At 41.4% G+C, this 72,089-nt stretch overlaps 1 protein-coding gene across 1 annotated transcript; it reads left to right on the forward strand.

Moving 5' to 3' along the window:
- Positions 1-1,718: 1,718 nt before the first annotated feature.
- LOC308088297 (protein O-mannose kinase-like) lies at positions 1,719-35,050 on the forward strand (the record flags this gene model as incomplete). Its single annotated transcript, XM_080432697.1, has 4 exons — positions 1,719-1,846; positions 2,794-2,801; positions 14,119-14,244; positions 34,149-35,050. The coding sequence occupies 4 exons, from the start codon at positions 1,719-1,721 to the stop codon at positions 35,048-35,050; spliced, it is 1,164 nt and encodes a 387-aa protein (XP_080288823.1).
- Between the last annotated feature and the right edge of the window lie 37,039 nt (positions 35,051-72,089).

The following is a 72,089-nucleotide window of genomic DNA, read 5'->3' on the forward strand; positions in this document are numbered from 1 at the left end:
ACATCATTTAAAAAAAAAAAAGTTTATTTTCCAATGTCAGAGTGAGTTTGAGTCCAGACCGTGCTGTTGTACCAGTATGTCCGTTTACAGTATAACCTCAGGCTAGACAGCTGTCTTTAAACAACCTCCACCACACATATGACAAGTACTCGAGTCACCAAAGAAAGTGCTTATTGAATGTCAGCCCGCTAATGCCTGTGGTACACTGGACTGTAAGTCTGCTAATGCCTGTGGTACTGAGATGTAAGTCGTAATGTCTGCCATCAAACCATCAAATGTGGTGGCTTCTGAACAGCAGCTGGACTGTGAAAAAATATGACCTTAAGAGAGAACCGTGACAACACCCATTGGTTTCTACAAACCCTGTTTTGAAAGGTAAGGGCCCATTTGCACCAGTGGTGTAAAGTAACTAAGTACATTTACTCAAGTACTGTTCTTAAGTATACTTTTGAGGTACTTTTACTTTACTGGAGTATTTCCAATTTTCTATACTTTCACTTTTACTCCATTACATCTCTGAGGAAAATATTGTACTTTTACCTCGACTGCAATTATTTAAAGACTTTAGTTACCAGTTACTTTGCAGATATACATTATTATATTATAAAACATACATTAACCACTTCAGCCCTATTTTAGGCTATTTGAAAATAGACGATTGAAAATAGATCTGTCATTTTCAAACATTTTAGTACTTTTACTTTTGGTACTTTAAGTATATTTTAATGCCAATACGTTTGTACTTTTACTGAAGTAACATTTTGAACACATGCCTTTTACTTGTAACTGAGTATTTCTACATTGCAGTATGATACCCCAGAGTTATGGGGGTCCTTGAAATTAAAGGGTTTGAGAACCACTGTGCTACACTAAATGGAACAGAGCCCCATTGTTAAGACCTGTGAAGGAAGTAAGGAAGAGGCCCAATTTCTTTCCAATATGGCTGCACCCTACTCAGGAAGTGGTACCCTGATTCCAGGGAAGAACCCACATTTTCCCCGGAGATCTTCCAGGTCTGAAAAAGAATCAATGATAGTGAAAATCTACAAACTCACAACATGTCACATTGCAACACATAGTGATCTTGTAGATCTGCTATTTTCTCTATACCAGAGAAATGTCTTCCATAAACGAGAATCTTCGTTTAAAAAAAAAAAATCCACAAGGGGAGCTCTAACGCAACTTAGGAATGATCCTATAGGACCCTTTAAAATTGAATGGACGGATGTGACGTCAGGCCAAATAACGTCACTTCCGTCCGCTCCAATGATAGGATCTTGAGAAAAAGGTTCATAACTATTATCTACTTTTTTACAGTGGTCAAAACAAGCCACTTTCGACGGCCGATCACGCTGATCACCCGCCATGGATGGCGGATCGTGGTAGAACTATTATTGTTCCAGTCGTTAGACGGGACCCCTCGGCCATCGCCCAGACACCCTTTGTGTACATCCGGGTCCTCGTGGAGGCTTCTACAGCTCTAAAACGATCGGCGTAAACGGTAAGAAACGCTGGCACTGGATGTACCCTGTTTTAAAAAACCTCTGGCACTCCATGTGTTAATACACGTTTGAAGGACCACGATGAAGACTTTTAATGTTTTGTCAATCTGAATGTCATGAAACCTTTACATATGGAGATAAGAGGTTTCTCGACCCGACAGCAAGCGATGTATAACAACACTAGCACATAAAGAATGCCCACAACATAATCCCGTAATGAGCTCAGGAGCCGTGGCCCTTCAGTGCTGGCACAGCGTGGGAGCTAACCGGGCCTGTGTTCAGCCTGGGGGCGCCGTGCAGCCGCTGCCCCCGTCAACACCAGCAGTCAAGCCCGCCTCCCACAAGTGCCATGCCGGCGCTATACCATAGTAATGATACATAGTGAGGATAACATTAGTGTGCTTCACCTTATAGCAGTGGTGTAAAGTAACTAAGTACATTTACTCAAGTACTGTACTTAAGTACACTTTTGAGGAATTTTTACTTTACTGGAGTATTTCCCATTTTCTGTACTTTTACTTCTACTCCACTACATCTCAGAGGCAAATCACTTTTACTCCACCGCAATTATTTGAAAACTTTAGTTACTAGTTACTTTGCAGATATGCATATATTACATTATAAAACATACATTAACCACTTAAGCCCTATTTTATACCTAGGCTATTTGAAAATAGACGATCTACAAGCTACGCACTCTGTCCCGCGCTATGAGCTTGTATTATGAGCTATGAGCTTGTATTATGAGCTATGAGCTTGCAATTTTTAATAGCCAAAGTATACAATAATGGTTATGGGTCAAATCTAAAATGACACAGATTTGTTCCTGGATTGAATGGGTTAAGCTGATGTGCAGAAGGCTACTTTTTAATCATGTCTTAGTTTTTCTTATTATTATTGTCATTGTTGTTAGGACAGTAGTTTGGGGACCTTGCGAAATTGCATTTCACCTCTTCTTACCTGTAGGATTAGTGACAAATAAACCCTTCTTGATTATTGGACCCCAAAAAAAACCTGGTCCCGACGCACTGTTTTGGGAAACAGTGGTTTAAATACACCCCACATTATGTAAATAATTCCACACAGCAGAGAGGATTGTGCTGGCAGTGGAAGAGCCTGTTAGGCACCCAGAGACACTGGGAGCCGCGGGCGAAGGGGGATTTACAATTTACCTCCCCTCCCCCCTTCCCTCCCCTCCCCTCCCCTCTCCTCTCCTCTCCTCTCCTCTCCTCTCCTCTCCTCTCCTCTCCTCTCCTCTCCTCTCCTCTCCTCTCCTCTCCCCTCACCACAGAGCCGTCAGTACACTTGAAATTTTTTCCCATTTCCAATTCAAAGGGACATCTTTGTGGTTTTAATTCTCCGGCAGTCGCACGCCGGAAAATCGCAGATGTACAAGCTCGCGAGACTTGCAGACGCGACGCTTTGCGAGCTTGTAGATCGGACGTTTTCGGCGCGCGATGCCGCCACGCGACGAAGTATAAATCGGGCATAAGCCTTCCAAAATCTGTTTTCTTTCCTCCTCCCCCTCCCTCCTCACAGATTTGGAAAACAGCGGTGAAAACAGCGCAGGCTGCAGGGTAATTAGTGCGTGGCTCGTTGGAACTGAAGACAGAGCCACCATAAATCCACTTTTTTTTCTCTCTCTCCTCGCATCGATAAGAAGATTTGAGCGTCTACTGAAAGCTTCAGAAAAATGCCAAGCCTCACAATACTAGTACTTATTATTTCTAATGCAGTTTGGAAGCAGTTCAGTTGGGAGTCAGCCCAGCTCTGGCGCTACAGCGGAGAAATTGGAGGGATAAATAATCATAATATTGAATTATCTGCATATTTACTGCCAAACCTTTCTGGTATTTACAAAGCCCAGGAGAAAAAAAAAAATATATATATATTTTTTCTTTCTGTCACGATGATGAAATCCGTTGAATATCAAACATACTGTAAAACTAATATTTTCAACCTGTGGGCTGGGGTCCGTTTGGCGGGCCCCCAAAATAATTGGCAAACACTACGATTTTAATGATAGTATACGAATAGCATAATTAATATAAAAAAATATAATAATAATGTAATGACATGCAGTTTTAGAGTTTTCTTTTTAAAACCTTCTTCATTGTGATACAGATACAAACTAGAAAAACTGCTCCTCGGAGCACAGGTCTCCCCCAGGTCAATTCGCCAATCAGGCTGGAATGTGAAAAATCGGACGGATCCGTCTTGATCACTTGACTAACGAGATAATATGTGCTGATAGGGCAATGTTGAAAGGGTGGCATTTGTTCCTCAACGTGGTAAGAATGTGCGTGCAAAATGTCACCGCAATCGGACGCTGCGTTCATGATTTGAGGCATTTTGTTCGAAACGGGCCACTCCTGCAAACTTTAGATGTCAATCTTAGCCAATCAGGATGGAATATGAAAAATCAAACAGATTCGTCTTGATCACATGACTAGAGATCATGTGTACTGATTTGCGTGAAATTTTGATAAAATCTGAAGGAGTTATTCAAAAATATGTTTTACATAAGTCAGCCTCCTGGTGGCGCTATAGAAGGCAGATGTGAAAAATGCAGGGCAGAGGTTTTTCCTTGACCTCTAAGGAGTGCACATACAAAGTTTTACACAGATCGGTGCAGTTATATGTAAAAACACGAATTGGCCTGTTATAGCGCCACCATGATTTGAGGCATTTTGTTCAAAACCGAGCACTCCTTCAAACTTTGGAAGCCATTCTTAGCCAATCAGGATGAAATCTGAAAAATCAAACCCGTTTGGTTTAATGACTATAGAGATACTGTGTACCGATTTGCGTGATGTTTGGATAAAATCTGTAGGAGTACTGTCAAAAAAATAGTTTTACAAAAAGCGGCCTCCTGGTGGCGCTATAACAGTCTCATATGAAAAATTTGGAGCAGAGGTTCTGAATTGGCATCCAGGGAGTGTGTGCACACAGTTTCGCTGCCATCAAGCCAACAGTGCTGGAGATTAGCTGATCACAGACAGATGGGGCGACACACACACACACACACACACACACACACACACACACACACATTTGAATACTTTTATTTGGATCTACATAGATACAGTAGCATACAAGATCCAAACATTTTTTGAAGAGGGTTTCAAACGAAGGCATGGCCAGACACTGTATGCAATATATTTAAAACACAGTGGGATAATATGCATGCAGAGCAGTGATTATAATTTAACACCAGGCAACAATATATATCAAAAAATGTTAGTCCACTCAAGGATAGACAAAGCACCGCCTCTTCCAGATAGAGAGGCTGCCGATCACTGCAGAGACTGAGCAGTACTTGGCCAGTCTTTTTGCAGCGACCTTCTGCAGTCCTCCAAGTTGCAGTCCACGTAGCACGAGTCTGTGGACATGCCCCAGACTTCCGAACACAAGCACAATGAACTGGCAGTTATATCCAAGTGACTTGATGCACTCTACTAAAGGCTGATATTTCATGAGTTTGGATGTGAAGCAAATGTCCATATACAGATCAAAAGAACAGCCTATTTCAAAGATGACAACTGATTTACTTGTTTCATTAATGACACACACACACACACACACACACACACACACACACACAGACACGGTGCAAAACATAGTCTCGACGGGACTGTACCTATGTTCCCCGGGTCCTATGTTCCCCGCTTTCCTAGGGAGAGCGGGGAATATAGGACCTAACCTAACCCTAACCTTAGTGGGGAACATAGAACCCGGGGAACGGATGACCCTGTCTCGACCATGTCTTGGCGGAGACAATATCTTCATTATACTACTGTATGTGGGTTCAATCGTTCGATCCAAGCCGGAACACAATCGAATGGTTGATTATTGAAATAAAGAGGCTCTGAAAATGCATGCTGAGAACCATTGCTGTACAATCCTGTTTTTATATATTTATGCTCTATGATAATATGTAATGCTCTGTTGATGAATTGAACACATAGGGTCACAATGGAAACACGTCCCCAGGACTTTTCTTTTATGTTATCATTTTAGTTCCTTTTTAGTGTGCTATGTACTTCCATGCTGTTCACATTTTTGCATTTAGCTGGTGACGGCAGCACTTTAAACTGCAAAAATAATGGATGAGAACCACCCACAAGAGTAGACTATTCTCCGTTAAAACAGGTTCAAGTTCAAGAGCTCTTTAGTAGTCGGAGTGTGAAAGAGAGAGGAAGAGAAGAGAGTGAAGGATAAGGGTATAAATAAACATCCGTGTGTGTGTGTGTGTGTGTGTGTGTGTGTGTGTGTGTGTGTGTGTGTGTGTGTGTGTGTGTGTGTGTGTGTGTGTGTGTTGGTAAGTCCCTCGCTTCATTCGGGTTGGTGCGATGCCGTTCAAATTATTAATATGTGCGGTGCAGTGGAATATTAAACCATTAATACCGGGAACGTATCTGGGTGTCATTTTTAGATTTCTTTGGCTATTCAAAAATAGCAGATCTACAAGCTCATAGCACGGCACCGAGTGCCGCGCTATAAGCTTGTAGATCTGCTATTTTAGATAAATCGTGACAATTCGTGCAAATCTTTGAATATACATATATATTTTTAACTCAAATCTTTGCTTCTGGGGGGTCCCTAGAACAACATATTTTGAGTTGGGGGTCCACGGCCAAATACATATAATTTTGGGGGTCCTTGACATGAAAAAAGTTTGAGAACCACTGATTATAGCAACATGTTTCAAAAAACTATTTAGAAGAGATTTGTAGAATCCCCCAGAAGCAAAGATTTGAGTTACAAATGTCCGCTTTAAAACCTATCCATTTTCAAAGATTTGTAACATTATGAATGATTTTTGTAAAATAGCAGATCTGCAAGATCTTTTTTGTAGATCTAGCCAAAGAAATCGAAAAATTACACACATACTCTTTCCCGGTCGTAATGGGTTAAGAGATGTGTTGATGCTTCCAATGTGAACTAGTTGCCTAACACAATTCTCAAACATTTTCGGACACTTTTCTTTGCTACCTTTTTGTCCAAACCTCATGCAAATCAGTGCACATCATCTTTGTATGTGTGATACATTCCGATTGGCTATGATGGGCTTCCAAAGTTTGCAGCGTGCGGTTGCCGTGAAACTTTGCACACACGTTCCCACTATAGGCCACCCTAAAGTGTTCAAGTTGGCCACATGATGGCGCTATAAGGGGTCGTAAGACAGCCCTGGGTAGGCAAACCCGGCCTGGTGCTCGGGATCTGCGCTCAGAAGAGCACACTTTTCTAGTTAATACCGTTTCTGACGACGTGTTGTTGCTTTCCAAAACATCCTCGAGTGTTATAGGACCCAGCAGTATTCCTTTTTTCAGCATTCCTACCATTTAGACAACCACTGTACTGACAACAGAGCTACAAGGGGTGTCGCCAGTGGTGTGTTCAACCGTGTTACACTATATACGTTGTATAACGTGCAGAATTATTTGGAGAAAAAAAGCATAGCCCTCTACCAACCATTTCATCCATTGACCACGCGCAGGGAGCGATTATCGTATGCCCTCCGAAAAAAACTAGAGCACACCACTGGGTGTCGCTAAAACAAGCTACGAAAATGAATGTCACATGGTTGTTGAGAAATGGTTAAAAGCTTGTACAATAGACCCCTTAACAGACGACGTCACACTGATAAGAACCAGTATGCGCGCGCAGGCCGGCACCAAATGAAACCCATTCTGTCATGTCTCGCTAGGACGCTCCTCACTAGCCAACACACAAGAGGAGGTTGAATGAACTGAAACCAGCGCACCCCAAAATAATATGTTGGGAATTGAATGCATGAAACAATCACCTGTGCGTCCGTCTCAATGTTGGTAAACAAATAATTGGTCTATTGCAGGAAGGATCGATTGCTTTAAGCAGGAAATGCGTGTTAAAGGAGAACCGTGGGAGCTGCCATGTTCCTGCTTATATGCAATCCTTATTCTTTTGCAGTCACATTACAATTATTTTTGCAGTCATATTGGCATTTTTACAAATGTAAGTATCACTTTCCTCCGGCGGTGAACATAACTCAATGTGTTTCCACTGATTTGCGTAGCAGAAGCCAGAGCTTTGCCTCTCCATAGCTCTGCCATGCATTTTGTATTTTATGTCCAAAACTGTACATTTTCAGGAATTGGTAAAACATTATTATGTTTTCACCTGTATTCCAATGGTTCCAGTGTGGTTGTTAGTGACAAGCTCTTCTTAATACTTTCCATTGGTTAAACATTCATAAAACCCACAGACACGCTTATGCACTGTCACTTTCAATTAAAACATTTTAAAAAATAGCAGATCTAAAAGCTCAAAACGGGTGCTTCGCACCGCGTTTCAAGCTTGTAGATCTGCTATTCTTGATACTTTTGTGTGACGCTGTAGTACGATCAAGCAGGACAGACATTTACGAAAAAACAAGAAAAAGTTGAAACATGGAGATACAAGGTTTCTGCCCAACAGCGGCGGTATTTTTAAGGTCACTCAGACAGTGAATATTGTAAACTAAAAGGCTTCCCTTCAGGAAACAGACAACCTGAGCAGGTGAGACACATCCTCCCCCCCAGTCCCCCACCCCGCCGTTGCCACCCACACTGGTAACTATGGCAACCATGGGATCTCTGGGGGCGTATCCAAGGTCTACTGTAAGCACACAAACAAATGCAGATGAATAGTTTGGTTCTGCATCTTTACTGCAATTAATTAAAAACTTGGCACACACACACACACACACACACACTTGTCACGGCTAGATACATGTCCATATGGTGAAGCGTTTCTGCATCGCTGCAGGCGCATGTACACATACCGTTTGCACGTGCACATGTATACAGTATGTGTGTGTGCCGATCTACAAGCTCACAACGCGTCGCGTTGCGACGCGTTGTGAGCTTGTAGATCGTCTATTTTCAAATAGCCTAGGTTTAAATTTGGGTTAAAGCGGTATGTTTTATAATGTAATATGTTATATCTACAAAGTAACTAGTAACTAAAGTCTTCAAATAATTGTAGTGGAGTAAAAGTACAACATTTGCCTCTGAGATGTAGTGGAGTAGAAGTAAAAGTAGGCTATAGACAATTGATAATACTCCAGTAAAGTAAAAGTACCTCAAAATTGTACTGAAGTACAGTACTTGAGTAAATGTACTTAGTGACTTCACACCACTGCACAAAATTGTACTTAGGTACAGTACATTTACTTATTAATACTTTCCACCACTGGCGAGAAGTGAGTAATGGGGTTATGGAGCCAGAGATACAGTGCAAAACAACACAAGTTTGCATGCAGCAGAACGCGCCACATTATATTTGGAGATGTTCCGCTCTTTGTGAGAAACTTCTGGCATTGCCTATGAGCAGCAGGGAGCTGGGGAGTTCACTGCTCCCAAAAGGTCTGCGTGTTTACACTGCATCTGTACCTGAGATACAGCTGTTGTCTCTCTACCTGAGGATACACACGCTGTTTCCAATTCAACAGGCGGTGCGTTCACTTCTGGGAAAGTCATGTTTTGGTGTTTGTCTGTGTTTGTGTGTCTGTTTGTGTGTGTGTGTGTGTGTGTGTGTGTGTGCGTGTGCGTGTGCGTGTGCGTGTGCGTGTGCGTGTGCGTGTGCGTGCGTGCGTGCGTGCGTGCGTGCGTGCGTGCGTGCGTGCCTGCGTGCCTGCGTGCATGAGCGTGTGTGTGTGGGCGTGCACATGAGTGTGTGTGTGTGTGACACACAGTTGTATTGCTATACTTTTGAGGGCCAAAATGTACCCATAATTGTAGTAGAAATTGAGAAGTAGTCGTCTTGAAGACCATTTTCCTCGTCCTCACAAACATATGTGACACCTCACAGTTGTTTTATGGTTTAAAAAATAAGTTAAGACTTAATTAGAAAACGACACAGGTTGGGGTTAGGATTAGCATTAGACATTAATTGGTCAGATTTAGGGTCATTATTTAACTAAGCATAATTCAGATTTATGGTATTTATTAAATTGCCACCCTAAGATTTTAATGTCCTCCAATGTGGTAATACAAACATGCACATTGTGTGTGTGTGTGTGTGTGTGTGTGTGTGTGTGTGTGTGTGTGTGTGTGTGTGTGTGTGTGTGTGTGTGTGTGTGTGTGTGTGTGTGTGTGTGTGTGTGTGTGTGTGTGTGTGTGTGTGTGCGTGCGTACGTCATGCGTGCGTGCGTATGTGCGTGATGGAGGTGTATATTTGGATGTGTTTCAGTGTGGTCTGCAGGTGCTGACACACGCACATGAACTCAGGAAGCATTTCGGCGGCTTTTTCCCCGATAAATAACTCCAACCGCTCTGCTGTGTAAGCTTTATCTGGAGCAGATAAATGGAGAGAGAGAGAGAGAGAAAAAGGAGTAAAATAAGTTGAACTGCCTAAATGGGTGTTTGGGTTCGTATAGGCAGTTTTCGATTGTTGTCAGATGAAAACCTGGTATGTCCAAGACCGTTCCTTTTTGATAGTTATTTGAAAAAAATATATATATATTATAGTGAAAATAGCCGATCTACAAGCTGATCTACAAGCTTGTAGATCGGCTATTTTCAATACTTTTGTGCGACACTCTTGTATGTATGATTGATTGATTGACTGAATACTTCATTAGTCAGAAATGTTAATAGCACATGGTACAGTAAGACATTAAGGCTAAAAGGATTACCCAACAATGTCCTGGGTCCTTGTTTCCATTGTGGTCCTATGTATTCAATTAATCAACCTACACACATTTAACACAATAACACATGTCATCAACAAATACCACATTGCCATCATTCCACATTTTGACTTTTTGATTGATTGAATATTTTATTAGGCAAAAAATGTAAAACAGCACAGTTACATTTAAAATACTTTGTCTAACAGGTCCGTTCATGAAAGTCCTTGCGGACTTGTTTCCAATGAGGGCCTTGGTATTCAATTCATATACAAACGGCAGAGCAGTAGAATGAGAACTTTCCCATGTTTGTTCTAAATGTGCGGGGGGTACCAAATGATGAAGCAGGGTGTCCATTTTACACAAAAACATAAAAGGTTGAACTATGGTGATATGAGGTGTCTGCCCTGACGGCATCGTTTTACAACACAGCACTGAGAGAGGACAACAGCAGAGAGGGTCAAAATTGCACCAGTTCAGCAGAATGCTACAAAATCCCCTCCAAAAAGGTTTTGAAACCAATAATGTATAATAATGTATGCCTTTTAAATGCAAAACAGTGAACATGAAACAAACAATGAAGGCCTTTCACAGCTCTCTCCATTGCATTGTTGCTGTCAGCGTGTAAACCATATACATGTACGTCCAAAACGGTTACTTTTCAGGAAATGGAAAAAAATAACCTGTGTTGGATCCAACGCCGTTATAGCTCACAACGGGTCGCTCGTGCGACCCATTGTGAGCTTGTAGATTTCTTGCTACTTTTGTGTGAAACTGTAGTATGATGGAGTATAGGACACTAACTCATGAAGAAAGAAAAATAACATAACAAGTTGAAATATGGAGTTACAAGGTTTATGCCCGACAGCAACGATTACATGCTGAATTCTGCCACTAAAATGATACTTTTTTTTACAAGACCAGCCAACGATTATGTTATTTAAATTAAACATTATTTTACTGTATAATCCCCCATGGGCTCTATACTAGGCCCCCCTCCTGTTTTCACCCGACACTATACATATCAAGCATCCAGCAGACTGCATGACAGATGCACCCCCCCCCCCTAGCTGCTTAGCCCATTAAGAACGGGAACGCATCTGAGTCATTTTAATATTACTTTGGGCTAATCTAAAATATCAGATCTACAAGCTCATAGCGCGGCACCGCGCTATGAGCTTGTATATCTGCTATTTTTTTTAAATCGTGAACATTTGTGCAAATCTTTGAATATGTTTTTTTTTAAAAACTTTTTTAACTCTGTTACAACTTCTGGAGGTCCCTGGAACAAAATATTTTGAGATGGGGGTCCGCGGCCAAATACATATCATTTTTGGGAACCACTAATTATAGCAACATACATTTAAAAAAAAATAAACTGTTAGAGATTTAGAAAACATTGTAGAATCCCCCAGAAGCAAAGATTTTAGTTACAAATGTATATATATATAATATATTCAAAGATTTGCAAGATTTTTCAAAAATAGCAGATCTACAAGCTCATAGTGCGGCACTCGGTGCCACACTATGAGCTTGTGTATCTACAATTGTTTTAATAGCCAAAGAAATAAAAAAATGGCACAGATGCATTCCCGGTCTTAATGGGTTAGAGTGAAAGATGAAGTTACAGGGAGGCAAAGAGGACCAGCTGCCTCTCACAAGACGCGTCTGTATTTCACTCTCCATTTGATTCACTTCTCCACTCACTCACTCCGCCACGGAGGAACGAAGGAGTAAAAAGATGAATGGAAATCGTGTTTCACCCAGCAATTCAAGCAATTCCCCAAACCCGGAGTTCCATGCAAACTAGTGCGTGTTGAATTTAGTGGTACAACCAAAGGCTGTCACAGCGTTGCTTGAAGAGATTATTACTGCCGGAGCGATGTAAAAAGCAATGAGCTAAATCTGATGGCGTATCCTGTAGTTGCGTTGTGCCCTGTGTGTTTTCGGAGAGGTCTGTCGACTTTGTTTTACACAAATACCGGCTTCATTTTCTCAGCCTGCCAGGGCACTAACTGCGTGATCATTATTCACAAAGGGTGCAGGAATCACAGCACATAAAACGCCTTGATCAGACTTTAAATGTTGCTGTAGGCTGGTGCCCTTTGCGAACGATGCCCATTGGGAACGCACGCCCCTCCAGTCATGCAAACCCGTTGTACCCTTTGCCAGTGGTGTAAAGTAACTAAGTACATTTACTCAAGTGCTGTACTTGCTGTAAGTGCAATTTTGAGGTATTTTTTACTTTACTGGAGTATTTCAAATGTTCAGTACTTTTACTTCCACTCCACTACATCTCAGAGGCAAATATTGTACTTTTACTCCACTACGATTATTTGAAAACTTTAGTTACTAGTTACTTTGTAGATTTTGATTATTCATTTGAAAATAGCAGATCTACAAGCTCACAATGCGTCGCATCGCATTTTTTGGTGAAAACAAGCTATATTCAACTGACGATAACTAAAGAACGGAAGATCGCGGTTTCAATGTTTCTTCTCCGGATGATAGAAGAGACCCCCCCCACCCCCCCAGGTATCTGTTGTTTACATCTTCTTTGAAAAAAAAAAACTTTCTGTGGGTCTCGGAAGATTAGTAAAAACCCTGGGGGTGGCGGATGAATTAATTCATTAATACCAGGCAGTCAATGTGTTAATACAGCATATAAAAAATATTAATGGTCTGGCCCAGATTACCAATATATTGCATTGGGGCAAATTACTGTTTCTCTGCATGGAGATGAGCTGTGAGGAGAGAGAGGGAGGGAGGGAGGGAAATACTAGATGCATGTATTTCAATTAGTAGTCGCCTGCACTTCATTACAGCATATCTTCAAATAGCTCTCATCCTGTATAGAATGCCAAGAAACCATTGCCTCCTGACTTGCTTTATCCGTTTCCGCTCAATGGACAGCAGTTAACGGTCGTTAATGTCCATAGAGCTCTGATACTGCGATGCATGGGACACACAGACCACAGCATCTGTCATGCTGTAATTGGTTTAAATAAAGAAGAACATAACTGAGATTGAGCGATTACTACGGTAAGTTGATATGTCAACATATCTATATCACAGATGTATATCTTGAACATAAATAAGGAGACATTGGTCTTATCTTATGCTGTGCCCAAAAACACACCCATGACAGAGGCTTAACCACTGAATATTAACTGAATAGTTAACTCTTTACTTGGTTGACTGGAGCTTGTAGATCTGCTATTTTCCGAGAACGTTTTCCACAGAAAACGGATGCAGTCTGTTTAATACCTCCTGCATTAACACCTCCCCTTTTGTGCCTATATATAGCACCAAGCTTTGCACCCAGATAATGTGCTGTCTAACTAGCAAAATTTAGGTGGACACCCCCAACCCCCACATTTTTCACATGATCTACACACACGTAGATCGGCCGCTATTTCTGCTATTCGTCGCACGAGGTGTGTCAGAAAAGTAACAGGACTGATGTGACAACCACGCTTATGACTCAATGCTAATTGGGTTAGGGTTAGGGGTATTAACCCTAACCCTTCCAGTACAACCCGCGGAAACCAAGAGACAACCACAGAAAACCACAACTTCCCCCAGACCCAAGAAGGCGTGCACGTCCTGTGACGTCCAAATCAAAGATCATGGGTCATGCTGGTCGCATATTCTATCAGCCACTCCTTTGGGTGATTCAATGTTAGCGGCCTACCAGAGCCTCGTGGTAGGCCAGTAGGGACCTATACTGGTACCATAGCTATGGGATGATAACGGTGATAACAATGGGATGAGAACGTGGGTATCGGCTGAATTGCACAACAGCCTGGAACGTGTCTGTGGGGGGGGGGGGGGGTGGGCAGCTTGTGTCAGATGTAAGAATGGGGTCTCTAAGAAAAAAGAGGCTGCATGCGAACCACAGTGTTTTATAGGATGGGGTTCCGTCCGTTCTTTTGCCATTTACCCCCGTGTGTCTTCTATTAGCTCCAGCAGTGAAAGCTTTCACCTGGAGCTCAGCTCCCGTGGTCACAACTCTTTCCTCTCTTATAAACACAGCGGGAGAGGACTCCGGAAGAATTCAACCTCCAAGGTCAGACGCAGAGGTGGACGGTAATGAAGTACGTGGAATAGAATTTTGGCCATTTTGTTAGTTTTAATTCAACTGTAATCCCCCAGAGGAGAGAAATGACCTGGTCTTGGTCAGCTGTCTCGGTTTGGCAAAGCAGGACTGCAACACATTAAAATAAACAACTAATAGATGTTCTCTAAGATACATTCTGCTGTCCTTCAGACTATTAGCCCCTTTATTGCTTGTCTTAACTGGTCCCTGCAGTTCGGTTTTACATTTCTGTTTTTGTTAATTATTTATTGATTGTGTTCTTTCCACTACTGTTTCTTTGTGATTTCTTACAGTATATTGTGTTGTTTTTATTTGCTTTTAACTTGAATGTTAACTTGAATTTTGTTTAGCCCTTATCTCCCCTCTCCCTCAAGTTGTGTTTTGCCTGGCTGCCACAGAATACAGAAGTTTTGACGTCAATCCCGCTTCAGAAAAAAAAAAAAAAAAAAAAAAACAGTCACTCGTCTCTGTTACTGTCAGGCTTGTGGCTCTGTGTCATTCATGATATTTAGTTATATTTGAAACTGTCTGTATTTGGAGAAAATGTAATTAATGATGTGCTGGTAGCCGGAAGCAGCGGTGGAAACTGACAGTAGGAAGTCATGTGATTTCCCCCCCGAAGCATGTCACGCTCCGTCAAAAACATATTACTTTGATGTCATGATGTTTGTTATCAGTGAGTGTTTTTTTGTTTGTTTAATGCAGTGCTGCTCAAACTTTTTCATGTCAAGGACCCCAAAATTAACATGTATTTGGCCACGGACCCCCATCTGAAAATATCTAGTGCCAGGGACCCCAAGAAGAGAGGATTTGTGTTAATAAAATGCAAAATTAATCAAAACTGTCCAAACATTTTCAAGACTTTTCAAAAATAGCAGATGTCCAAGCTAGTAAGGACCCATGGGGGTCCCCGGACCCCACTTTGAGAACCAATGGATTAATTCAACAACTGAGAAATGACAATGCTGCTCTCCTACAGAAAATAAATAGATACATCCAAAGCAACACGATGCTGATTATGCGAGCACCGGGCGAAGGCCGCCACACGTGTAATTAAATGGTAGATGTAGTCAGTAGCAGGTAATTTTTTGTTGTTGGCACTTAATGTGTCTTAGTCTTTGGGTAAATGTAATTATTTATTTAATACTAATTGTGTAAAATGCCATGATGGTGACAGCTTTACAGTGGTGTAAAGTAACTAAGTACATTTACTCAAGAACTGTACTGTAAGAAAACTTGAGGTATTTTTTTTTACTTTAATGGAGTATTTCCAATTTTCAGTACTTTTACTTCTCCTCCACTATATCCCAAGGCAAATATTGTACTTTTACAATTATTTGAACATTTTAGTTACTTTGTAGATTTAGATTATAACTGCAAAACATACATTAACCACTTCAGCCCTATATACATATCGGCCATTTGAAAATGTGTCGCGGTGCGACACATTGTGAGCTTGTAGATCAGATTTTTTTCTAAAGATTTGTATACATTTGAAAACTTGTGAAATGGGACATTCTGAATAATGAGTGCTTTCAGTACATTTCAATACCTATACTTTTGTACTTTTACTCAAGTCAATTTTGAATTCCGGACTTTTACTTGTAACAGAGTATTTCTACATTGCAGTATTGATCCTTATACTTAAAGGGGTAGTTCACCCCCCAAATAACTTTTTTTCTATTGATTACTCACCCCATGGAGCCTTGAATTCATGGATATTTTTTTGTTTTTGTCGCATTCCTTCCTTTATTATTTGATTATAATAAATTTAGCCCCATTGATTCCGGTAGGAGACACAAATGCATTTGTGTCTCCTACCGGAATCAATGGGGACACATTTATTATAATCAAATTATTGGCTTAGGAATGTGACAAAAACAAAAAAATATCTATGAATTCAAGGCTCCAGATGGTCAGTAATCAATAGAAAAAAAGTTATTTTGGGGGTGAACTACCCCTTTAAGTAAAACAATGTGAGTACTTTTTACACCGCTGCAGCTCCAGCAACGACCTCCAACAAGTCGTGGAGTTGATTCCCGCCGTATAGCGTAGCTGCTCGCACGAGAAGAGCATCCCGAGGCGTCTCTTTCATCCAACCCCCCCTCTCTCTTAGATCCAAGACCTGGAGAATCCCATGTGAGCGCTGACTGGGGGGACGGAGCAAAGCGGCACAGTACACGCCAAAGAACAAGACATTTACATATCCCATATCTCCATGTTTACATGTCCCCCTCCATTCATCACTGCTGGCATGACAACGTTACGGATGGGCTTTCTCATACAACGGCTGAGTAATATTCATCAAGCAAGAAATCAAACACGAAGCTCGGGATATCAGAAACGTGCGGTGAGGGTGGAGGGTTGGGTGTTGGGGGGGGATAAAAAGAGGGCAGCGTCTTTTCATCCGAGCGAGGGCCTTCGTCTCTGAGTAAATATTGCATGCAGATAAAATGTAACGGTAAGCAGAAAACTGAGAAGGAAAGCTGAGCCCAGTTTGCACAAAAAAAAAGAAAAAAAAAAAAAGGTTTCTCCCGCACTCAGCACTTTGGCCCTTCTAGCATGATGTGCTAGATTATACAGCACAGTTTGCTGTGGCTGAGAGGTGCAGTGATATGTGGGGGGGGGAAAAGAGACAATGTTAAGGTTTCATTTTAGAGTTACTATACGGGACATGGAGAGTATTAAAACGTCTCTGTCCGGTGGCGGAAACCTCAAACTAACCTTTTTGGCATCAGCATTTTGACATCACCTAGTCTGAACCAAGCACTACATTACAGTCATCCATTTTCTTTTTAATCTTAAATTGCCTACCTACATTGTTTTTGTGCGATTTGTGCGCATCCCAGTGAGCCATAGTCGGCTATTAGACGTCCGTCTAAAACCAGCTAACTGGTCTAAAACTGAAAGTTTTTTCAACGGCTAGGCTTAGCTTAGCCTTAGACGTTGATTAGCTGTTTTTAAGCGTCTATATATAGCCGTTGAAATGACGTTGTTTCAACGTCTAGGTTTAGCCGTTAAAAAACGTGTATAAAATCTATTTCAGACGTCTAATAGCCCGAAAAATGCTCAGTGGGATGTGTATGTACATGCATTGCAGTACTTGTTTGTATTACTTTTTGTCTCCGCAAGGCCGAAAGGCTGTGTGTGTCCTTCTGTCTGTGAGCAATCTCCGGCACCGTTGGCCCGGTCGCTGTGAAACTGTGCACACACACTCCCTCAATGCCAAATCAGAACTGGTTCTGGTTCTGAATTGGCCTGTTATATATAATATAATATAATATAATTTTTTAATACTACTATACTACTACTTTTCCACCACTTTGTTCAAACATCACACAAATCGGTACACAGTATCTCTATAGTCATGTGATCAACACGGATCTGTCCGATTTCCCATTTTCCATCCTGATTGGCTTCAAAAGTTTGCAGGATTGGTTAGTTTTGAACAAAATGCCTCAAATCATGAACTCAGCACGCAATTTCAGTGACATTTTGCACACATATTCCCACTAGGCCGAGAAAGAAATGCCACCATTTTCACATTGGCCTGTTATAGCGCCACCAGCAGGTCTAATTTAGCAAAACACATCTTTGGAACAAAATGCATCAAATCTCGAATGCAGTGTCCAATTGTCGTGAAAGACCTAAAAAGAAATTCCACCCTTTTCACATTGGCCTAATATAGCGCCACCAGGAGGCCACAATAACCTACCTGACCTGGCGGCGACCTGTGCTCCGAGGAGCACTTTTTCTAGTTTTTATTGTAATCGTCGTCTAGCACTATTCTGCGGAGACCCACCAACATTCCGAGGCTTGCACTTGTATAAGCAAGTGATAAGCAAGTACATCCGCTGTTGATTCTTGACAAACAGTCTGAATGTACAGCTTTTTCTTTCTTTTTTTTAAGCCCAAGTTTTGTTGCTGCAAATCCCAGGAGAAGCTTCCTTCCCACCGTTCTCTGTTCCTACGGCCCTGGAGGCTGGAGTTCAGAGGGATCTATCTCTCTCTCCACAGCGAGCGAAAGCCCACGCTCGGCCCACACTCCTGGGTATTCCATCATAGCCCATTTACTGCTCACATCGAGGCAGTAGCTGACTGAGCGGCGGCCATTGTGTGCACGTCTACCGCTAGCTGCCTCACCTACTGAACTCTCACGGAAAATACCTCTTTTTTCTCTCCGCGGGACAACGCAGCATGGCCTCACTGTGTGAATGCACTGTGTCAGCGCCGCTCAGGGCTATCCCTTCACACAGCACACCACTGTGTGAAGTGCAAATCCATAACCACAGCTACAGCTTTGTCTACCTGGCTACACAATGCTTTATTATTTATTTTTTTGTGTTGCCTTTTTTTTCTCCTTTTCTTTTCGTCACTGTCGGGTAGAAAACCTTGTATCCAGTGGTGGAAAATGTACTAAATGTTTTTACTTAAGTGTCAATACTGCAATGTAGAAGTACTCTGTTACAAGTAGAAGTATGGAATTCAAAATTTACTTGAGTAAAAGTACAAAAGTATTGGTATCAAAATGTGCTTAAAGTACCAAAAGTAGAAAGTACTCATTATGCAGAATGTACCATTTCACAAGTTGTGAAATGTATAAAAATATTCGGACTTTTACTTGTAACAGAGTAGGCTACTTCTACATTGCAGTATTGATACTTTTACTTAAGTAAAACATTTTGGGTACCTTTTCCACCACTGCTATTTGTAATGTAGTGGAGTATTTGTAATGTAGTGGAGTGAACGTCGCAAGTAGGCCTATGCAAAAATACAAATAAGTATCCTACATACACTCAAATAACACCCCAACAAGTACAGTACTCAAGTAAATATACTTAGTTGCCGTCCCACCACTGATGATTAATTATTCTAAGCTCCTCAGATAACTTCAGTTTAAAAAGGGAAGGTTCGGCAGATGGCACTGTCATTGAGATGGTTAAGAAAACATTGAAGCGGTCACAGACTTTCTCCCGGAAACCTGCAATGATGTGCATTTGTTCTCAACAATCAGCATCTTTGTTAGCTCTTTTTGACAGTTTTCACTTTTGAAATATTCATTTCTTATACGCACCCCACAGAAATGGCAACCGTTGCATCTGAAATGCAAACGTTATGTCATCCTCTAAAAGCTGCTTGCGGTACAAGTTCAGTCTCTGTTGCAGACTACCGCTTGATTTTCAGAAAATGCTTGGTACTTACTGATGTAAGCATCCCTCGTATTCTCTCTTACAGGAGGTAATCAAGACGGTGGGAACGATCAGTGGTGGAAAAAGTACTTGCTTTTTTTAATTAAGGAAAAGTATCAATACTGCAACGTAGAAGTACTCTGTTACAAGTAAAAGTCCGGAATTCTAAATTTACTTGAATAAAAGTACAAAAGTATTGGTATAAAAATGTACTTAAAGTACAAGGACTAAAATATTTGAAAATAGCAGATCTACAAGCTCACAACGTGTCGCGATGCAACGCGTTGTGAGCTTGTAGATCTGCTATTTTCAAATGGCCTATGTATAAAATAGGGCTAAAGTGGTTAATGTATGTTTTATAATGTAATAATTTATATCTGCAAAGTAACTAACTAAAGGTAACAAATAATTGTAATGGAGTAAAAGTACAATATTTGTCTCTGAGATGTAGTGGAGTAGAAGTGAAAGTTTAGACAATTGGAAATACTCCAGTAAAGTAAAAGTACCTCAAAATGTTACTTAAGTACAGTACTTGAGTAAATGTACTTAGTTACTTTACACCAGTGGGAACGAGTCGAAAGCGATGTAAGTTGTTAACACATGCACCACCCGGTTATCAGTGGTGTAAAGTAACTAAGTACATTTACTCAAGTACTGTACTTAAGTAGGAGGCCAATTTTTGCAAAACATTATTTTTTTAATATTACTCCTACAAATGTTGTCCAAACATCACGCAAATCAGTACATAATCATATTATTTCTTTAGTCAAGGGATCAAGACGGATCCATCCGATCCGTTCGATTTTTCACAATCCAGCCTGATTGGCAAATTCCAAAACATTGCTGGCCCACACTAACCTATACCTGACCTGGCGGAGACCAGTGCTCCGAGGAGCACTGTTTCTAGTATTTACGATTGGATTTTCAGCATCTTTTGCAATGCTAATGTGTCCTGTTGCCTGGCTGTGTTTATGGCTCAAAGGCCCGCGCTGTTCAAGTCTCAGCAGCAGATGATTTTCACTGGTAAACTAGACTGTAGCTTGTGGTACAGAGGCTCTATCCGTGGGCAGTGACGGAGAACCAGACGCTACATGATTGAATTGTCTCAGCAAATACCTGCAAAACGCTCTGATGGTTGAACATCATTTTCCACTTCTTCTTCTTCACCGCTTTAACCCATTCAATCCGGGAACACATCTCTGTCATTTTAGATTGTTTTTAGCCATAACCATTGTTTTATACTTTGGGCTATAGTCAAAAATAGCAGATCTACAAGCTCATAGTGCGACACCGAGTGCTGCACTATGAGCTGGTAGGAACATTCTTGAACATTAATGTGCAAATCTTTGAATACATAATTTTTTTAAACAAGATTTGTATGGCGGTCGGCGGCCGAAAACATATCATTTTGGGACCCCCAAAAATTATATGTATTTGGCCACGGACCCCCCCCCATCTCAAAATATGTTCCAGGCTCTCCCCCCCGAGAATATTCAAAAGATTTGCACAAAACTTTCACGATTTTCAAAAAATAGCAGATCTACAAGCTCATTGTGCGGCACTCGGTGCCGCGCAATGAGCTTGTAGATCTGCTATTTTTTTAATAGCCCAGAGAAATCAAAACAATTACATTCTTTACCAGTCGTAATGGATTAATGCTGTTTCGGTGTGCCGGGCCAACACGTCACTGTTTTGACTCACATGTCATTTACCACAGTAGACACAGTAGCCTACCTCAGTGGAAGGAATGACTTTACTCTGCAAATAATTATCGTCAGACTGTGTAATGTATGACTATTATTATTGTTATCATATAGCACTGACAGCTGCATTTCTCACACATTTGTATTACTATACTTGTGAGGACATCGACATGTTAGGACGCCAATTGTATGAATGCCAAGTTTTTTTGTCATTCATAACCCTAAACAATAAGTGTAATAATAATAATAATAATATTGTTTTATTATTATTATATTTATTATTATTATTATTATTATTATTATTATTACCCTTATTATTATTACTACTATTATTATTATTATTATTCAGTGGTGTAAAGTAACTAAGTACATTTACTCAAATATTGGGCCTCATGCAGCAATAAGTTCTTAATGTTTCCTCTTACATTTCTTCCTAAGTGAATTCCTAAGTGAAGTCGAGTCAGATTCATGAAACGTTCTTAAAAGGCAGAATTGTTCGTAACAATGTTCTTATGATGATGAATCCCAATCCTCATAACTGTAAGTGGTGTGCCAGTTCATCCTAATAACCATAGGGAGCCGCCCAAACCAATCCCCATACAGTATAAGGCATGACTGATGGTTCTGCCTGCAGTCACACCTGTGTGTGATTGCTGCACACAGAAATCACCGGAAATCACACACAGAAATAGTTGAGAGAATTAAGTAAAGAATACCTAAACTAAAGTCTAAACATAACACATTATAAATCAATAGTTCTGTGGAGGTACTTCTGAAGTGAACAGCAAATTATTTTATTTTATTAATTAATGTATTTTATTATTTCTCTCACATTAATCAACATATCACCACTACATTTACATCAATGTAAATTTGCTGAAATTAGCATGTTGTCCATATTTCATGTTCAGGAGTAGCGTTAGTAGTGGATATAAAACATTGTATTACTGAAAGCTGGTGGGTGGATATGGAGGGGCTTTAAGGTAGCAGCTGCTTGGTATGTAATGGGGTGGAAATAGGGGTGTGGTGGGATATGGTGGTGCAAGGGGGGCTGTAGGGGGCTGTGTGGGGGGTATGGGGATGGGTATGACGGGTGGGTATAGGGGGGCTTTCAGGTAGAAGGGTACGGGAAAATGGGGGTGTGACGACTGTCGGGGATATGGGGGTGGGGGTGTAGGGGGTTGGAGGTATGGGGGGGGCGATGAGTGTGGGTGGAGTTGGGGGTTATGGGGTGGGTATGGGGCCTGGGCTTCAACCCAACCGGGTCCGTTTGGGTTAGATTGTAATTTCAGGCCCGTTGAAACTCTAAAGCAGTGGTTCTCAAACATTTTCATGTCAAGGATCCCCAAATTGACATGCATTTGGCTGCAGACCCCCATCTGCAAATATTTTCTGCCAGGGAAAAATGTTCAAGATTTATCAAAATGTTTCGAAAATAGCCGATCTACAAGCTCAAAATGTCCAGTAATGGGACACGTTGTGAGCTTATAGATCGGCTATTTTCAAACAGAGTATAAAATAGGGTTAAAGTGGTTAAACTGTTCCTCGTCTGCTGTGGACCCCTGGAACTCCCTCAAGGACCCCTGGGGGTCCCCAGACCACACTTTGAGAACCATTGCTCTAAATTATGATAAAAATATTGGGCCTCATTCAGCAACGGTACTTAAAGGTAGGGTAAGTGATTTGCGTAGGTTAAAATAATTGTTAAATAGCTCTATATTCTGATAGTACTCATTGCTATAGAGTGTTTGTTCAGTAAAAGGAGTCTCCTTGTCTCTCCACCTCTTTATTAAACAGAAAATGCATTTTCGTTTCAGTTTCAGTTTCATTTCCAATTTTATCCAACCAGGACAGAGAGCTCAATCAGGATACAGATTAAACAAGTGAAATTGGAAGTGATGACACTAAGAAATGAGCATGCAAAATTGGAACTGGAACACTATACAAATTAAGCTTAAAAATTGGTACTTTCTCCTGATTGGCTGAGATTTTGACACCTACCGAAACATTTATTTTCTGTTTATTAAAGAGCTGGAGAGACAGGGAGACATCTGTTACTGAACAAACACTCTATAGCCAGGGTCCCCACGGTCATGAAATTCCTGGAAATATTTTGAAATTGAAAAAAAAAAAATCCAGTACTGGAAAAGTTTGGGAATTGATCAAAGGTCCTGGAATTTATCAAGGGTCCTGGAAAAATATTTGGCTATGCATTGTTTTTGGCTATTGATTTTGTTAATACAAAACATTTTCATAAACATGTATAACATTACACGAAATATGTAACATAAGTAGTTTTTCGCCGAACGGGCTGTGTGATGGCATATATTATTTAAATAAAATAAGTCATACGGATGCCATAATGAGTCTTCCAGTGAGCTATGCCCTAATTTTGCACTAAATTTTGAATGAAATTGTACTATTCTATATTCTATGCTTTATTTTTGCTACACTGCCTATCTTTGGGCATTCTACATAGGAGTAAGAGACACATTATTGCGCTGAATGATTGTTATATAGGCCTGGAAATTGGGCTAAATATTCTGGAAAAGTTTTGGAAAAGTTTTGGAAATTCATTGCTAAAAATGTGTGGGGACCCTGTATAGCAATGATTACTATCAGAATATAGTATTTTAACCTTTTAACAAAACACTTTTTGTTTTAACCAAAAAATATCACTTACCCTACCTTTAAGAGGAAATTTCTTTTTAAACCCACTTAAGAAGTTTTTAAGAAGATTTGGGTATTCTCCAATGTTTTCTTAGCTGTGATCTGTTCTTAGGTAAGAACAGAATCTACACGCACTGATGAGCACTCTTAGGCTGGCCTTTGAGTTCTTAAGTGTGACATATTTGTGCAAAAATAATTAATTCTCGAAGTTTCTTCAATTCTACAGTTGTATAATATAGGATGTAAATTACAATAATATTTTTATCATATCTTTAGAGCAGTGGTTCTCAAAGTGTGGTCTGGGGACCCCCAGGGGTCCTTCAGGGAGTTTCAGGGGGTCCACAGCAAACGAAGAACAGTTTAATCACTTTAACCCTATTTTATACTTTGTTTGAAAATAGCCGATCTACAAGCTCACAACACGTCCCATTACTGGCCATTTTGAGCTTGTAGATCGGCTATTTTCGAGACATTTTGATAAATCTTTAAACATTTTCCCTGGCAGAAAATATTTTCAGGTGGGGGTCTGCAGCCAAATGCATGTCAATTTTGGGGTCCTTGACATGAAAATGTTTGAGACGGGTTTGAATTTACAATCTAACCCAAACGGACCCGGTTGAGTTGAAGCCCAAGCCCCATATCTACCCCATAACCCCATAACCCCCCACCCAACCCACCCTCATCACCCCCCACCCAACCCACCCTCCTCACCCCCCATACCCCCACCCCCATATCCCCGACATTCGCCACACCCCCATTTTCCAGTCCCCTTCCTACCTGAAAGCCCACCTATACCCACCCGTCATACCCATCCCCATACCCCCCACATAGCCCCCTACACCCCTCCTTGCACCACCATATCACCCACAACACCCCTATTTCCACCCCATTACATACCAAGCAGCTGCTACCTTAAAGACCCTCCATATCCACCCACCAGCTTTCAGTAATAAAATGTTTTATATCCACTACTAACGCTACTCCTGAACAGGAAATATGGATAACATTTTTAACAGCTAATTTCAGCAAATGTACATCGATGTCTAGTGGTGATATGTTGATTAATGTGAGAGAAATAATAAAATACATTCATTAATTAAATTAAATAATTTGCTGTTCACTTCAGAAGTACCTCCACAGAACTATTAATTAATTTATTTTTATGTTTGGAGTCTGGTGTTCCACCACCTGTAGATTTTAGGTATTCTTTACTTCATTCTCTCAATTTTATTTCTCTGTGTGCTTTCTGTGTGCAGCAATCACACACAGGTGTGACTGCAGGCAGAGCCATGCAGTCATGCCTTATATGGGGATTGGTGGGGCGGCTCCCTATGGTAATTAGGATGAACTGGCACACCCCTTCAAGTTACGAGGATTGGGATTCATCATCATCAAGAACATAATTACGAACAATTCTGCCTTTTAAGAACGTTTCATGAATCTGACTCAACTTCTCTTAGGAATTCACTTAGGAAGAAATATAAGAGGAAACATTAGGAACTTATTGGTGCATGAGGCCCATTATTGTAATTTAAATCCTATATTATACAACTGTAGAATTGAAGAAACTTTGAGAATAAATTATTTTTGCACAAATATGTCACACTTAAAAACTCAAAGGCCACCCTAAGAGTGCTCTTCAGTGTGCTTAGATTCTGTTCTTATCTAAGAACAGATCACAGCTAAGAAAACATTGGAGTATACCAAAATCTTCTTAAAAACTTCTTAAGTGGGTTTAAGAAGAAATGTCCTCTTAAGAACGGTTGCTGCATGAGGCCCATTGTGCTTAAGTACAAATTTGAGGTACTTTTACTTACTGGAGTATTTCCCATTTTCAATACTTTTACTTCAACTCCACTACATCTCAGAGGCTACTCCATTACAATTATTTGACAACTTTAGTTACTAGTTACTTTGTAGATTTTGATTATTATTACAAAAGATACATTAACCACTTCAGCCCCATACACATTTCGGCCATTTGAAAATAGCCGATCTACAAGCTCACAATGCGTCGCGATGCGACACATGTGAGCTTGTATATCTGCTATTTTCAAAAGATTTGAAAACTTGTGAAATGGGACATTTTACACAATGAGGTCTTTCTACTTTGGTACATTTTGATACGAATACTTTTGTAAGTAAGTTCTGACTTTTACTTGTAACAGAGTATTTATACATTGCAGTACTGATACTTTTAAGTAAAAGTACTTTTCCCACCACTGTTATTATTCCATTTAGCTCCATCTGAATTGAGCTCACAGTCACAGTTAATATATGTTTCTCCTTCCAAAGTTTCTGCTATTTCTGTGAGATCGTTCAGAGTGACTTGTTTTGTTGCCTGTCTGTTTGGGTCGTTGTCCTCTGACAAATGGAGCCGTTAGGATCGATAGTGTTGGTTATATTCACTAGGCCTCGTTAAAATGTGACCTTTATCCTCCAATTAGGCCAGGACCAATCGACTGCAAGCTCTGGACTGTGCCAATTCAAATTGGATCCGTCTGTAATCCAGTGATCCACATCAGGGGTTCCCAACGTTTTCAGCTAGAGACCCGAAAGACACATTCGGTCGTCTACTCAGTAGACTCTACTGGGACCCAGACTTCGAAAAATACATAATTAATAAAAAAAATTAAGCAGAAACAGTGAAAATAGCTCATTATGAGCTTGTAGATCTGCTATTTGAACTATTTTTTTCATAACAGGGGTCTCCCTGTCTCTCCAGCTCTTTCATAAACAGATTTTCCAATCAAGAGGGATAAACCATTCTTCAGCTTCAATTTTATAGTGTAAAAGTCTTTGTGCACTTACAAGCAAGGTGTAAAGTAACTAAGTACATTTACTCAAGTTCTGTACTTCAGTAACATTTTGAGGTATTTACTTTACTGGAGTGTTTCCAATTGTCTGTACTTTTTACTACTCCACTACATCTCAGAGGCAAATACTGTACTTTTACTCCACTACAATTATTTGAAAACTTTAGTTACTAGTTACTTTGCACATTATTATCATTATCACAAAACATACATCGACCACCTCAGCCCTATATACATTTCGGCCATTTGAAAATAGCCGATCTACAAGCTCACAATGCGTCCCGATTGTGAGCTTGTAGATCGGCTATTTTCAAAATATGTATATACATTTTGAACTTGTGAAATTGGACATTCTGCATAATGAGTACTTTTACTTTTGGTACTTTAAGTACATTTTGATACCAATACTTTTGTCAATTTTGAATTCCGGACTTTTACTTGTAACCAAGTCATTCTACGTCGGTGTATTGATACTTTTACTTAAGTAAAACATGTGAGTACTTTTTCCACCACTGCTTACAAGCCGCCCGACGGAAAGGGGATCCACCGGGTTCGACAGCCTGTTAGATCGTCACAATGCAAAGTCCACAGGATCTGTGCAGCCTCTGTACTGTGGATCATAACTCTAACAGCCTGGACCCCATCCCAGCCAACAGTGTAATCATGAGCACATCATGTTCAAATAACAACATGACTTATGGGCCTCGTACGAACACAAAACACAATGGAAATCAATTCTCCTCGCAAACAAAAACAAAACTATTAATATAATTACAATCCGATGGCGTCGTTTTGGACTCGGTGGAAAAGTACCGAGAGACACTCGATCACGTGATTATGAATCATTATCCCGAGCTGGAATCTTCCCTTCTGGACTGAGGTGCTATTAATATTTCATGTTCCGCCCGCATTGGCAGCTCATTTATCATGTGTCACGGAACTGAACTCCGGCTTCATCACAACGTCTCCAGTTGCCAGAGAGAGAGAAACGGAACAGAAAACCATATCGGCGCCCGGAGAGAGAGCTCTGGAAACGTCTGTAATATTGGAGATATTGCAGTTGTGTGTCATGTGTCTGGGATATCTGTTAATATCTGAGGTTATTGCAGTATGGTGTCATGACGCGAGGTCGCAGGCGCTCGACTTCGGCGCGACATCTTGTACTGCAGTTAGAGCTCGAACATTTTCACACCGAATTTGATTATGTATTTGGCCGTGTACCCCATTTGAAGAGATTGAAAATATTTTGTGCCAGGAACCCCCATGAGAGATGATTTATTTTTTTATGATTTTCATAATGTTAAATAGCCAAAGAATAGCCACTCTACAAGCTTTTCAAAATTCTAAATGTTGATTTTTTTTTAATTATTTTTTTACTGAGGAAAATATTGTACTTTTACTCCACTACAATTATTTGAAAACAGTAGTTACTAGTTACTTTTTAGATTTAGATTTGTATTACTAAACATACATTAACCACTTAAGGTTCATACTGTATATACTATTTTGGCTATTTTCAAAAGATTTGTATACATCTTACAATCTTGTGAAATGGGACATTCTGCATAACGAGTACTTTCTACTTTTGGTACTTTAGGTATATTATGATACCAATACCTTTGTACTTTTACTCAAGTCAATTTTGAATTCCGGACTTTTACTTGTAACGGAGTATTTCTACATTGCAGTATTGATACTTTAACTTAAGTAAAAATACTCCCACCACTGGTGACAACACACAGAAAATGTGTGCAGAGAGGAAGTCATTGGAATAACGACTAAATCGGGGAGAAAAACGGTCAGAAGCCAATAAGAAAAAAACATATAATAATAAAAGTGGTTAACTGCAATGAAGAACCATTCAGATTTTTCAAGCTATTCCTGACATTACACACCATCATAAAGTGTGGGGAACAATCACAGTGGAACAGAGGTGGCCTCTCTCAACACTGCCAGACGCCCAGCTCTGTTTATAGAGCAAACAGTTGAAATATCACAGAAAGGATATTGAATTCACTCCCCTGGAGATCTTCTGATGAAAGACTCCTCGCTGGAAATCAAAGTGTTTATCAAATCGCGGCTGTCGGGGGGGCAGAAATCTCGTATCAGCTTTTTATTATTTTTATTTTTATTAAAGCCTATACTGTCATAATACAGTGACACAGAAATGTAGCAAAAACGATTGCTGATATACAAGCCGACAAAGCATTGCGATGCGACGTGTTGTGAGGTTGTAGATCTACTATTTTTCTATTAAAAAAAAGCATGCATTCGTGAACGTGAAAGTGGTATATGTCTGTCTTCGGGTTTTTATAAATAGTTAAAGTATATATATATATATATATATATATATATATATATATATAGCATGTTTTCCCCTCTATCAGCCACTATATAATTGCTGGTGTGTTTTCCTGCAGAAAGACACACATCCCCCCTCTGGCTGTATTTTGGTTTTGTTCCACTGTTTGTTAACATTCATTCCTTGCAGGGACTGAAAAGTCTGTGGGGGGAGAGGGGGTGGGGACGCGGAGCTCTTAATTGATCCCTTTGAACTTCAAAGGGGTTGTGCACTGAGTTGATTGATTGGGCCATACAAGTGTCAAACTCGTTAGTGCTCTCTCTAATCAATGACTGCATCAAAGACAGCAATCACAGTCTGCCTTTAACCAATGTATTAACAAGAGCTTAATGTGACTATATCCACTTAAAACCCTACATAATGGTTGAGAGGAATTCCTCAGGGCTCTGTACTAGTGTATTTTCCGTTTCCTGTTATTGTGGGGAGAAAGCGTTCGCTGAAAATAGCAGATCGACAAGCTCACAACGCGTTGGTTTAACCCATTAATTGTTTGTATGTTTTTATCTATGGCTACTCTGGGATGCTTTATAGACCATTGGTTCTCAAAGTGGGGTCCGGGGACCCCCATGGGTCCTTGAGGGGGTTCCAGGGGGTCCCCAGCTAAATGATGGATGGTTAGGAACCAAATGGACCCTTATGGGCGTGTAACTCTGAGAGTGTACAAATGATTTGTACACTCTCAGAATTAAATGAACATTGATTTTACAATATAAATTGGGGTCCCAGAGGTAGAAGGCAATAGGCATCAATAGTCCGTGAACCAGGACCCCAAAAATGGGGTCATCATTACCATCTGGGGGGATTAATTCTCATAGTGATTTTTGGGTAGGTATACACCCCTAGAGCTAGGAAAAATGTGATAGCCTTGCATCGGTGGTAGCTATCTGTGTGTTATCACTCCTTTTATAACCACAAGCCAAAACACAGTTTTCAAAATCCGAATGAAGCATTCTACTTCAAACTGATGGTTCTCTCTTATTATTGACCCTCTCTCTCTGAAAAATGGTTGGGATAAAGCTCAGACTATATATTGTCCAGAAAGGTTGTTAAAATTTGCATATCTAGAATATTTTTCTATTACAGGCAGTGACAACCTAGTGACTATATGTGACATAAGATGTACTTTGGTTTTAATGAAAGATGGAACACAAAGGGTTCCTTTGTAAATTACCTATAGATTTAAAACCATGTTAGATTCTAAGGAAATGTATTATGAAATTCAATAAACAGAATATAGTGCAATGGGTAAGAAAATATCCAAAATGGCCACTAAACACACGCCTGGCAATTTTTTACTTTTAATCCACTTGTCTTAGAATACCTCTGTTTAATACCTCTTTTTTAGGGTTTTCATATGTAGAATCCATTCCTGATGTTATTTTTTTAATATCAGGTCAATCATGTCAAAGGTCAGGTCAAGGTTAAAATTGACCTCTGGGAGAACAACAAATGGAAACAACTTGATGAACATTCATGGTTCACTATTCATGATTTTGTTTTGTGAAAAGTGTCATTAACATGTCACAAGAACTGGTATTCATAATAACATGAATGTAAAATGATATAATCTAATGTCAAATATGTATCTTTTGCAACTACATCTGTATTCTCCAACCCACATCCTGTTCTACCTCATCCTTACAAGTATCCTCCTTATTAACATCACTCCTCATCTGTAGCTTGAACATATCATCAGTAACCATCTTCACCAGAGCAGTTACAGTACATCAGTGATGTACTTCTCACTCTCTGTGCCCTAAATTGATATTGCACCATGTCACATAGCTCTGACGGTGGGGTCACCCTTAGCAATGACAGGAACAAGAATATCCTAGATCTCCTATCCAAATTTTGTGACATCAAACGACTTGTCAGGTGGGGCTTGGTGGTCTGCCACTTTCCACAACATCACTTGTAAATAAATGAGCCCACATGTGGTGCAACAGGTTGGTCGGTGTTGGAGGAAGGGCCATTGACTTGTGGCACCCACCTCACCCAGCACATCAGGGTAGCCTGGGAAGTTCCCTGCCAGCAAAGTGTGCTCTGATCTTGCCTTTGTCATACATATAAGACTGTCCCATCCCAATGCTCCATCTATACTTTACACTGTAGGTCCACCTGATACACCCCAATACACAGCATACAACAGGACAAGAACATCAGTGTAATCACTGAGCATGTGTATCACACCCTTTCCAGAGATGGCTGCATCAGGGATATAGGAACTCATGGTGATGTCTGCCTCATCATGACTAAATGCAGTATCTATCGTCAGCACTGAAGGTGTACAACATGCTCAACGGCTTCTGCTTAATGTTCTTACTCTTCATGATGACATCTCATGTGGGTAAAGGACATTACTATTCACAACAGCATGGGGGCAAATTAGCCAAGGATGGGATTGAAGAGATGATCTTTCTGTGTGTGAGGAATCCTACACCCCAATATTTTATGACCAAGACACACCAGTGCTTCAACTCTCCCTCTGTTTCTGCACATTTTGGGGAAGGCTTCAGTCCACTCCACTCACATGCATCATGACAGCATCTTTCCTGATCGTTATGGCAGTCTGCTCCCCAGACTGGTCAGCAGAGACAGTGATCCAGAATCCATCATGGTGCCGACAGACAAGGTCTAGCTTAGCCTCTATGCTATGGCATGGAGCACATGCATCTTCAGCAGGCACTGGGTTAGATATCAAGCACACTGCACATGGCCAGCATGGAAGAAGTGCTTCAGTCATGTGCTTCATGAGAGAAAAGGTGAAGTTAATGTCAATGTGTCTCCCTGCGCATTCAAACTGGTGGATGTGAAGTGTAGGAAGAAGTTGTCTACCCACTGTCAGCCAGTAGGATGGAGATGTGCAGTGTCCAGGTAGGCTACTGCTGTATCTGTTCAAATGTCTTTGGCCAAGTTGATAGAAACCACTTCAGAGTGCTGCTGATACACTCAGGACTGACCACTGAACTTGCCTGTCATGTTCTGCAACCACATGCATTTCCACTTCCAGTGCTGAACCTTGCATCAGTTTTGCAATGCAGCTGAAGAATGACTGTATAACATGCATCCCACCGGGATGCACAATTACATTATAGAGCTTATATACCTGCAAGGTGTCAACAAACGGCTCCATGTCAATTGTGAGGTGAATAGGGCCTGCTGTACATGTCAACCAGTGACCATATCTGCTGCCTGCTTGGACACCTGGTTGGACGATAAGGTGCGAGAGAGACCTTGACCTGACCTTTAGCACATAGGCCAAAGACTGACCAGCAAGTCAAAATATAACATTAGATTCTACACCTATGAATGCCCCCCCCCCCACCCAGGTCCCCATATGAATCACGTTCACGAAGTTCACAGATTCCCTCACACAACTGCAATATTTTGTTGTTTTTAACATAATTTAGTACAATGTTACATCACCATGGGATGGACACCATCTTTGATTTGGCAATAAAAAATTAACTGATGGTAATTTCACTGATTCAGCCATATTTCTTGAACCCTAAGACCTAGTTTTAGACACCAAAACCACCTTTCTAGGTTGAACAGTATCATAAAGCTATTTAAGCTCCTGGCAGTCATAAAATGCATGATAGCACCCATAAAGCTACCATTGGTGCAAGGCTATCACATATTTTCTAACTCTAGACATGCATACCTTGACAAAAATCACTATGAGCATTAATCCCCTCAGATGGTAATGACCAACCCCCCTGGCTCACGGACTACAACTTCCTCGATTGGCCAACCGCCTCACACAAGTTGTCCTGATACAGTAGCTATTGATAAACTTTGCGGTGTGTATGGTAACATCCACTCTGTTGTCATCTGTGTAACGTTACCTGTGGTTTGTGTTGATGTCATAACTAGGCTTACCTTGCTACTACCTTTATTGTTGTAGGATTGTATAGGGTGCATACGTCTATACTTGATTTGTATTATTATTATTGATGGTGTGTTCTTGTTCTGCACCATGTGGGATGATTGGGGATGATTGATTTTATTAACTAATTTACTGCCAAGAACGACTTCTGACGAAACGTCGTCCAAACGGCCACACTGCAAAGGTCGGCTTTTTTTATTTGAATTTTTTTCCACTAGATGGCGCTGTTGTCTATCACCTGAGTGACCATTTTCACCCCCCCCCCCCCACCCATCCGCTTCCTGTTTAGCGTTTCGAAACGCGAAAACAGCTGTATCTTCAGTTCTCTTTTTTTTCCCCTGCATTTTGATCAGGCATGCTATATTCAATAGCCCGTAAGAAGGGAGGGAGGACTCCCGGACAGTTTATTTTTTTCTTCTCACGGCAGTAGAGTGGAACCCTACGTGCTTAGCAACCCTACTTGGAGCGATCACACTGGATATAAATATTCTGTGACCTGTTGAAAAGGTAAGATTAACGAAAATCGCTGGCAGTGGGCAAACGCAGCCAGAAGTCAGTCTGGCAGTGAATGAGTTAATAATTCATTGTGTCTTTATTGTGAGGTCACTCTTCTGTACCTCTACTTCTATGCCCTGTGACTGTTACTGCTGTGCAGTCTTTGGTCCCGGAATTTCCCCTGGAGGATCAATAAAGGTATCCATCTATCCGTCTGTCTCTCTATCCATCAATCCCGTTGGCTTCACGGATAGGCCGAGCTTTGCGTCACGTTTGTGCCCCTGCACAATAAAACTCCATTATTTTAAAGGGTAATGCACAAAATGTCTGTATCCCGAAGTGTTCCCGGTGGTGTGTGTGTGTGTCTGAAGCATAGATATAGACCTAGATACCTCATTGGCCGCTGCAGTTTGTTGGAGCGACCTGTATCGCGGCCGCCATTTTAGAGGGGGCACGCTGCCACTCAAAGTGACTACTGGTCAATCACAGCGCGTTGACCACTGGCCAATCATAGCGCGTCTAACTGACTAGTTGCTGCGCGGCTGCCTCTTAAAGGGTTAAGGGCTGGGTTACGAAAAGACCCCCCCCCCCCCCCGCCTCTGATTGGCCTACCGAGCGCGCCCTTCTGTGACGCACGCGGAAGCTTGCCCCTTCTAAAATGTCGCCCGAGATACAAATGCCTCAGAGCCGAAAGAGGCGTCTACCTTTATATGTCTATGTTCTGACGGCTCTGCTGTTCGTCGGTCTGGCGGCTCTGCTGTTCACGACAGACGAGGCCTGTCCTCCCAGACACTTCAAAGTGGGCAACATGAGGAACTGCTCGCCCTGGCTGCAGTGTCCGCACATTAACGCGGAGGTGCGCAAGTTGAAACTGATCGGCCAGGGATGGGTGAAGCAGGTGTTCCTGTCAGAGTGGAGAGGTCAGAAGGTGGTGTTGTCCAAACTGACCTCTCGGGAGTCGCGGTGGGACTTCCGCCGCGGCGTTGCCATGCTGCAGGCCCTGCAGGGCCCCCGGGTGGTGCAGCTGGTGGGCCTGTGCGTGGAGGAGCACACGATGGTCACCGAGTACCACCCGCTGGGCTCCATGGACAACCTGGACACCGTGCTGGCACAGGAGAGACACCGGCAGCACGACACCTGGCGGGTACGCCTGAGGTTGGCCGTGGACTACGTGTCTGTCCTCGGCTACCTCCACGACAGCCCTGCGGGCCGTCGCGTCATGTGCGACTCCAGCTCGCCGGAGAAGGCCCTCTCCCAGTTCCTGCTGACCAGCGACTTCCGCCTGGTGGTCAACGACCTGGACCTCCTGCCGGAGGTGGACCCCGCCAGGGGCCTGCTGACCAAATGCAGCTACTGGGAGCTGGCCGGGGACTTTTTGGCACCGGAGCAGCTCTGGCCGTTCGAGGGCCTGGAATTCGACAACGAGCTCATGCCCGCCTACGACGAGAAGACGGACGTCTGGAAGATCCCGGGGCTGACGCGCCGCCTGATGGGGAGCGTGGCCGGCGGCGACGCGGTCCTCTCCCGCCTGTCCCGGGTCCACGCGGAGTGCAAGAGGACGGACCCCGCGCTGCGGCCCTCCGCCCGGGAGGTGCTGCGGGTCTACAGGCTGGTCTTTGACGACATGGTGCGAGACGGCGGCGGACCCCAGAGACACGTTGTGGTGCAGTAGTTCTACAACCTTTTCAGGCCGCGACCCCCCCCAAAATAATCATATTTGAACTGGGACCCCTCCATCATTTGGCCCCAAGGCTCACCCTGCCGTCGACGAAATTGACCCAGAACTCACGTGATCACAACAAAATGAAGCTGGTTTCGTGTAGTGTTAAAGGATTTATGAAAGTCAAATTTTCTCTGCTTTCTGTTGTTTTGGGCGAAAACAAGCCACATTCAACTGGCGGATTACGGATTATCGCGTCAGCACACATTTTCTACGAGACCCTCCGTGAGTGTAATGAGGCGATCGCCGTGAGGACGGCGGTCACAAAAGATATATCTTATGATTTTTCAAAGGTTGGTCGTTTTCGCTGACAGTGGCGTGACACTTTTTCTGAAAAAACTCTGGCAGTTAAAGAGTTAAGACCGGGAACGCATCTGCGTCAGTTTCGATTTCTTTGGGCTATTAAAAAATAGCAGATATACAAGCTTGTGGCGCGGCACCAAGTGCCGCGCTACGAGCTTGTAGATCTGCTATTTTCCAGACCCAGGGGGTCTGGCCTACATGAGGCTTTGTCGGTCTGTCCCTCTTTTCCTACCCAGCCAATCAGATGTCGGCATGACGTCACCTCGAGTATTTAACCAATAGGGGTCTGGCACATCCAGGTCTCCTGGTCTAGTTTTATTATATTATGTATAAAGTAATGGCTAAAATGACACAGATGCTTTCCCGGTCTTAATGCGTTAAGTGTATTGTATCCAATGGAACACATGGTTCTTTTTTTTCTTTGAATTTCCTGAAAAGTAAGTTTGTTTGGGCGGTGAAACCGCCCCTATAAGTGAGGTTTGGAAATTTGTACAATTTTCCTGCGCTGTGATTGGCCAAAAATGTACCCCGCCTAACCCTGCACCGTGATTGGCCAATCACAATCTATTCAGGACTGTGATTGGCCAGTGTCACATGACACATGTGCATAGCCCTATATAAGAAACCATAACTTAAGAAAAACCATAAATTGTTTTTTCTTAAGTTATGGTTTCGTCCATCATAAAGAGTGTTTCAATAAATGTATTTATCTTTTGTACATGATTGGTTGACTCCATTCAGTATTGTGATTAGCTAGCAAGACACCGCCCACTTCACACAGGGTGTGATTTTTTTTGGACATATGAGGTTTCCACCTGACAGCGACGGACTTGGCTGGAATGGCAGCTGTGTGCGGAAATGAGGTGTTGTTGACGACCTCACCCTGTTCCCAGGGCCCAGCAACCTGGCTGGGACCGAGACACCATGACATATGGGGCTGGAGGGGAAGTACTCCGATTACTGCTTTACTGAAGTAAAAGTAGTAACACCCACAATGTACAAATACTCCGTTATATAATCGTTTCTCAGGGTAAAGTAAAAGTACCTCAACATTATACTCAAGTACAGTGCTTGAGTAAATGTTACGTTCCACCACTGGGAGTGAGAGGCAATGACAGATGGTTGTACGGACCCAGAGACTGATGCTATGAGAGATATAACGCACACGCACACACACACATGCACACACGCACACGCACATGCACACGCACACGCACACGCACACGCACACGCACACATACACACGCACGCACACGCAGCAAGATGCTACGCGAGACAGAATCTCAAAGAAATAACAAGACCGTCAAGAAGGAGAGAAAGGGGAAAGAGTTGCCCACACACACACACACACACACACACACGTACAAACCTCACAACACACATCACACACAATCATCTGATATACTTAGCATAATAAGACCGTACACAGAGAGAGAGAGAGAGAGAGAGAGAGAGAGAGAGAGAGAGGGGGGACGAACATTAAAAGAAAGAGAAAGTATTATAACCAGACATGTCGTGTTTGTTCTTCTTTTCAAAGAAGATATTTTGGGGTTTGGGTCACTGTACTTCATTCTCGCCGTTCTCTCTTTCACTGTCGACCAAACCGCAATCTGTTCCCACACGTGAGTGAAGGTTCAAACGGATGCAAAAAGGCATCAATGCAGCCCACTCAACTGTTGTCTATAAATAGAGAGACATCAAGGGAAGGGAAGGTGGAAATGTGTGGTGACGTGAGGGTCAGTGAATTGTAGAACAGTTCGTTCTCAAACATTTTCATCTGAAGGCCCATATGAAAATATTATTTTTTACCAGAGACCAAAGGAGAGGAGAGGAGCCAACAATCTCTATTAGGCTATAGAGATTGCTGGCTTTTCAGAGGACACTATGCACTTGAGGACAGGAGGCGATCAAACGTCTACCAGCTAAACTCGTTTTTTGTTTGTTTGTCAAGGTAGCTTCAATAGTTGTGGTTTCCATTAAGGCGAACAGGTATTCTATGATGATGAGAAAGTCTAAGCCTTAGACTAATGGAGATGGAAGAATGCAAAAAATAAACTTGAGTCAGACCAGATATGATGAGTGATTAATGAACTTAAATGAATGCAGTGTCACAATAGTTTGATGCAACGACAGAGGTGAGCAAACTTTTTCGGAGGTCTGACAGCGAGGCTATGGATTAGAGCGTGGATTATGATTGTGGGAGTGTTAGTATAGATGCTATTGTTATTATTGGACACTTTGAAACACTTTCTCCAGTCCAGTTTGTTTTTGCTCTTTTCCCCTCACCATTTTTCACTGTGGTCACTCACATACCGTTTACTGTTGTTTCACTGTCTGACTACATCTCATACACTCCATTAACTTAATGGACCCCATATGGTTGACCAGAGTCCCGCAGGGCTCTACACCAGTGTCTTTGCTGTTTTCTGTTATTGTGGGGAAGGCTTTCGCAGGAAAATAGCAGATCTACAAGCTCAGATCCGCTATTTTCAGCGAAAACTTTCCCCACAATAAAGATGCTGGGGTTTAATGGTATATAGTGGTTAATCCATTGTCTTAGAAAAGAAAAGTGTTTCTCCCACAAAGGATTTACGCATGTTTTGACATTTTCAGGTAATTAAGGCGGCTATTAGCAAACATTACATTTCCGCTGTCTTGTCGTGACTGCAACATGTTCATGAGCATCGCATCCCGACACCTTATGAGTCATCAACATGATTCAAAGACATTTTTAAAGATAAGATTGTGTGAATATGTGTGGCTGCATGACATAGACCAGTGGTTCTCAACCTGTGGGTTGGAACCCCCAGGGGGGTACGTCCCCACATGATTTTGGGGGGGTCCCCAGATGACAGTGAAGTGACAATTTAAGGACTTTTAAGACTTTTTTAATACCTCTACAAAAAAGAAAGAAAGACAAGAAAAAATACCATTACTGCATCGAAAGTAAGCAAAAAACTATACTATAAATTGTCAAATAATATAAGAGGCCAACATTTTGAAAATAGCAGATCTACAAGCTCACAACGCCTCGCAACGCGAGGCGTTGTGAGCTTGTAGATCTGCTATTTTCACAATATTTATCTGTGGAACGAAGTCAAACAAAATTCAGTTCAAATATGATTATTTTGGGGGGTCACGGTCTGAAAAGGTTGAGAACCACTGACATAGACAAGTCTTGCATGTTGATGACGGCCTGTTGTTATTGTAAGGTTTATTATTGTCTAGTGGAACATAACTAGGTATAATCATACTTTAAAACTATAGGGACGAAGAGACTGTGACGTCACTCATTCGTTTCTACGGACTAGTTTTGAAGCCGCGAAAAATGAGTGCAACCGGAAATGGTGTGCTATTGGTGTGAAGGGGAGCGATGGGGTGGGTCTTTCACTCAGAACGCAATCACGAGCCCCGAAGGCATACCCTGCTTAATCATCAATTTATAAAATGAATGGGACTATAATTTACAAACATGCATATCGTGCTGTGTGACAGATGCCTTGAAACTAGCGAAAATGTAACGTCTTTAGGAAAATGTTTACTAAGGTAATAAAACCAAGTGTAAAGTCGGGTCAAGTTACCGCCACCTGCTGGGCCATTATAATGAGAACTGCAGTTGTTTACATTACCTCCACATTGGCTGTTCAATCTGAACAGCGAAACCTTGGCGCCAGAGGTGTAATGGTGATTTTTCCCCCCCGTGGAACGGTATTTTAATGACGTCACATGCACGTCGCGCACACGCGGATGCACTTTGGTGGAGGCATTCTCGTTTCGTGTAGACCTATACAGCAGGGCTGAAGCCATAATGCTGTGTTGCTTTTATACCGTGTAGGACAGGGGTGATGCAACTTTGATGATGGAGAGGGCCACATTTCCACCCTCACTCCAGAGGGTCATATACTGTCGGGCGGACACCTCTTATCTCCGTATTTTAACTTTTTCGTAAATGAATTCCGTACTCCGCCATTCTATGTCACACTAAAGGAGCAAAAATAGACGCTCTACAAGCTCAAAACGCGTCGTAGCGCGACGCGTTTTGAGCTTGTAGATCGGCTATTTTTTGCCAACTTTTTTTTGGTGCTATTTTTTAATTGGAATCCTGAAAAGTGCTATTGAATTTCTATTGAATTTCAAATGCATTTAGTTATATTTATGTTAACTTTATGAATTTAAATACAAATACATTGGACATACAAAAGACAATAGAATTTTAATACTAGTCATTAAGCTACTATAGACTGAAGTAATTAAAGCGGGTCATGTTTGGAATTGTAACAGCTGAAATCAATATATCAGCATTCCGATATTAACCTGTGGGCCGCAAAAAGTGAAGGTGGGGGCCGCATGTGGCCCCCGGGCCGCCAGTTGCCCATGTATGGTGTAGGAGGACGCTCACCGCCACCGGTAAACCTGTTATGCATATAGTAGCCATTTGGGTAGCCTCTACTTGCCTGGTGAATGAATCTATGGGGTTCCAGCCCCCCCCCCCCCCACGCACTGTTGGCTGCGTGTGAAAAAATTACCGGTGGAACGCCTTGTAACACCGCGTGGCCCCCATGACACCACTGCTTAGCGCTTGGGAATAATGAAGGGGTGTGTGTGTGTGTGTGTGTGTGTGTGTGTGCGCGCGTGGGTGCGTGTACTGTGCACGGTGTCAAAGGTCACTGTTTGAACAGTGTGCTGGAGCGCAACACAACGGCTAACAAGACCCACACACACAGTCGGAACATTATTCCTGTCTGGGACGCGTTGTAGCAAATATAAATACTTCATGTTGCATCTGGAACCTATTGTACAACATATAAATACTTCATGTACTCATGTCAAAGGTCCTCCGGTGAACACGCCTCCCCAGTGTATAGGCTACTGTATGTACAGTACAATAACAGCACTGCATGTGCTGCAGTGAGGCAGAATATCAGGTTAGGACAGAAACTAAATGGTCAACGGTACATATATTTCTACTCTCCTCCAGTGTTGCCAGATTATGTGAGAGAAACAAGCAACCAGGTCTAGGAAAACCAGCCCAAAAGAAGCGACTATGGGCCACATGAGTACTTTAACATGTACATCAGCTATTTGAAAATAACATTTTAAAATAAAATCTTGCGGGGAAATTATAATAAGCAGATCTGGCAACCCTGCATAGATACAATACATAGAAAAGTATTTTGATACAACACACAAATACTGGGTCAAAACATTTATGACAATGCAAAGTATAAATACTGGTCTGAGAAATGTATTTGAGATACAAATAAGTATTTTGTATTTTGAAAATACATGAAAATACATTGCACGCACGTCGCACACGCCCTGGAGGCCAGAGCAGAACCTCAGTAAAAAAAAGGTAGTCAACAAGCATTTTTCATCATAGTTTTAGTCGACAAAATTAACATTAGTCATCAGCATTCTGACAGTCAAAATCGCCCGGCTTATTTTGAAATTCAATGAGCTTGTCTCACCCGCACGCACATGCTCATTTCCTGCTTTACTGTTGCATGGACAATTTCAACCCATTGGTCACAACCTTAGCATAAATACAATACCATACGTATATCGACCAACAGTATAAAATATATATAGAGAATATCTCAGTAGTATAGCATGTAGTATATATACATGTGCACACACACATGCGCGCACACGCGCACACACACACACACACACACACACACACACACACACACACACACACACACACACACACACACACACACACACACACACACACACACACACACACCCCTAACTAACCGGCCTATATTGAGAGCCTGGGGGAACTAGAAGGTCTCTCTCTACACATTTTTCCATTAACAATATTATGCTGTCCTTGAGCACAGACATTATTCCAGTGAAAGCATTACACTTTATATGGAAATGCCAGGAGTGATGATTATGTTATTCCAATCAAAATAACCCTTTAATATTTCATAAGTTGTGGGCGGAGGGCTAAAAAAAACACTGCACAGTGACGCACTTATCTCCAGTGTTGCCAGGTCTGCTTATTATAAGCGGCTTTGGGCTTCTGTTTTTGTAGACCTGGCTGCTTGTTTCTCACAGAATGTGGCAACACTGCTCATCTCCCCATCAGGCCCTGCCGTGACTACCAACACTGCTGCTAACACTGTGTGTTACCAGTGGTGTGGAAAGTAACCGAGTACATTTACTTGAGTACTGAACATTGTTTTAGTACAATTTAGGCATTTTGCAGACGCTCTTATGCAAAGCGGCTTACAATATAAGCCCATCTTGACTCTATTTCGGGGCAAAAACTGCACAATAGCAGCTGAAAATGTTCGGATCACATCTATATTTCTCTTTTTACTACATTGTGAAGTGTTTTTTTCTTGATCCTTGAGGGGTCATTTTGTTGATTGATATTTTTATTGGTAAAAAATGTGAACAGCACGGAGGTACAGTAAAACAATCAGGACCATGGAAACAAGTCCTCAGTACCTTTTTTTGGTGCCATCCTTTTAGCCTATATTAATTCATCAACCTTTGCATAAGTCTGCATGGTCGTCAAAGCTAGGTCAAGTAAGTGCTACGGTCTAAAGTGGAGTCTGAGGATTACGGCAGAAAATTGTGATTGAGTATTTGTACTCGAGTATTTTGGCTACTTATGACTTACACTCCACTACATTTCAAAGACAAATATAGTGCTTTAGACTCCACTGCAATGCTAGGAAGGGAAAAATACATTATGAATAAACCACGAGCCCCAATTCAAATATATAGTGAAAATAGCAGATGCATTGTGAGCTCACAGGTCATCTATTCCCTGCTCGTGACACTGTCGCATGACGAAGTATAAATCAGGCTATAATCCGCTTCTGATGGGACCAATTTTCTTTTTGGCTCCAGATAAGTGACTGTTACACTCACTCAAATTAACATGTTTATTGCTTGCTGTAGCCCTGCCGTGCCTGTTTGCATAGCGTCGCTGTCGGGCAGAAACCTCTTACCTCCATATTCTCCAAACGTTTTTGTGTTTCTTTGTAAATTAACGTCCTACTTGATCATACTACAGTGTCACACAAAAGCATCAACAGTAGCAAATCTACAAGCTCAAAACGTGGCGTGAAGCAACGCGTTTTGAGCTTGTAGATTTGCTACTTTTGATAATTTGTATTGTGAATCTTGAAAAGTTGACGGTTTTGGGCATATGAGGTTTCCACCCGACAGAGACGATATTGTTGTGTGTCCTTAAGAAACCTTGTATCTCCATCTGCATTGCGAGCGTGTAGATCTGCTATTTCTTTTGCTATTTACCACTTAAACACCAGCATCGGTATTGTGGGCAAAGCTTTCGCTGACGATAGCTTAATAGATTGACAAGCTCACAATGCAACGCGTTGCGTCACATTGTGAGCTTGTCATTCTGCTATTTTCAGCAAAAGCTTTCCCCACAATAACAGAAAATAGAAAAGACCACCTGATTCGGATGCTTTCAATGCATTGAATGGGACATTATCACCTTTTATTAGACCATTGAATGGGCGAAGTAGGCGACATACTGACCTAACCCACGATTTATCAGACCATTCATTGGGTGTTATCAAGACATACTGACCTACCAACGGAGATGACTTAAATAGTTCAGTTTCGGTTTTGGTTTCGGACCATGACGGAGGCGCGCAGTCTCAGGCGAACTGTCACCCCGTGAAGGACCACCGAGGGAGCTAAAGCGACGAGTTGCCGTCCTGAACGGTGTGACGTTCGCCGGAGCCTACTCAGCGCCGTTGGAGTTATGTACCGATAGGCACAGAATCTTAAATTATGTTGTGGGGACTGCTCCGCCTCCAAGTAGGTCAGTAGCTCCTGATTACGCCCAATGAATGGTCTGACAAATCGCGGGTAGGTCCGTATATCGCCTACTCGTCGCCTACTCGCCCATTCAATGGTCTGATAAAATGTGATAATCTCCCATTCAATGCATTGATAGCATTCAAAGCCGGTGAAAAGACACTAGTGTTGAGCCCTGAGGGATTTTGGTTACCCACATTATGTTACCAAAGTGGTTTGTGGGTTTATTATAAATATTGAACCAATTAAGTATTAACAAGCGCTTGTGACTGAACAATAACTGCACTGGATCCATTGGAACACAGGATCAGTTATTTTTTTTCTAAAACGAAGTCAATCGTTTTGGACATACGAGGTTAGTCGGCCTGACCCTCCATTCTGTTTGCGTTTTGAAGTCCTGTGATTGTTATGAACACATTAAGCGGAACGTTGCCTTTCTCTCGGCTCAGAGAGGCATTTGTTTGGTTCGTTTGTCGCTCGTTGACTCGGCCTCGCGTTCCGCTGTTGATCTCTTGGCCTAATTACAAGCAATCCACGTCCTTGATTCATTTGGCCTTCACCCACCCGAAAAAACAACAACAAACCAAAATATTTTTTCTCTTGAAGTATTTATTTTCTCCTCTTCCATTTCGGAACGTGGTAATTGAGAGTGGATTTTTACCGTTTGCTGAAAATGTCACCGTGTTTAAACAAAAATGACAGTAATAGTGTGTCGAATGCTCATTGAGAGTTGAGGTGTATTTTTTTGTCACATAAAAGGCTCAGACAGAATATTTTCATGCAGGAAAAAAAAGTGTTGTCGGGTGGAAATCTTGTATGTCCAAAAGTGTTGCTTTTCAGAAAATGGGGGAAAAATAATTCCGTGTTCCAATGGATCCCATGTATTGAGTCACAAGCTCTTACTACTTTTCTTTGGTTCAACATTTATAAAACACACATACTTAACTACTATTACCTTCATTGGCTCAATATTTATAAAACACACAGACTTAACTACAACAGTGGTGGAAAAAGTACTCATATGTTTTACTTAAGGAAAAGTATCAATACTGCGACTCTGTTACAAGTGCAAAGTCTGGAATTCAAAATGTAATTGAGTAAAAGTACAAAAGTATTGGCATCAAAATGTACTTAAAGTACCAAAAGTAAAAGTAGCCTACTCATTGTGCAGAATGTCCCATTTCAAGTTTTCAGATGTATGCAAATCCTTTGAAAATAGCAGATCTACAAGCTTGTAGATCGGCTATTTTCAAATGGCCTAAATATATATTGGGCTGAAGTGGTTAAAGTATGTTTTGTATTAATAATAAAAATCTACAAAGTAACTAACTAAAGTTTTCAAATAATTGTAGTGGAGTAAAAGTCAAATGTTTGCCTCTGAGATGTAGTGGAGTAGAAGTAAAAGTATTGGAAATACTCAAGTAAAGTACCAATACCTCAAAATTGTACTTAAGTAGGCTGAGGTACTTGAGTGCATGTACTACTTTACACCACTACTACAATCACTTTCATTGGTTCAATATTTATAAAACACACAGACTTAAATACATTCACTTTCAATATGTTTCAAAACTAGTAAACAAAACGCTGAACTATGGAGATAGGAGGTTTCTTCCTGGCAGGGACCATACGCAGCCCTTGATATTTAATGGTGTGAAATGAGCATAATATATATTTGTGCAACAATGAAGAGGGTGGGCGTGGCCGGTGCAATTCCTTGTGCTAATGGCTCCTAATGGGAGTGCAACCGGACGTTTATCTATCCCATAATGCTCTGAGTGATGGTTCCAGGATCGGGGCATTCATCTTCATAACGAGCATAACGAGTTGCCAGCCGTACGGACGACCTGACAACAACACACATTAGTTCTGCTCCACAGAGGAGTGCAAACCTTCCTAATAATGACCCCACAAATTAACACCAATACAGTCATAAACGTGGAAAAGGGGCAACAAATGCTGACATGTTTGTTCAAAAGGTGCAGCAAGCGATGTTTGTTTTTGTTCAAAATAAGTGTTAAAGAGGTGGTGCCATGGTTTTGCACTTTTTCTGTTTTTCATGTGTCTATGAGGTTGATAGAACTTCATTAAGCCCCCTGGTGGTGTTTTTATGGTGTTTTATGTCTTCTCTGACTATTTTGAGTTTCTACCTGGAGGCTGAAACCTTGAGGGTGGTGGAGGAGGTGCTAAGGTAAGAACCAGGTATACTTAATGAACTGGAGGCGTGTCCACATAAAAACATAATTTTAACAATTTCTGTACACCTTTTTGAAAAAAATCTTCCTCCTAGTATAACCATAATACCTGATGATTATGTTTTAGTGGGGGGGGGGGGGGATCACTGAAAATCACGGCACCCCGTCTTTAAATAGCTCTATATTCTTTGCTACAGAGGGTTGAATGCTCGCCCCAAAACACACTCGGCCCGTTATCTCCGCGGACCGCTCGTCCCACAACGGTTCTTGTATTCTTGTATTTGTTCTACTGAGGTTGTGGTTGTAGGCATATTTTTACTGAGGTTAAGGTCAGGAATAAGTTTAGGGTTATAGGCATAGTTTTACTGAGGTTAAGTTTAGGAATAAGGTTAGGTTTAGGCATAGTTTTACAGAGGTTAAGTTTAGGAATAATGCTAGGTTTAGGAATGTTTTTACTGAGGTTACGTTTAGGAATAAGGTTAGGTTTAGGCATAGTTTTACTGAGGTTACGTTTAGGAGTAAGTTTAGGGTTATTCCGAGGTCACTGGATTTGACCCGGGGCGAGCGTATTTTGGAGCAAACGTTCTTGTATTCCTATAGAGCAGGGGTGTCCAACTTATTTTCATGTTTGAAAATACAAAAGCATCAGGTTACGTTTAGGAATAAGGTTAGGGTTATAGGCATAGTTTTACTGAGGTTAGGGTCAGGAATAAGGTTAGGTTTAGGCATAGTTTTACTGAGGTTAATTTTAGGAATAAGGTTAGGTTTAGGCATAGTTTTACTGAGGTTAAGTTTAGGAATAAGGTTAGGTTTAGAAATAGTTTTACTGAGGTTAAGTTTAGGAATAAGGTTAGGTTTAGGCATAGTTTTACTGAGGTTAAGGTTAGGAATAAGGTTAGGTTTAGGAATGTTTTTTACTGAGGTTAGGTTTAGGAATAAGGTTGGGGTTAGGCATAGGTTTACTGAGGTAAACTTACGTTTGGGAATAAGGTTAGGTTTAGGCATGGTTTTACTGAGGTCACGTTTAGGAGTAAGTTTAGGGTTAGGCGTAGTTTTACTGAGGTTACTACATCTAGGAATACCTGCCGACCATTCCGAGGTCACTGGATTTGACCCGGGGCGAGCGTATTTTGGAGCAAACGTTCTTGTATTCCTATAGAGCAGGGGTGTCCAACTTTTTTCATGTTTGAAAATACAAAAATACCTTAGGGCTGACTTGCATCTCCTTTCGTACTGTAACTTTGGACCATAAAGTCACATGCAAATCCATCGCATTACAGCAATTTTATATTAAACTACAGTGCAATACCAATAGTGTTTTGTTGGCAGACTCATCAGTGCGGGGAACAAAAGCAATCAAATCAGCTTTTCTTCACATGCATGCACTGCATTGCTATATTTTATTTTTACATTTATTTTCCTCAAATGGCAATGCAGCCAAATGTAACCAGGTGTGAAAAGGTCTCAATAAAAATATTAATTCAAATAGCCTTTCTTACACATCTTGAGAATGAAACAATACAAGAAACAACAAGTTATGAATCTTTAATTCTACTGAGAAAGGGCCATGCCCATGTTCATTTCAAAACACTCAAGAAACTTTATTGTATGAACATGGCATGACTCTTAAAAGTGGCGGGCCATAAAATTATACATTTTAGGAAGGAAGATAAGATACGATAAGCATGAAAAAAGCCTGAAAAAGCAGATTGTTCACCCCCAAAATGACTTTTTCTCTATCGATTAGTCACGGTCACCCATGGAGATTTTTTTTGTCGCATTCCTAAGCCAATAATTTGATGACCGGCAGCGGTTCCGGTAGGAGACACAAAGTGTCCCTTTGTGTCTCCTACCGGAACCGCTGCCTGCCGGTCCGCTGGTTATCAAATGATTGGCTTAGGAATGCGACAAAAAACAATAAAAAAAAATATCCATGAATTCAAGTCTCCATGGGGCTCACAAGCTTGTAGATCTGATATTTTCAAAAAATGTTTATACATTTGAAAACTTGAAATAGGATTTTCTGCATAATGACTACTTTTACTTTTGGTACTTTAAGTACATTTTGATACCAATACTTTTGTGCTTTTACTCAAGTAAATCTTGAATTACTGACTTTTACTTGTAACAGAGTATTTCTGCAATGCAGTATTGATACTTTTACTTAGGTAAAACAAAATTGAGTACTTTTTCCACCACTGCTGACAGTTGCTAGGGTAGAAACTCTGCCAGTCTATATGGCTCTTGATATACTCCGGTATCGCTTGCCAGGTTATTGCCCCCCTGCAAAGCTTATCTTCCGCAGGCCAAATTATAAAATCTGCCCCCTGTGAGATGATTGGCCTTCGGGCCGGACTTTGGACAGGGCTGCTATAGCAGTGCTTCTGCACATGACCCCCCCAAATTGGATTGCATTAGGCCGCGGACCCCCATCTGAAAATGTTTTGTGCCAGGGACCCACAGAAGAGAAGATTTATGTGGAAGAAAATCAAAAGTATTCAAACATGTCAAAAAATATTGATATTTTTCAATAACGTCACCTTGGAATGCATCTGTGTCATTTTTTGATTTGAGCTAAAAAGCTTTATTTTACACTTTAGCTATTCAAAAATAGCAAATATACAAGCTCATAGCGCGGCACCGAGTGCCGCGGTATGAGCTTGTAGAGCTGCTATTTGTGAAAAATCGTGTGAACATTTTTGCAAATCTTTGAATATATATTTTTACAGCAAACATGTAACTCAAGTCTTTGCTTCTGGGGGGTCCCTGAAAAAAATATTTTGAGACGAGGGGCCGCGGCCAAATACATATCACCTCCATGTCCTTGACATGAAAACGTTTGAGAACCACTGAAATAGCAACATACATTATTTTTTCAAAAAACTGTTTAGAAGACATTTTGTAGAATCGGCCTCAGGCCTTAATGGGCTAAGTAATATTTTCAAGCTTTTCAGAAAAAAAAACAAAATTGATCCAAAACAAAACCAGATGATATGTCTTAATCATTTCACCCAAAACGTTTATAACAAATTATGACTATTAACATAACGTCAGTTAATATGTAACATAAGAGATTTAAATAGGTTTAAATAGGATTAAACCCGACTTAGGCCAAATGATTTACTCCAGACTTAAGCAATTGTTTTTGCCGCCCTGCTATTTTTGGATAACCAACATATACGTGGATAAACTAGTTAACATGATTTTGATGCCATGTTTCCTACTTTTGCTGGGGACCCCCTGTAACCCCCCCCCCCCCCCCCCCAAGGACCCCTGGGGGTCCCCCAAGGATCCCACTTTGATAACCAATGCTGTAAAGTTTCAGGTTATATGGAACGTTCAGGGTTTTTACCCCCTTTGTATACAAAAAAAAAGAGCCCATGCGTTGTACTCCGTTGCAATCGTTTTCCCCCGCCCTGCATGAGCGCTGGAACAGCAGACATGGGGAGCTTTATAGATGCCTCATATGTGTCCCCCAGGTATTAGGAATTAGGTCACGTTATACCAGAGAAATGGGGGGAAATTGTGTCTTTTTTTCCTTCTTCAGTACAATACAGTAATTCATGCATGTTCTCAGTCTCTCTCTCTCTCTCTCTCTCTCTCTCTCTCTCTCTCTCTCTCTCTCTCTCTCTCTCTCTCTCTCTCTCTCTCTCTCTCTCTCTCTCTCTCTCTCTCTCTCTCTATATATATATATACTTGGGGGAGGGGGGTTCTATCAGAAGAGGATTTCTTCACTTTAAGCAAAACCCAAGTCCTTGGGATTTATATTTCTGGCTTTGATATTAGTTAATGAGAACAGATTTAACGGACAAAAAAAGAAAAATATAAGCTTTCCACAGCTTTCCACAGCTCACAGGGTGACTAAGGGTGCCTCCACATCTGGATGCTTTAGTTTGATTAAAACAAACCCTGGAGCGTATTGTCGGAAAGTGCGGTCCGCGGGGACAAATACATATTAAATTGAGGGTCCTTGACATGACAATGTTTAACCGCTGCTAAACAACATTTAGGACGGAAGCCCAAATAAGCTACACTTAAGAAGCCCAAAAAAACGCATCCACCAATATTTACAAGCAACTTTACAGAAAAAACAAGCTCAAAGTTGCTTATAATAAGCGGACATGGCAACCCTGGCAAATACATCCTACCGTGCAGATCTGGTACGAATGTCCTTGCTTACTGACCCCCCCGGGAATTCCTTTCCGTTTTTGCTGCCTCTGCAAATATTCTTATCCCTAGGAATGTTTTGCTGTCACTTTGTGGACAAATGACCATGTTGAGGGCGGCAGTGGCTCAGGGGTAGAGTGGCCGGGTAGAGTGAACTGGAAACCGCAAGGTTCCCAGTTCGATCCCGGGCTGGGGCGCTCCCCTAGAGTTAGTGTCGAAGTGTCCTTGAGCAAGACGCTGAACCCCTAATTGCTCCCGATGAGCAGGTTGGTGCCTTGCATGGTTTTCTCCGCCATCGGTGTATGAATGTGTGTGTGAATGGGTTAATGGCACAATCAATGTAAAGTGCCTTGGAAAAAAGCGCTATATAAATGCACCATTTACCATTTTGAGGAAAACCTTCATGGTGTCAAACAGTGGGGTGAGGAGAGGCAACCACTTCTAACTGGTTCCAGGGGCGGCCTTTACCATGTTTCACCCGTTTCAGTTGAAACAAGCCTCCACCCTCAGGGGGGCCTCTGGCTGACCGTCAGTCCCCCCACCTCGCACCGAGGCCCTCTCTCTCTCGCCACCCCGCGTTGTGCTCTCCCACACTGTAAAGTTACACCTATTTCCTGTTAGTAAAAGTTGGGACTGGGAGGTAAAGGGGAGACACTTTACTGTGAAGGGGCGACAGGAGAAGTGTTGTTGCTGCTAAGTTGTCGAGAGAGATGGCTGTGCGCAGGGACGCAGAGAGGGGGAGGGGGGGGGGGGGGCGGGGGGGTCTGGGCATACTCAGTTCCATTGGGGGGAGGGATATCCCCCCTACTTTGGGGATGAAGAAAAAAGAAAAAGAAGAAACCTCCGACCTTTTTGTACCAAATTAACCGAATTAATGTAACAAAAACACCCAAAAAAGTAACAAACCCGGTAAAAAAAAAAATTCGCACAGGACGCATGCATGCGCACTGCGCGCACGTGCATGCGTCCCCTTCGGTTCTAAAACGCTCTCTGCGTCCTTGGCTGTGCGCAATATTGAACAGTCAAAACTAGTTGCATCAATGCGAGTTAATATATGCCACAGACACTCTCAAACGAGAGGGCGATGCACAAGCAAGACGTGGAGACATGTACACTAACGTTACCACTTGAACTGAAAAGCTCTGAGGAAACTGTACAAAGATCATCAATCATGAATCACAAATGCTTTAATCAACTTTCTCGAACAACCTGTGAGTAGCCTCTTTATTGCCTGAACAGGTCAGCAGAGCAACGTTATAAATATAAAGGATACAGCATTGTCATATTTAAAAGTACATCATCATTATTCACATAGCCTTATAATATAACTGATTAGGCTACTCTTCTCTACCCCATCTCTATCCCTCAGATCAAAGCCTGTATCAACAGAATAATGTCATAGACAAGGGGGGATGTGCCGTGGTGATGATTATTTTCGATTCTAAATGATAGAATTTAGCTTTAGAGTTTAACTTGTTGGAAAACATAGGCTCCATCGCAGACTCGCAGTCAGACCTTCTATGAATCTCTGGCGGTGATGTGATTTGGTGTGTTCATGGACTCATCTATTCGCCCATTGATTTAATAAGGTGCCGTGAGTAGCTTATAATATTCTAATCAAACTGTTGGTTTATTTGTGCATTTAAGAAACAGTCTAATAGCATGTGGAGTAAACAGGAGGTAGATCCGATTAAATCAGGGCTCATCTAAATTAATCACCTAATTATTTTTGAAAGAAATGGCAAAACAATATTACTTTTGTTAATTTAATGTGAGTGATTTTTTTCCCATGGTGAAAGTGCAAATAGTGTAATTAATTTAGTTTAAAAAATGACCATAGTGGATTATGGTGAACTACTCCTTATTTCTTTTTGCATTTGAAGACAGTGTGAGGGTGTTTTTCTTTCAGCTCTATGCACAGCAGCCTTATTGGAAAGAAATTGGACCTCTTCCTTACTTCCTTCACAGGCTTTACCAATAATGTGATATGACTGCTGCGCATAGAGCCTATTGAATCCCAGTCTACACACATAAGACGCCACTGCCAGTCAAATGAAATCGATGAAGACGACTAATAAAACCAAAGGATTGGACTGAGCTGAGGAGATCATCATGTTTCTTGTGCACACTTCAAATCAGGTAAGGTTAAATAAAGTATTTATCTGTATGGATATTAGTCTAAATGTTTACCATGCCCGTTCATAACAAACAGATTGGAGAACTAGGGAGAAAACAACAGAGGACAGCATGTGAGTCAAGCGTTCAGGAAGCCTTCCGCCCTCGTTTTCTTATGAATGTTTTTTCACACAGAACCAGAGATAACGCGATCCGAAGATTTACTGCACTTCCTGGTTAACTTATTACTTAAAAATCTCGGCTCCTGTGTACTTTTTTTTTTTTACTATGTATTTTGGTCGACACATGCTATTTTCAAAGGCGGACAACAAATGTCAACGAGATCACGATGACCTCGCTCACATTTGTGAAACCACACAGTGAAACCCTCAGTGATTAGCAACCATCAGGGGATCGATCATACTGGTGATAAATATTCTGTGACTACTTGAAAAGGTTAAAAAAAACACAAAAATCGCTGGCAGTGGGTGAGTTTATTAATGTATACTGTCAGTTAAAGAGTTAATATAATATGATATTGTAACGTGGGAACAAAAGCCAGCCTATAGCCATTCCCAACTACAGTACTTCGATCGGCCTATTGTGTGTGTGTTTACTGGACGTAATGTGTTCTTATTGGCTCACAGACACAGCGAGGTCCCGTGTTTATCTGTTCATCCCGCCTGCTTAGAGTCGTCTTGCGGTTTCCAGAGTGTATAGTCGTAGAGTGAATTATCCTCCGCCTATGTGCCAGGGACCACGGATTGACAGCCACAAAGTGTCTTACAGTAGCGTGAGAGTTATTGAGAGAGCCTTAACTGTACTGCTTTTGTTATTGTGCCAGCGTTGGATGTGTGCTGTAATACATTCCGTTCGCCTATTATTACCGCCGACCGTTGGTGTGTGCGGTAAGCCTGTAACCTGCCGTTCTGCAAGTAAACGTCCTGACTGGATATTCCTTTGTCGTGGCTTATTCCACCCACTCAAAGCCTCCCTCAAAACCCACCTGTTCAGACTTGCTTTCCCCGCCTAACTCAGACCTAATCTCCCTTTCTGCTTCTTAGTTTTAGCTGAATGTTTTTAGCCTTTTAACTTTTTCTCTCCTAATAAAGTTTTGTTTTGATTTGTTTTGCAAAGCGACCGTGGGTACTACAGTATATAAGCGCTATATAAGTCTGATGTATTATTATTATTATTATTATATATTTGCAAAACAGAAAAGGGTGTCTATACGTTGTGTGCATTGAAGCCAGCAGAGCCAGCAGCAACAGTCTCATATTACAGACAGACATGCCTACCAGTGAACAACATGGATGTTGTTAAACAGTCAACAAGTCTTTCGGTAAATGCCATGGCTTCCTAGATGTTTCTTTATCAACAACGGTTTCAGAGCCTTTTGTTTATAAGCGGAAATGCAATTATAGAATAGGCTACAAAGCGATTGATCATTTCCCTCTTAACGTGGCGCTTGTTGTGATATGAGATTCGTGGGGCATGATGCATATGTTGAATGAATCCCACAGGATACAGTAAACATTAACAGTGCGTCTTTTTGAGTAAATGCAGTTCAGCAGTCACCCTCGGCACATCAAAGGCTTCCCCACATCAGAAGGAAGCGCTTGTACAACTAATCAGTGTGTTGAATCCAATCTGCTGAGTGGCAACTGTCTGTGAACCATGCTGGGCGGTAAGGTAGCCCAGTGGTTCTCAAAGTGGAGTCCGGGGACCCCCAGGAATTATTGGCAAAATGCGTTAATACAGCTTCACAATCATTTTAACCACTTTATCCGTTTATATGTTGGCTATTCAAAAATAGCAGATGTACAAGCTCACAGCGCGTCACTTCGTGCCGCGCTGTGAGCTTGTACATTTGCTATTTTTGAAAAAAAAATGAATAATTTTGAATGGTTTACCTTTTTTTTTTCTTCTGGGGGTCCCTGGCACAAAACATTTTCAGATGGGGGTTCGCGGCCGAATACATATCAATTTAGGGGTCCTTGATATGAAAGTTTGATAGCCTACTATGAGATGCTGCCAGAGTACAGTGTGGACATTGATGTGGACATGTGACTGGCCTGTAGCGGAACAGAAGGTTATGTTGGGGGACGAGACGAGCCTGAGGCGGTGGGTCTGATGTTACGTAATGTGTCTGGATGTCAGACAGATGGACAAGATGATGGTGTCTGCGTCTGGTGTCCATCAACATCAGAGACATCATGGGCTTACGCATGCTGAAGAGAGAAGGAGTGGAGGTGGTGCCGTTGACCTCCAGTGAGGACCCCCATGAGCCAGGTGCTGTCTGACAATGTGGCCCAGAGAACGTTGCCGTATCAGGCAGACAGGGGTGGAGCGGCCGGGAGAGGTGGATCAGACGTTGGACAAGTTTATGTTAGTTAACGAAAACTAACGAAAGACCGAAAACGAATTAACTGAAGAAAAAAATATGAAAAAAGTAACTGACACTGTATTGTGTGTTTACAAAACTAACTAAAACGAACTGAGATGATAGACAAAATGCCCTTAGTTTTTGTCAATTTATAAGCTTAATCTGTAACTGAATATTGTTTTGAAAAATCCTATCTTTTCTTGAGTTTTTATTACACAATACTTACTCTGGCCCTTTTCCATCCTTATTTTTTTATTTGGTGCAGGATTGAAAAGGGCCGAAAGTATAATAAAAACAAAAACGAACTAAAACTATTAGCATTATCAAGAATAAAAACGAATACGAACTAGCAAATCCGCTCTAGAAACGAATTAAAACTAACTGAATTAGGAAGAAAAAAATCAAAACAAACAAAAACTAAACTAAAATGAAAAATCCAAAACTATTATAACCTTGATGTTGGAGGATCGGTAACCAATCCTGACAATCAACAACGAAAAAACTGAAGTTTGCGCTCTTCACTCAAGGCTAATAGGAGTAATAATAGTCAGACTACTTAAGTGTTAGATGAGTGGGCCGCAAACACTTTCGAGACGTTTCGAGTGGGCCCCGTGATCCAGAAGAGGTTGGGAACCACTGCCACAGAAAGTAAGAGCAAATCCCTCTCAACCTTTGCATTGTAATCTCTTTTTACATCCAACTTATTTCCAGGAGTCATTTCATTTCGTGTGAGAGTGTTTTTTGGGTGTGAAGTATTAGGCCTCACAGTCACATACTGTAAAGTCTCATAACATCAATCTTTCATAACACAACCTCAGGCTGAGGAAGGATTCACAAATCATCACAAGTATCCATCCCATTTGACTTTATAGATGGATTCAGCATTCATGGTCCTTCTCCATGCAAACGCAAGGCCTTCCGTTTGCCTTGAATTATACTGTGTGTGTGTGTGTGTGTGTGTGTGTGTGTGTGTGTGTGTGTGTGTGTGTGTGTGTGTGTGTGTGTGTGTGTGTGTGTGTGTGTGTGTGTGTGTGTGTGTGTGTGTGTGGGGGGGGGGGGGGGTATACCCTGGTACTTGAGTCAAAAGTCAACGTTTTACTAGAGTTAAAGTACCGGTGTAATTTATTTTTTAAACTACTCAGTATTCAAATGTATAATTAAAAGTTCATTTTATTTTTCTTATCAACTTGCTTGTAGAACAACTACGCTATAGAACGTGTACATAAACACCTATGAAAACATTCTCGCGGATTAATTAAAGGAAACCAGTAAACTTTCAGTAAACATAATGAAAACCTTTCTCCTCCCCAAAATCTCAAACATTGACTTGAGACATGGCCATGGGTGTTCTGCTTTGTCTGGTTAATCAGACTTATAACTTTGGGTGTTCTTCTCCTGCCGCCACCATTATCACCTTTTGTTTTCATCATTTTGCCATTAAAAGAAGACCCCCTGGGCCTTCTATGTCTGTACAACTCCGTCAAAACAAAGGAATCACCGCCTTGCCCTGAGGCTATTGATCATGCTCAGCCGCTAAAAGAATATTAGGGCATATTACGGCAAAGCTTAAAAGCAAATGAAATATGAACACAGTATTTACAAGGCTATTGGTGGAATGCTTGATTCTGACTGGTCAATAACTGAATTCAGTATTTATTTGGCAGCTGAACTCAATAACAGACCGCTCATTACCTAATCAAAGACTCAGAGCAGTCGCCTCATGTAAAATGGATCCTGTTGTGGTTAAGGTCCAGCTGCTATTCAGCCAGCCCTTTATGGAGGGACTAGAATTAGAACATGATTTTTCAAAATGAAATATCATACAGAGTGAAGTTAATGACTCCAATCATGGCTTATAAGGCTGCTTGCTAATACTGACATGCCTCACACACACACACACACAGAGCTTGACAGATCTATCTAGCAGCGTGGGCCTTGAGCTACGATACACAGCCTCCATGCGGCTGAACTCCCAGCATGCACCAGTATTATTATTATGCAGCTTCAGGTGCTTCCATCTCACTGATAAGAAGCCAGAGCTCATAATCCATAACACAGATCACAAGGCCAACGCTCTCTGCTACGTACTGCTCAGGAGGCAGCTTTTGGCAAATTGGCCTCTTTTAACTGGTGAGTAACTTACTTCTGAAACAAATTCTCTCTCTCTCTCTGCAATGATAGATAGATAGAGAGACAGACACACACACACGCGCGCGCGCACGCACACACACACACACACACACACACACACACACACACACACACACACACACACACACACACACACACACACACACACACACACACACACACACACACACACACACACACACACACACACACACACACACACACACACACACACACACACACACACACACACACACATATATAGATAAATATGTTTTTAAATGATCAAATTATTATTTTAGTCACAAGCTCTTGCTAATACTTCATATATTAATACTTCATACTTCAATAAAAAAGAAAAAAACACTAGACACACTTAGCCAGTTCTTTCACCTTCACTTTGTGTTTTTTTTCTCTAGCAAAAATAGCCGATCTACAAGCTCACCACACGTCGTGATGGGAGCTTGTAGATCGGCACATTTTGCTACTTTTGTGTTACACTGTAGTATGACGAAGTAGAGCATTCATTTACAAAATAAACGAGTAAAAATATGGAGATACAAGGTTACTGCCTGACAGCAACGATATGCAGATGTGTGCTGGATTAAAAAGCGGGGATCCAGGCGCGGGATGACGTGGCGTTATCTATTCAGAGCCTTTATTTATTTTTTATCTCAGCACCGTTTGAGGAGTGTATTGGACAGCTTGAAACTTATCATAATCATATTCACACCGCGTGATACGGTAACACACTGTAAAAAAGAAAAAAATAGCAAGATTCTGTCAATGGCACGTTTAAGGTGCATTAAAATTCAAACGTACGCTCGCTCCCAGATACTAAATGTAATTGTTCTCTGGCACCCAGGAACGTCGTAAACAAAATAATACAAAAACAGAGCGCGATAAGCGCAACGTTGAATTTCAAAGGGCCTTGGGTGGGGGGGCTTCGGCTATACAGGAAGAAAGAGACACACACACACACACACGTACCACAACAAAACAACAACACAGCTGCCTGTGGCCGCAGTACGGCAACGCTCAAAATAAAGTCAATTCTGGTTTGAAATGAACAAGGTGTTCGTAGGTGAGATGCATATTATCTATCCAGCCTCCTGACAGAGAATCAATAACACTTATCAACAGAAGACATCCTTAGAAGACACCGGTTCCCAACCTTTTGTATACCTCACACAAGCTTTATTAGACCCCACGAATCGCTGCCCTCCACACCCGTCCTGTCCGGCATCAGCTCTGCAGTGTTAGCTCCGCTGTCACGTGTGTCTTCTACGTATAGGTGGTGTGCCTCGGTCATTTCCTGGCTTTGCCCATGGGTTGGCTCCCACAGTGTCAGTTTGCTCGCCACCAGTTTCGGGTGCCTGACACCAGCGTCGATTTTGACAGCAATTTTAGATTTTTTTTCAGTCATAATCTCATCTGAAATGTTTTTTGTTTTTGTCGACTAAATATCATAAGATTATTAGTCGACTAAATCTACAGTTGATTTAGTTGACTAAAATGCATTTTGGCAGGCCTTGGTGGCGTTGTAATGGCTGATTTTACACTTGGTTGCATGCTGAAAATAGCCGACCTACAAGCTCACAACGCGTCGCGCTGCGACGCGTTGTGAGCTTGTAGATCTGCTATTTTCAGCGCAACCACCCGACCGCAACCAAACATAAAATGACTGGTCTTTTAGTTCTACTGGATCTCTTCTCCACTCGTCCTTCATTAGCATTTTAGTCGAAGCCCTGTGCGCAAGCTCGCGAGTCCAGCCCATTGGTCGAAACTGCTTTCGCTCGTTCATGTACAGTGGCCCCAGCTGCAGTACCTATGAATGGCCAGCATGTCCAATGCGCTTCAATGCAACCACTAGGTTTTGGGGGCTTGGTTGTGAGCGTACATACAGTACAGTAGCACTGACTCCATTGTAGCTACAAAACAGCCGCCTATTGAGGTCTTCTCCCATGTCAGATTTCCACACTCTCCTCATATCCCATGCAGGGCATTCCGGGCCCTCCGGAACCTTCCGCTCCTGTTCCACTTAAAGGTAGGGTAAGTGATTTGCAATTATTCAAATAATTGCAAAATGGGTCTATGTTCTGATAGTGCTCGTTACTATAGAGTGTCCTGTCCATATAAGGAGTCTTCATGTCTCTCCAGCTCTTTATTAAACAGAAAATGCATTTTCGTTTCAGTTTCAGTTTCATTTCCAATTTTATCCAATCAGGATAGAGAAATCAATCAGGATATAGATTAAACAAGTGAAATTGGAAGTGATGACACTAAGAAATGAGCAAGCAAAATTGGAACTGGAACACTATAAAAATGAAGCTTAAAAATTGGTACTTTCTCCTGATTGGCTGAGATTTTGACACCTACCAGAAAATGTATTTTCTGTTTATTAAAGAGCTGGAGAGACGGGGAGACTCCTGTTACTGAACAAACACTCTATAGCAATGATTACTATCAGAATATAGTGCTTTAACCTTTTAACAAAATACTTTTTGTTTTAACCCAAAAATATCACTTACCCTACCTTTAAGTAGTCCAGACCCTGTGATATTGGAAGTCCTGAAGGTGTACTCTCTACACAGTGTGAATGAGGAGGAAGTGGCTACAGCGCAAAGGTCAAACACGGCATAACACAATGGATGAGACACGCTTCGCTTTGGCCAGACTCAACGCCCTCTAGGCTAAAGATATCGATCGGTTCAACCGTAGCCAATATCCCACAATGCTGCAGTGGAGGGCATTTCATATTTTGGCAATTTATGTATTTTATTTTGGCAACCTGGGCGATAAATACTTGGTCGTGCGCCGGTGACACGCACCAAAATTAGCTTGATCTACAAGCTCACCCAGGGGCGGACTGGGCATCTGGACAGCTGGGACTTTGCCTGGTTGGGGCTGAGTGTCGGATGCCAGGCTAAATAAATGAAATGGATTCAAATCAAAGGAAATCAAATCAAACAAATTGCTGTGTGATTTTAATTGGCCAGCCCAGGCACGGGCCACTTGGCCCCGTTTCATTTGAGGAGTGGGGGGTTGCATTTCAAACCTTCAAATCAAAAAGAACGTCAGTCTAATGCCCCCCCTGCAGTACCAACCCCCCCAGCCACCCCCCGCCAGCCAATTATCTCGGTCCGCTCCACACATCATCACCTGAGGCGGCCACTGCCAAAGTGGATTCTCCCAGGTCTCTAGTATAGACCTGCACTAAACATCTGACAGTGTACTGTGCGTTCACAATGGATACAATCAATTTAAAAAAGGAAAGGAGGTTCTGAAAATATGAACACGTCAACTGGCAGGTATTCATTAATTAATTCATCCGCCACCGGCAGCATTTTTACCTCATTTTGGCGACCCACGTTAACCCACGATGTGGACACGATGTAAACAAAAGCTGTCTGGGGGAGAGGGCGAGGGTCTCTTCTATATACTGGATGAAAGATCACTTTTTGGGGTGCTGGGTTAGAAATAATGTTTTGAAATGTCGTCACTAAATTATATCGGAGAAAATGACTATACAGGTTCTATTCTTTTTCGCTCTCAACTCTTTCACTGCCAAGGACGACTTTCACAACTTTTTTCTCCGAAGGCTCAGACTGCCAAAGACGACTTTTACAACGTAATTGTTTTCAACCAGTTGGCGGCGCTGAGTGGCCATTTTCATCCCCAAGTCACACAGATCCAGGAGATTGACTTCCTGCTTAGCATATTTGGGGAAATGGCTGTATCTTTTTTTCTTGTTTTCTCCCTGCATTTTGACAAACAAGCAATCGGTGGGTCGCGATGACTTATGTTTTCTCGCGGAAGCACAGTGAAACCCTCCGTGTTTAGCAGACGTCTGGGGGATCGATCATACTGGATATAAATATTCTGTGACTAGTTAAGAAGGTAAGGAAAACCAAAAATCGCTGGCAGTGGGCGATTCATTTATGTATTTAATCTGGCTGTGAAAAAGTTAACTACTTCACATGGCCGAAATAGAGTTGGATTCTTTTTTAGATATCACCGAAGCACACTACCACCAAATGACTTCAAATTACTGAATGGTACAAAGTGGTTATGCCGCAGTATTTATCGTTTATAATATTTTTATTAGGTTTTTTTTTCAAAAAAGACAAGACGTAAAAGAAAAAAAAAGGATAAACGAAGACAAAAAATAGAAATAAAATAAAGAGACAGGGCACAATTTCAAAACAATGATGGGTCATTGTAATACATTTACACTGCTAGATAAATAATAATGATAATGTAGAAAGTGGAAAGGCATACAGTCATCAAATAGGTTCAGTGTGATATTTGAGCAAGGTGATCTATAAGTGGCTGCCATATATCATAAAACTTGTTTGAATTGTCCATCAGGTCATATCGAATTTTCTCCATGTGTAATATACAGGTAAGTTCAGATAACCAAGTCTTAAAGTGCGGCACAACATCAGATTTCCAGAGTCTTAAAATAATTTTTTTTGCAATTACCATTCCATACATTATTGTGCTTTGTACAGAGGCATTATGATTTGACAATAAGCGAGAGAAACCAAACAGTGCGATCTCTGGGTCAGGTTTAAACACACATCTATACAAAACAGAAAACCATTTAAATATATCACACCAAAAAGAATAAAGTTTTGGACATGTCCAGAAGAGGTGGGTCAGAGAGGCTTCTGCCATTTTACATCGGTCACATAGCGGGGAAATGGTTGGGAATATTCTGTGTAACTTTGTTTTTGAGTAATGGAGTCTGTGCATCACTTTAAATTGTATTAATTGAAGTCGAACATTAACAGAGCATGATTGAATTCTACAGAGACCCTCCTCCCAGACATCATCCCCAATCTGTATGCCTAGTTCATCCTCCCAGGCATTTTTCAATGAGTGTGTTGCAAAGTTTATTTGCTCAGAGAATGTGTTTACCAATTTGGAAATTATCTTACCTATCTACAGGGAGAACCTCAAAGTTAGGAACAGATTGACGAGCATAATTTCGTATTTGTAAATATCTGAAAAAGTGTGTAGTGGGGAGGGAAAATTTGTTGTTCAACTGTGTGAATGAAGCAAACTGCTTATCAATATACAGGTCTTGTAAGGTGATTATACCTTTAAGCCTCCAGCTATTAAAGGATACGTCTGAGAGAGATGGGAGAAATGCATGATTATTATGTATTGGGGTATGTATGGACGTGTCTGGCATTTTAGTGAATTTTTTAATTTGTTGCCAGATTTTCAAACAATTTGAAATAACAAAATTGTCCATCTTGGTGTGAGTGGGAGTTCTAGGAGCTGAGAAGAGGAGTGCTGGAAGAGAGGTCTTTTTAGTGTCATTCTTTTCAATGGTAATCCATGAAGGAGTTTCGGTGGGGACCTCTAATTTTTAGCCATCCTGCCAGTACGCAAGGGCCCTTACATTTGCTGCCCAATAATAATGCAGAAAGCATGGTAACCCTAATCCTTTTTTGTTATGCCGCAGTATTGAAACAAAATAGGCTGTATTGCTCAGTATGTTCACCCTTTGCTAAAAGTAACAGTGACATTCATGAACAGATTAACAGGATGAAAGGTTTGTGGCAACGTATTCATCAGCAAATTAATATGCATGTGAGAACTGCATAGAGAGAGTGAAATGTGGAGGTAGGGTTCATGCTTATTTTCATTTCAATCCATGCTACACATTTACGTACGTACGTACGTACGTACGTACGTGTGTGTGTGTGTGTGTGTGTGTGTGTGTGTGTGTGTGTGTGTGTGTGTGTGTGTGTGTGTGTGTGCGTGTGTGTGTGTGATGCATAACATTCATTATTAGGCCTGTGAGCACCAGCATTGGGTGCCAAGTTCTGCATCCTTTCTTGATTGCTTGTTTATTGATAATTCATAACATAAATGAACTTAATTTATATTGCATTATTCCATTATTGCGGAAGCCTGTGTACTGCTGGTGTGGAGCTATCTGGGTTTGAGTGTCATATTTGCATACAAAAATATGTTTTTGTGTGTTCCTTCCATTTTATTCTATTCAAATGAGTGTATATGTGTGCATGTGTGCAGTGGTGTAAAGTAACCAAGTACATTTACTCTACTGTACTTAAGTACACTTTTTTACTTTACTGGTTTCCAATTTTAAATACTTTATACTTCTAATCCACTACATCTCAGAGGCATATATTATATATATATATATATATATATATATATATATATATATATATATATATATATATATATATATATATATATATATATATATATATATATATTTGCCTTCTACTTTTACTTCACTACAAGTATTTGAAAACTTTAGTTACTAGTTACTTAGAGATTGTAGATTTTGATTATTATTACAAAATATACATTAACCACTTCAGCCCTATATACATTTTGTCCATTTGAAAATAGCCGATCTACAAGCTCACAATGTGTTGCAACGCAACGCATTGTGAGCTTGTAGATTTGCTATTTTCAAAATATCTCTGCTGTCCGGCAGGAACCAGCTAACACAAATGGAGTTAGGAGGTTTTGTTCATCATTGATAAGAATAGAACAGCTGAATGGACCTCCAAGCTCACAATGAGGTTGGAGGTCAAAAGGGGGTGGAGCCTGGAGTCAGCTAAACCAGCTAACTCCACCCCCTTTGCTGGAGTTAGCTGGTTTAGCATAAAGTTTGAGGATCCAATGGAGTTAGCTGCTTTTGTCAGAAGCGCTTTTTAATACTTTTCATTGGTTCAATATTTTTGTTACCAACACACAGACGTAACGATAACGATATGTTTATACATTTGAAAACTTGAAATGGGACATTCTGCATATTGAGTACTTTTACTTCTGATAATTTAAGTACATTTTGATGCCAATACTTTTGTACTGTTACTCAAGTGAATTTTTCATCCTGGACTATTACTTGTAACAGAGTATTTCTACCTTGCAGTATTGATACTTTTACTTTACACCACTACACCACTTTACTCACCCTGCATGTGTGTGTGTGTGTGTGTGTGTGTGTGTGTGTGTGTGTGTGTGTGTGTGTGTGTGTGTGTGTGTGTGTGTGTGTGCGTGTGCGTGTCTGTTATGTAAAGCCTGTTAGTGTGCCTTATGCAATAATCTAACGTTAGGCACGGTGCAACGCGTCGTGAGCTTGTACGTCGGCTATTTTCGGCGAACGGCATGGCGCACGGCATACCCAGGTATAAATCATGACATGACGCAGCCATGCACATGAGCTAGTGAGCCATTTTTAGCACCGTGCACTCTCACAGACACACAATGGAGCCTAATGTTCCGGCACGACGGGGTCGAATTTACCGGCCAATTATGCCGGCCAAAAAAAGGCTCAGTAGCCTGTGTGTCCCGCTCGGTGCCAGTGGTGTAAAGTAACTAAGTACATTTACTCAAGTACTGTACTTAAGTACAATTTTGAGGTACTTTTACTTTACTGGAGTATTTCCAATTGTCTATACTTTTACTTCTACTCCACTGCATTTCAGAGGCAAATATTGTACTTTTACTAAACTACAATTATTTGAAAACTTTAGTTACTTTGCAGATAACTATTACATTATAAAACATACATTAGCCACTTTAGCCCTATTTTATACCTAAGCTATATGAAAATAGCAAATATATAAGCTCGCGACGCGTTGTGAGCTTATAGATCTGCTATTTTCAAACATTTTAGTACTTTTACTTTTGGTACTCTAAGTACATTTCGATACCAACATTTTTGTACTTTTACTCAAGTAAATTTTGAATTCCGGACTTTTACTTGTAACAGAGTACTTCTACATTGCAGTATTGATACTTTTACTTAAGTAAAACATTCGAGTACTTTTTTCCACCACTGCTCGGTGCACCCTGCGGTGTATCGGGTCACCGAGCATTTCAAGCCGCGTAGCAAAATCTGTCCGTGTTGGATAGAGCAAGCCTGCCAGACCGTGGCTACTCGTATGTCCAGGAAAATTATAGTCGTTTGGAAGGCTGTGTGTGTGTGATGGGATGAAATAGCTTGACAAATTGTGCCCCAGGTCACCCTGGGGTGGGGGGTGGGGGGTGGGGGGGAGTGGGGGTGCAGTCTGGAGCTGTTTGCAGAGGAGACGGAGAGATTGAGTGTCCTTCAAATCGATATCATGATTTCAGACTTTGGCCTCGATTACAATTAATGATTATTTTAAAAAAAGGAAAAGAATATAGTGAAAATAGCATTGCGGTGTGATACCTTGTGAGCCTGTAGATCGGCTTTTTTCACTATTTCTGTACGCCACCGTTGTACAACGAAGTATAACGGTGTTAGGGATAGTTCACCCCCAAAAATACTTTTTTTCTATCGATTAGTCACCCCATGGAGACTTGAATTCATGGATATTTATTTGTTTTTGTCACATTTCTAAACCAATAATTTGATGACCGGCAGTGGTTCCAGTAGGAGACACAAAGAGTCTCCTTTGTGTCTCCAACCAGAACCGCTGCCTACCGGTCCGCTGGGCGTCAAATTATTGGCTTAGGAATGTGACAAAAACAAAGAAATATCCATGAATTCAAGTCTCCATGGGGTGACTAATCGATAGAACAAAATGTAATGTTTTTTTGGGGTGAACTACCCCTTTAAGGCTAATCAATTATAAAACAATCTATTTGATTTTTCTCATTCATTTCATTATATTTTCGGTTAATTTTCCAGCCCTACCAATCTTTTATGTACGCCACACAGAGTCTCATCATGTGTTGGAACTGTCCTACTTTTAAACACATTCACGAGACAGACATTTTACTTTTCAACGGCTGAGATTTGCCCAGGAAACGATTACGCCCCATCAGAGCCCTTTGCCCGTCATAAGCCCTGAGATATTGATGCTGGTATGTCTAGTATCGGGGTGCAGACAGTATTTTGGCGTAATCCCCTTCAGATTAGTGTTGGGAATGTAAACAGGATTCTGAATTGTGACAACAATCTACATAATGAGTGGAACAACCATGCCTGGGAACTTCACTTCCTCTTGCGTTCATTTGCATTCAAATCCCCCTGAGGCTCTCGCGAACAATCTGTTCTCTACATGCAGTACCTTCAGGAAAATCACACCTGGCAGAGGTTTCTGCCTCTTATTTCTACAAAACAATCATGACCTGCACACCAGTGTTGGAAAAAGTACTCATTTATTTTACTTAAGTAAAAGTATCAATACTGCAATGTAGAAATACTCTGTTACAAGTAAAAGTCCGCGGAATTCAAAATGTGCTTGAGTAAAAGTACAAAAGTAATGGTATCAAAATGTACTTTAAAGTGCCAAAAGTAGAAAGTACTCATTATGCAGAATGTCCCATTTCACAAAGTTTTCAAATGTATAAAATGCATACAAATCTTTTGAAAATAGCAGATCTACAAGCTCACAATGCGTCGCATTGCGACGCATTGTGAACTCACAAAGGAGACTTTGTGTCTCCTACCGGAACCGCTGCCGGTCATCAAATTATTGGCTTAGGAATGCGACAAAAACAAAAAAAAAATCCATGAATTCAAGTCTCCATAGGGTGACTAAGAAAAAGTCATTTTGGGGGTGAACTATTCCTTTAAAGCTGCAATCAGATTTTTTTTTTGCCATTGAAGATTTCTGAACATTTCTTTTGCAATTTGGGGGAATTAAATATCAAAACAGCAACGCATTGATATTGAAAATAATGTAATTTTTGCTTGAGTGGTTTTAAAAGCATATACCTTTGAACACATTTTTAAAAGCAAGAATTCCAGTACTTGAACTCAAGGACAAAATGTGACTGAGCAACGTTCAGTCAGCACCACTGCCGTCAACATGTAGTGTTGCCGTTAGTGGGAATAAACACAGAAGCACCCTCCCATGCAGGAAGTGGTCTAAGAAAGGGGAGGAGCCAAACCAAGTTCCTGTTTCTACACAAAAAAAGAGGTGGTGCCCCCAGATGCAAAAATGTAATATTTGACTCAAGTACCGGGGTTGAGAACACTTTGTCTGTACTTTTGATTGATTGATTAATTGAATACTTTATTAACAGTTTGCAAAGACAAGCACAGGGAAGTACAGTTCAACACAAGGTCTGTTAGGAGGATTTTAAACCCAAGAAAGCACTATGGCTTGTTTCCATTGGGGTCATTTGTACTCAATTCATGAAACATTTAATGACACAAATATACACCACTATGCAAAAACATCATATAAACGGATAAACCTTAAACTGCTCACTTTGCAGACAAACAAAACTCGTTCGCATTTCCGTACAAAACGCACAAAAGCACCAAGTTAAGTACTAAAATAACTCCAACTCTCAAATAGAAAGCCACGTTAGTCAGCACTGCAGTGGCAGCTCATTAAAAGTGTAGTACCTGACACTTTGCACTTTCATCACATTTTCAATCAGACGCGCACCGAAAAGTGTAATCAGCATTACTGGGTAAACACCGGATAAGTTGGATCATTGGCAACACTAAAGGTGTGGTGGCTTCACAGTGTATAAGTCAGTGTTTCTCAAACTTTATTGTGTCAAGTGAAAGTCGCTCTGTCATTTGTACTTGAGTTAAAGTATAGGTCTCCATCAGTGGTGTAAAGTAACTAAGTACATTTACTCAAGTACTGTACTTAAGTACAATTTTGAGGTATTGTTTTACTTTACTGGAGTATTTCCAATACTTTTACTTCTACCCCACTACATCTCAGAGACAAATACTGTACTTTTACTCCACTACAATTATTTGAAAACTTTAGTTACTAGATACTTTGCAGATATAAATTATTATATTATAAAATACACGTTAAATTAAAATAGTTGTAAATCTGCTATTTTCAAATATTTTAGTACTTTTACTTTTGGTACTTAAAGTATATTTTGATATATACTTTTGTACTTTTACTCAAGTAACATTTTGAACACAGGCCTTTTACTTGTAATAAGTATTTTCATAATGTGGTATTGATACTTTTACTTAAGTAAAATATCTGAGTACTTTTTCCACCACTGGTCTCCATGTCACAGCCCTTTGTCCATCATAAGCCCTAAGATGTTGATGCTGTTATTTTGGGGTGCGGTATTTTGGCTGAATCCCCTTCAGAATCAGTGTACAGAATGTAAATACGATAGTGAATTGTGACAACAATCTAAAATAATGAGAGTAACAACAAACATGCCTGGGGAACTTGACTTCCAGGGAACGAGACAACGTTTTTACCTCTTGTGTTCATTTGCATTCAAATCCCCCCGAGGCTCTCGTGAACAATCTGTTCTCTACACGTGCAAGAAGCTTTATATGAACATCACACCTGGCAAAGGTTGCCGCCTTATTCACTTCCTATTTCAGCAAAAAACATAATTACAGACTAGTGCAGTACGCAGGGAATTTTCAGTCATTGTGGAGAATCACAAATCAAATTCTAACATTTTCAAAAATCTATCGATAACCCCATGATAAGACATTTTCTTCCAAAACCTACCTGTACCATGCATACTGTAGATCAAGGGTTCCCAAACTTTTCAGGCCGTGACCCCCCAAAATAATCACATTTGAACTGGGGACCCCTCCGCCCTGACAAGCATTTGGGATTGTAGGCATTGCATTTAGTTTGACTCGGTTCCACAGATAAACATTGTGAAAATAGCCGATCTACAAGCTCACAACGCCTCGCACTGCGAGGCGTTGTGAGCTTGTAGTTCGGCTATTTTCACAATATTTGCTTCTTTCTTATGAATTTTGGCCAATTTGGTTTTAAAAAAGGTCTTAAAAGTCATCCAATTGTAACTTTTGAAATGTGCAGATACCCCGTCTATTATATACACTTATACTGTATGTTGCTTTGTTTATTGTTGAGTGAGAAAACAATGTTGCACATTATAAGCTAAGAATCTGGGGACCCCCCAACATAATTTGAGGACCCCCTTGTTCCCAGTTTGGGAACCACTGCTGTAGACGATAATGTGATCATCTACTGTCCCGCCCCCTCAGTCAAGATGTACTTGGAAAAAGGATATTTAAAAAACAAATAGATGCAATTCACGGTTTTAATATTAGGCTACAATACAGCAGGATAGTACGGCGTGTATTAAAAGCCACAGAATACACAGCCATGGAACACTGGAGGGATTCGTCATCTTGGCAGCATTCCAAAATGTGTGTGATCCCACATCAACCACAACACACCTGTTTAGTTAATTTGTTGTGTGTTCTACACAAGGGCTCATTCATTGAACGACGTTCACATGTGTTTAGTGCCGCTATTATGCCATGCCGTCACGTACAGAGATTCAGAGGACGGTGTCGGTGTGAATGTCATGGGAAAAGTGGAGCGGAAAAGTGGAGCTATTCGCCTGAACGCACGTTCTCTGCCACAACGTTTTAGTGACAAGAGCTGAACCCAAAGTCACGCGGTTAATTGCTGGGTGAGGAGCATACACACAGAAGACGCAACACTCAATCCCTCCATGACAATGCATCGCGTTTTTTCTGTGGCTGTGAATGCAAAGAAATGCTATGTATGGAATACCTATCTTTCTAGTGCTATACGCTACAGGCTGGTAACCGGAACGCTCGCCCCAAACACTCGCCCTCATTTCGTTCTGTGGACCGCTCGCCCCCAGCGAGGCGGACCACTTGGCCCACATGGTGAGAACAGACTACAGCCCCTAATATTAAGTTAGGAAGTAGTTAGGCAAAAACTATACTTCCTACGCCTGAAGCGGAGTTGATACACGAGAGGCACCGCAGAGTGAGTTCAGGCGAGCAAGTTGCCGTGCCGAAAGTTGCTAAGTACTTTACGCTTCAGCCGAATCAGTGCCGTTCGAGATACGTCCTGATAGGGAGAGGATAGTAAATCCCCGCTTACTTTGTTTACATCCGGGTCCTCGTTGTGGCTTCTGCAGCTCTAAAAAGATCGCCAATAAACTGTAAAAAACGCTGCCGCTCTGACGATGATTTTGATAATAATACCTGGCACTCAATGTGTTAAAAGCAATTAAAATTTGACATGACATTAAGCAATGTGATTTATTAATGTCCTGTACCTGTGGTGCACTGCTTTGAAGCATGTCTTTGTTATTGTTATAATCAAATGTTTTGTATCCCACCGTGGATTGTATTTGCACCCATCTGCATGTTCTGCTGTGCTGGGTGGGTGCCACAAGAGGCCGCATTTTATTTTAATGTCTACCCCCTGTCCGTTCGTCCATCCGTGTGTGTGTCCGTCCGTCCGTGTGTCCGTTAGCAGCTAATCTCCGGCACCGTTGGCCCGGTCCCACCGAAACTGTGCACACTCACTCCCTGGATGCCAATTCAGAACCTCTGCCTCAAATATTTCACATGGGCCTGTTATAGCGCCACCAGGAGGCCGATTTGTGCAAAATGTTATCCATACGTCATGCAAATCGGTACATAGTATCTCTATAGTCATGTGATCAACACGGATTTGTCCGATTTTCCATATTCCATCCTCATAAGCTAAGGTTGGCTTCCAAAGTTTGCAGGATTTGTCCGTTTTCAACAAAATGCCTCAAATCATGAACGCAGCATGCGATTTCCGTGAAATTTCACACGCACATTCCCACTAGGCCGAGGAAGAAATGGCACCCTTTTGACATTGGCCTGTTATAGCGCCACCAGGAGGCCACAATAACGTACATGACCTGGTGGAGACCTGTGCTCCTAGGAGCACTTTTTCTAGTTTATTTATGTTTTTCCGTCGGCCCCTCTGGGTCTTTTTTTTTTCAAATGCCCCCTCACCAATTATCTGCTGGCGCCGGGCCAGATCATCTGGAATGGTTCTGGAGATGAACTTGCTTATATCATGCAGTATGTTAATGACAGAGATAGCCTAGCAGCCCTATACCTTTACGAAGGAACATAGTCCCAAGAGCATGTCTTTTCAGGATTGATCAATATCCCCAAAATAGCGCTAACGGCCACTGTTTATCATCCTCAGCCTCTGAACTGCGTTCAGACAGCATTCATCCTGAATGACTCCAACGCATTTTTTTTTGGGTGGGTCAATTCCTCAGTCGGAGGAATTCATGTCAAAGTCTACAGAGATGAAGTAAGCACTTCTCAGACACAGAGGCTACAGCATGGCTGACATTGACCGGCCACTCAACCCAGCCAAGCACTCACAATCCATCTTCTCTAATGTCTAAAAAAAGGTAAAAGAGAAAGGCTTTTGAAGCGAATAAAAACCCACCTCTGCTGGCCAGGTAAGGGATGACTTTCTCAAACACTGTAGCATGACCTTCACCCCTTCCAGTGATGGAAAAAGTACTAACATGTTTTACTTAAGTAAAACATATTAATACTGCAATGTAGAAATACTACAAGTAAATGTCAGAAATTCTAAATCTACTTGAGTAAGTACAAAATGTACTTAAAGTACAAAAAAGTACTAAAGTAGAAAGTACTCTTTATGCAGAATGTCCAATTTCACAAGTTCAAAATGTATACAAATCTTTTGAAAATAGCAGATCTACAAGCTCACAATGCGTCACATCACGCGTATTGTGAGCTTGTAGATTGTCTATTTTCAAATGGTCGAAATATATATGTATGGCGGAAGTGGTTAATGTGTGTTTAATAATCTAAATTTGCAAAGTAACTAGTAATTAAAGCTGTAAAATAATAGTGGAGTAAAACTACTATAATATTTGCCTCTGAGATGTAATGGAGTAGAAGTAAAAGTATTGGTAATGGGAAATACTCCAGTAAAGTAAAAATTCCTCAAAAGTGTACTTTTGAGGAACGGTGTGATCTACAAGCTCACACCGTGTTGCATCTCAATGCATTTTGAGCTTGTAGATTGACAATTCTAGTAAAACCCTTTGAAGAGTTTTGAAAAATAAATAAATAAATGTAATGCCCAAAATAGGGATGCCAGGTTGAAAGGGGATGAAAGCAAGTATTGATTCCGTGCAACATGTTTAAAACTTTGCACTACCTGCAAACAGACAAAGGCCTCACAACGCCAACACCACACGCACGTCTGTGGCTCCTGTATGGAAAAGATAATCTGAGGTAAACAAACTCAGCCAGTCTGCATTCAACTATGCACTTCAAGAAACCAAAAAACCTTGACTGAGAACGATAAAAACCCATTCATTGTATTATAAGTGTGGTGTGTGAGTGTGAGAGTGTGTGTGTGTGTGTGTGTGTGTGTGTGTGTGTGTGTGTGTGTGTGTGTGTGTGTGTGTGTGTGTGTGTGTGTGTGTGTGTGTGTGTGTGTGTGATGTTTATATGGGTATGCAGTCTCTTGCTCAATTTCTTTCTCTGATACGCCAACTTCTCTCTCCTTCTCTCTCTCTCCCTCTCTATCTCTCTTTCACTCTTCTCTATCTCTGTCCTCCCTCTCCCCCTCCATCTCTCTCTCCCATCCCCCCCCCCCCCGGAGCGGAGTGGGTTGAACCCACGGCTCCAGACAAAGAGACTTAAATCCCAGATAAGATCTTAATGACATTGTTCTCCACAATGATACTGTGTCTCTGATGAAGCAGTGCTATCTGCCACGCTAATGAACTTTTTTTCTTTCGCCTAACACTAACATTGGCTGCTGTCATTTCAAAACACAGTGTTCCTCTGAATATAACATTGCTGTCGGGCATAAACGTCTTATATCTATTTTCTAACTTTTTTTCTTAAATTAACACCCTACTTGATCATACCACAGCGTCACACAAAAGCATCAAGTAGCAGATCCACAAGCGACGCGTTTCGAGCTTGCTACTTTTGAATTTGAAAGCTGAAAGCTAACAGTTTTGGACATATGAGGTTTCCACCCCACAGAGACGATAAGCAATGTGAATAATAATCCCTCTCTCCAAAGTGAGTGACACCTACAGCCACAACACCAGAGGGAGCGCCTACGCTCGCCGCTCGGGTAATAGGCTCTATGCACAGCAG

Source organism: Gymnoscopelus braueri, assembly GCF_963280865.1.
Source record: "Gymnoscopelus braueri genome assembly, chromosome: 7".
In the NCBI taxonomy this organism is placed as follows: domain Eukaryota; kingdom Metazoa; phylum Chordata; class Actinopteri; order Myctophiformes; family Myctophidae; genus Gymnoscopelus; species Gymnoscopelus braueri.